Raw genomic sequence first — 71,483 nt, 5'->3', positions numbered from 1 at the left:
ACCCAGCCGGAGCCCCTGTCATAAATATGATGCATCTGTAGACAGCTTGCAAAAGTTTACATAATCTATGGGATTACTAAATCTGCCCCGAAATGTTCCAGTTAATGGGATTTCATTTGAGGCTTTACATTTTTCTTAGTTAATCTGAGATACTTGCATGGTATCAGTTATAACACTGCAAATACTGAAAAAAATAAAAAAAAATAATGTACTCCGTATGCATTCCGTTTCCGTATCTCCGTTCCGTGATAGAACATGTCCTATATTTGGCCGCAAATCACGTTTTGTGGGTCCATTAAAGTCAATGGGTCTGCAAAAAACCCTGAATGCATACAGAAATGCATCCGTATTTCTTCCGTATCCGTTCAGTTTTTTGCGGAACCATCTATTGAAAATGTTATGTCCAGCCCAATTTGTTCTATGTAATTACTGTATACGCCATACGGAAACACAACGGAAACAAAAAACGCAACAACGGATCCGTGAAAAATGGACCGCAAAACACTGAAATAGCCATACGGTAGTGTGAAAGAGACCTTAAGCTACCTTCCCCACCAAATCCACGTTACATGTGGAATTTGTTGCGGATTTACCACAGATTTCAACTTTGGCATTGCATAGAATCCCATCTGTACTCCAAGTCCATTTTTTACTTACATAAATCTGTTTTTTTTTTTTAACCAAACCCTATTTTTCTTTTCCATGCTGCCCTAGGTGACCTGAACATGTAATCCTCTGATATACAATAGGCATCTAGGCATAGCAGACCTGGGGGCGATTGTTCGTCCCCCTAACCATTTGCCCTGACCTCGGGTTGAAGAGGCCTGTAGTTTCTCCCAAGGTGAGGTTTAGAAGGCAGGCAAAGCCCTGAGTACAGCATTTCTTTAATATAATAATGCCTCCAGAGCATACAGCGGCAAAGCTGCATTTCCAGAAACATATTTCACAGACCTTTAGGCAAATAAACAAAGGAGAAAAGTGCAACTCGGATGAACGGTGTAATGAGGACACTACTACTGAGAGCGGCAATTACTGGAAGATAGAACTACGGTCATGACCAGTAAGGCTTATTGCACACAAAGATGTGTGCTCCGTGGCCGTATTGCGGACCGCATTTGCAGATCCGCAGTACACGGGCACCGTTCCGTGTGCATTCCGCATCACAAATGTGGACCCATTCCCTCTAACGGGTCCGCAAATCCAGTGATGCGGAACTGAAGCACGGAATGGAACCCTACAGAAGCACTACGGAGTACTTCCGTTCCGCAAAAAGATAGAATATGTCCTTTCTTTTTGCGGAACGGCCGGATCGCAGACCCATTAAAGTGAATGGGCCTGCGATCTGCTGCAGCTGCCCCACGTTGGGTGTTCGTGCATTGTGGCTCCAATCCTGGTTTAGGCTCCCAATCACTGATGGAAATTACTGACCAAATCACTGACGTGTGAAAGGCTTTATAGTAGCATTTAAAGGGTCTCTAAACTTTAAGTTCAATTTGCTGGTGACAATTCTGCCAGGTGGGTCATACAGGCAGATTCATTTTTCCTGTTCAGACAACATTCAATGCAGTGACAAGTGAGGGGCAAACTTTCTGTTGTGCTTGTTTTCGTATACAGATCCGCAAGTGCCACTTATCTGAAGGGGTCAGTCACACAACCGTATTTTTGGTCAACATCTAATCAGCATTTTTTTGCATATCGGATGTGGACCCATTCATTTCAACACCACTTGTCTCCAGGAATAGTTTCACTTGTCCTAATCTTAAGAATAGGCATTTCTAAGGGAAGGACGTGCTGATCTGCAAAATGTGAAACGCACACGGCCAATATCAGTGTTTTGTGGATCTGCAGTTTTCAGACCCCAAAGTGAATACAGTAGTGTAAATGCCTTCTAATGCAGGGAAACCAGCAATAATAAGGGTCCATACACACGTCCGTATGTTTTTTGCAGATCCGCAAAACACGTACACCAGCAATGCGCGTTCCGCATTTTGCGGACCACACATCACCGGCACTCTCATAGAAAATGCCTTTTCTTGTCCGCAATCGCCGTTGAAAATTAATGGGTCTGCACCTGTTCAGCAAAATTGCGTAACAGATGCGGACGTGTGAATGGACCCTAAGACTTGTAAGAGGTGAAGCAGGTGATGGGCAGTTATCAAACATTGGTTCACAATGCCCCCTTGTGGCCATTAATGGTATTTGATTCTACTTTTTAGCTTGATTTCACATAGCCATAATATGGTTGCAACACCTGGGAACCTGTGGGTTCACTAAATCAGGCCTCATGCACACAACCATATTTTTGGTCCCCATTAATTTCCATAACATCCACGCAGCCATTCCACAAATTATAGACCATGTCCGTGTCGATTTTGTGGACAAGAACAAGCATTTCTAAAATAGAGTCCGAGGAAAGTGCGGGACGCACACAGCCAGTATCTGTGTTTAGGTGTATGAGGCCTCAAATTAAGACCACTATAAAAACCTATAGTGATCTAGTTTATGTTCAGTAGAAACACAGGGAATTTAATGGTATTAATAATAATAATTCTTCTGCATGTACATCCTGGAGTCTATCAAATCAAAAATCGCACCACAAAAAAGTAGAGGGCAATAACACTCATTTTCTACTTATGGCTCCATAGGCAACTTTCTAGTGAAAGTAATAATTTTAATAGGATATTTGTTATCGCAGTGGCTACAACGTTTTTTTAAAGTTCACATCTTTTTTAAATGGGACAGCGGGACTGTCATAGAAAAATTGCAAGGTCCATGCAACACAATGGGGGTCATTTACTAAAGACCAGCATTGGTCACATGCCAGTAAAAAAAAAAAAAAAAAAAAAGGCACCGTTAGGCCCCATGCACACGGCCGTGGAACCGCGGCCTGGATCCCTCCTGAGAGCAGGAGCGCACGGCGTCATGGGTTGCTATGACGCTGTGCGCTCCCTGCTGCCGCCGCAATACAGTAATACACTGGTATGATCTATACCAGTGTATTACTGTACTGTGCCGGCAGCAGGGAGCGCACGGCGTCATAGCAACCAGTGACGCCGTGCGCTCCTGCTCTCAGGAGGGATCCAGGCCGCGGTTCCACGGCCCACACAGGGCCGTGAAACACGGCCGTGTGCATGGGGCCTTAGGATAAGATGCAGCCAATTTTTTTTATCTAGGAGGTGGTGTAGATGTCAGTTATAATTTACACAAGTTTTCTGGCATAAAATTAAAAACAAGGGGTTGTCCAATTCTTTAAGGGCTCATGCACATGAACTTATTTTTTGTCCGTGTCGGTTTGGTTATTTTTTTTGCAGCCCGTATGCGGAACCATTCACTTTAATAGGGTCGCAAAAAAACTCAGTGTCCAGATGTCCGCATGTCCATTCTGTAAAAAAATAAATAAAAATAGAACATGTCCCATTATTGTCTGCATTTTGGACAAGGATAGGACTGTTCTATTAGGGGCCGGTTGTTCTATTCCACAAAATGAATGCACACGACCGGTATCCGCAATTTGTGGAACGCAAAATAACAGTGGTCATGTGCATGATCCCTAAGGGGATGTACACGAACTTATTTTCTTTCCGTGTCTGTTCTGTTTTTTTTGCGGACCGTATGCGGAACCATTTATTTCAATGGGTCCGCAAAAAAAACGGAAGGTACTTTTATTGTCTATTATTGTCCGCATTTTGGACAAGGATAGTACTGTTCTGTTAGGGGACAGCTGTTCTGTTCTGCAAAATACAGAATGCACATGTACGTCATCAATATTTTTTGCGGATGGCAAAAACGAGATTTTTGTATTACTTACCAGTAAAATCTCTTTCTCGCTCTTTCCTTGGGGGACACAGAAGACCTTGGGTATAGCTCATCTCCATAGGAGGCGTGACACTAAGTGAAGACTGTTAAGCCCCTCCTCCACAGCTATACCCTCAGCCTGGAGAGAGAGGCTGCCAGTTGCGTGTCCAAGCAGTGAGAAAAGGCAAAGTCCAACAAGGAACCAACAAGCCAACAACCCGACGGGTAACAAAAAACTCGGAAACCGTACAGAGAAAAAACAATGAATGGGTGGGTGCTGTGTCCCCCAAGGAAAGAGCGAGAAAGAGATTTTACTGGTAAGTAATACAAAAATCTCGTTTTCTCGCCCAGTTTCCTTGGGGGACACAGAAGACCTTGGGACGTTCAAAAGCAGTCCAAAAGGGGGAGGGACCACAGCCCAAGGTGAAGCACCCGAAAGGCATCAATGAACCGCCGCCCGCAACCCCAGGCGGGGCAAGGCAGCATCCGCCAAAGTCAGAGTATGCACCCTGTAGAACACGGCAAGGCGCAAGGTAGACCCGTGGCCGCCTTGCCCAAATGCATGGCCGAAGCCCAATGCCTCCGGCCCAGGAGGCCCCAACCGCTCTGGCGAAATGAACGGTGACACCAAAGACAGAAACCTGCCCTCGGTGCGGTAACCTCAGCAATAGCCAAACTGATCAAGCGGAGGAAAACCACCCTGGAGTCAGTCAACCCTATGCACAGACCTCCTGGAAACCCAAGAGGCCGAACGGCTACAAGAGTCGGAGATCCCCAAATAAAAGCGGCAAGGCCCAAACAGGTGAGGTGTTGAAGCGAAAGGCAAACACCACCTTCAGAAGGAAGGAAGGAAGGAAGGAAGAAACTGAACGTAGAACAGCCCTGCCCTGGAAAGGACAGAAGGCTTGGAACAAAAAAAGGACCATTCCGGCACCCGTCAGAGACACGACTGATACGGAACACAACCGAACAGGACAGAAGGGGTAGAGAGAACTTCTGTAACGGCTCCAAGGACAAGATTGGAGCACCGAGAGCTCAGTATAAAGTCCCCAGGGCGGTACCGAAGGACAGCACAGAGGAACCAAAGAGCCACTCCGAGGAAGAAGGTCTTGGCAGGCCCAGGGGGCCGAGAACGCTGGAAGAGGAAGACAGCGCCGACACTTGACACCTCAAGTAAAAGACCGAACCATGGGGAGAGAAATTCAGAGTGGGGAATGCACAGCTTCCCACAGAACCCCAGACAAAAAAACCTAAGCCCTACGACAGATCCTGGACGAAACACTGCCAGGAGTGGACAGTAGCGAACCCGCTAGAGTCGCCTGGCAAGCGGGCGAAAACCCAATGTGATCAGGCGCAGACCAGCAGCACAGGCAGAAGGGTCGACAAAAATAGCCCCATCGGCCCTCGAACAACGTTATCCCGTATCCACCCGAATGGGGAAGCAGAAGGACAGATGGAAAGAACCCAAACGATCCGCCAGATGCCAGGAGAAGACAGGCTAAAATCCATGCTGACGTAACCACGTCGGACCGTCCCGGTGTGGGAGATCAGGAGAATCTGGAATGAAAAGGTAGTCCCCCCAAGTTATCTAGAAGGTAAGTCTACAGCAGGACCATCGTCTTAGAATGGGCCACGCAATCTGCACTCAGCGGGAGAACAGAACGCGGCAGACTCGGTAAATAGGCACACAGCTAATACAGCCAGTGTGAACAAGGGAGACAGTACGAGGCCAAAAGGAACACCGGAACCACCCACATGAACAACCATGCTCTCCCCAGAAGGGAGGACAACGAAGAACAGCCTCTGAAGTCAGGCGGGAAGCCACATTGGAGCGATCTGTACCGAGCGGGAGCCAAACAAGGCCGGCGAGATAAGGCAGTCGAGACAGAGGCCGGCATAACACCCTCCCACCGAAAGGAGGAGGAGTGGGCAACAGGGAAGCGATAGGACAGCTCAAGCAGAACCCACTATACTGTGAGACGCCCGGTCCACCGCCTCGCAGAAGGCGAATACCGTGAAGAACCCAAGGCGAAGGTCCTCCGGACCCGGGTAATCGAGCACCCAAGAGAAGTCGGGTGACCTTCCCGAGAAGAGCAGCCCGAACCTGGTAGCAGATCAGACAGAAGCGTAAAGGCGCCAAGAGGAAGGACTCATACCACACTGCATCCGAAGAGGAGGGAATTGCAGCAGGCAAGGGAACCGCAGTCCTGCCAGAGCCAACGAAGAATTCGAGAGGCGCTGCAGACAACAGCACTCTCGACCATATGACCACCAGCGCAGGGAAGCAATGCCGCAGAAGGACGAATGGGCATGCATCTAGGACCCACGAACACTCCCTGGAATGAAAAGCCCACGAAATGAATGAGCACCACCCAGCTCGGTGCAGCAGAGAGCAATAGAACCTGTTCGGTCAGGAGGACAGAATGAACTCCTTAGGGACGAGTGCAAGGCTTGCGGCAAGCAACGCATCCAAGAAACAAAGATATGCCGCAGGAAGCAGGTGAGGCATACGTACGAGCAGCCCCGTAAGCAGCGGGAAGGCCAACCCACCTAGAAAAAGGGGGGCCCGCCCCAGAGTGCCACAGCATGTACGGAATTGCAAGTGCAACCTGAAAGGGAGTTATGCACAAACCTAGCATAGAATGCGATGGAACGCAACCAGTCCACCCCGAAAGGGGGAAATGTACCAGGTCAACAGCAGTCGGTAAGAGTGCAAAGGCCCGTCCCAAAAGGAAGTGATGCCTAAGGCCGTACCTACTTCAGAGAAGCAGGACATACCCTATAAACCAGCCGGAACGCAGGAGGTCCACCTAGCGAAAGGGGAACAAGCACAGGGTATCCCAGCATTAAGTGAGTGTGCCACAATGCACCCAACACTGAACTCAGCGAGAGTGCAACTACTCTGCTAACGAAGGGGGACATGTACAAGTCCAGCACAGCCATATAAGGACAGCCGTGAATCTCATGAGCGTGTCAAATTCTGCCCTTGAAATGAGAGGTGGTCACGCACAAGGCCAGCACCGTATCCAATGGAAGTGCAAGCGTTCCACCCCTGTTAGAGGGCCATTCACATGGCCAGCAATGTATCCGGTGAGAGTGTAGCATGCCGCCCAGAAAAAAAGGGGGGTAAAGCACATGGCCAGCATCTCATCCAGGGAGAGTGCGAGCACACCGCCATGCATGGGAGTCATACACATGGCCAGCAACGTACTGGCGAGATACAAACACAGTCACTAAGAATGCGTGCATGTCGCCTGAGGAAGGAAGGCAAGCCCCTGGCTGGCAGCGAATCCAGCAAGAGTGGGTACACCGCCACGGAAGAGGGGTCATGCATATGGCCGACAGCGGATCCAGCGAGAGTGAAAGCACCCTGCCATGTATTGGGCACACGCACATGGTCAGTGACGTACCTGCGAGGAAACAACCACAGACAGGGGGATGTATGTAAGCTGCCTGAGGGAAGGAGGCATACCCAAGGCCGGCAGGGAATCCAATAAAAGTGCAGCATACCGCCTAAGAAAAGGCCGGCAGCGAAACCAGTGAGAGTGCAGCATAATAACACAGCACCTAAGTACAACATAGCACATCATGCAGCCTTCCGCCTATAGAAGGGGGTCGTGCACATAGCCAGTACCGTATCCGGTGAGAGTGCAGTATTCCGCCTAAAAAAGGGGGTCATGCACATGATCGGCAACAGATCCAGTGAGAGTGCTGCGTTCCGCCCAGGAAGGGGGGTCACGCACATGGCCGGCTCACGCACACGGCCGGCAGCGAATCCAGTGAGTGCTGCGTTCCGCCCACGGAAGGGGGTCACGCACATGGCCGGCAGCAAAACCAGAGAGTGCAGCGTTCCGCTTATGGAAGGGGGTCGTGCACATGGCCAGCGCCGTATCCGGCGAAGATGCAGTATTCCGCCTAAGAAGGGGGTCATGCACATGGCCAGCCAGGGAGAGTGCAGTAGCCCGCCTAGGAGGGGGGGGGGGATGCACATGGCAGGCACCATAACTGGAGAGACGATGAATGCTGCCTACAGAAGGGCCGAACGCACTTGGCCAGCGCCGTACCTGGAAGAGGCAAGAAAACCGCCTAAAAGGGGAAAATGCCCTAGCAGCGACGCAGGCTGGGAGCGCAACACCATGCCGCCCGTGGAAAGAGGTCATGCCGACATGCAGCATTACTGATGAGGCTGCAGCGTCCTGCGCAGTCTAATAGAAATCATGATCTATTATTTAATTCATATATATTCTTTTTTTTTTTTTTTTTTTTTTTTTTTTAATTTATTTATTGAAACACAGCCTCTGAGGCTAAAGGGGAGCCACCATATAGGGGCACCTAAGAGGCAGGAGAAAAAAGGGGGGCCCACTAAACAGACCCATTTTTTGGGGGCCGGCCTGTACCCAAAGGGTTAACAGGAATCCGGCCTGGAGGGCGGCGTGCGATCCCCTGGGGGCGGAGGAACCTCCAGGCGGGAAAAATTCGCGCCCGGAGAAGTTCCCGCCCCCTCCACCAGAGACCGGAATATTGCGGCCTAGTAGGCCGCGAAGCCGGGGGCTAAATTGCGGCGCCCGGCCCGTTATACCGCCGGGACCTGAGGCGGAATGCTGCAGCGACCTGCCGCGGGAGCCCACCCCGCGGGCCGGTCAGAAATGCGCCCAGCAGGCCGCGAAGCATGCGACCAAATTTGCGGAGCCCCGCCGACCGGCACCCGCTGGGGCATAGTCAAGCCCAATGCCGGCCGCGGGAGCCCACGCCGGCCGGAAGAGACAGGGACCCGGAATGGCGGTTTGCCGGCCGCGGGAGCCCACCCCGCCGCCGGACGAGACAGGGACCTGGAATGGCGTTTTCCGGCCGCGGGAGCCCACCCCGCCGCCGGACGAGACCGGGACCCGGAATGGCGTTTTCCGGCCGCGGGAGCCCACCCCGCCGCCGGACGAGACAGGGGCCGGAATGACGTTTGCCGGCCGCGGGAGCCCACCCCGCCGCCGGACGAGACAGGGGCCGGAATGGCGGCTTGCTGGCCGCGGAGCCTAATTTTCGCGGAGCCTAATTTTCGCGGCGCCCGGCCGCACCGGAATATCAGTGCTGGCCGGAGGCGAGGCCTTACTCCACTGCAGCGTCCTGCACACTCCGGTAAGGCCCAATAGGCGAGATGGCCGTGAGGAGAAGGCAGGCGACGGCCGACAGCCACTAGCTGCATCGCCGTATCCTGGTCCTATGAAGGCCAGGAAAAAAAGGCAGGGAGCAGATTGCCGCACTGCGGCACCCCAGGGGCCAGCTTAGGTCCAGCAGGGGAAGGGTCCAGAGGCCCAGTATGGGGGGTCCAGAGGCCCAGTATGGGGGGGGGGGGGGTCCAGAGGCCCAGTATGGGGGGGGCCCACCCCTCAGGCGCGCAGAAGACCATTGGGTGGGGGGTGGGGGACGTAGGGCTGGAGAAGCCACTCTCTTACCACAGCCGTCTTCACCCTCGGTCCACTCCAGCAGGGTCGCCCCTTCAGCTACTGGCACCGTAGTGGCAGGACGCTGGAAGAGGGACTTGGCGTGCGGGCGACCCTTGCGCTGGCGGGATGTAGGGGAGCTGGGCTGCCCTGATCCACCTTGCCTTCTGTGGGGGAGGCAGCAGTGCGGATGACCGGCACTGGCGCAGCTCAACCCCGGGAGAAACAGAGAGGTCTAGTGCGTCTCTGTTGTCCCTGATGTTCTGGAACAAAAAGAAAAGAAAAAAGTAAAAATCAAAAATTTAAACAAGGAGAAAAGAGCCCTGCAGAGCAGGGAGTGTCTTGCCTCCTTGGACACTAAGCAAAAACTGGCAGCCTCTCTCTCCAGGCTGAGGGTATAGCTGTGGAGGAGGGGCTTAACAGTCTTCACTTAGTGTCACGCCTCCTATGGAGCTGAGCTATACCCAAGGTCTTCTGTGTCCCCCAAGGAAACTGGGCGAGAAATACATACGGTCGTGTGCATGAGCCCCAATACTGAAAACCTCTCCTCAGGAGGGCCTTGATGCCCTTCATCCCCACCAATCAGCTCTTTGGCAAGCACTGCAGTCTCTTTGCAGCTTACCATGGACAGCACCATTCATTGGATAGCAGCTGTACCTGGTATTGCAGCTCAGCATCATTCTCTAAGGCTACTTTCACACTAGCGGCAGGACTGATCCGACAGGCTGTTCACCCTGTCAGATCCGTCCTGCCGCTATTTCACCGGACTGCTGCTCAGTCCCCTTTGACTATAATGGGGACGTGGCGGAGCTCGGGTGCAGCACGTCAGTGCACAGCGAAAGGCCGCCAGACTAAAAGTACTGCATGTCCGACTCTGGCGGCCTAAAGCCGTGCTGCGACGGAGCTCCGCCCCGTCCCCTCTATAGTCAATGTGGACGAAGCGGCAGTCCGGTGAAATAGCGGCAGGACATATCCGACAGGATGAACAGCCTGTCGGATCCGTCCTGCGGCTAGTGTGAAAGTAGCCTTAAATAGGGCTGAGATGTCCTTAGGCCATGTGACTGATGAATGTGTCATCACTAACCTAGGAAGAGACTGAGGCGCTCTGTGTTTCTTCAAACAGCTGATTGGTGCTTCTGAACACTAAGAGAACCCTTAAAACGTGGCGGGCGGCGGCACACCTGTCACCTTCAGCTAAGATACAATCGCTTTTAAAGAAAGTGGCAAAAGTGGTATAAAGATAAATGCAAAAGGCTGCTTGCAGAAAAAAAAATAATTGACTTTTGTATGCAGGTTGCATACAGGTTTTGTAAATAACCTCTAATGGATTTCCTGTAGACTTCGCCCTTATGCTGCAACCACATCATAAATCTTTGGAGTTTAGGGCTCATGCACACAGCCATATTACACCTCCAAATTCTATGAAAATTATGGGATGATCCATTTTTTCCACTCCTCAGCCAACAGAGCCTGTAAAACAGCGTACTGATGCTGTGCAGCTCTTTATGGCCTTCATGGAATGTTGTGCGCACAGGTCACGCGATAAAAAAAAAAAAAAAAAGTTTCATGCAGTTTTTTTTTTTTAGGATCCAACAGAATGCAGCACCCCAAGGTCACAATGGTTCAAAGAACAGAAACTTTTTGCACCTATTTGTATTGTTGCAATATGAAATGTCTCAAGTGAGGTGGAAAATGAAACGTAACCAAGAAACAGGCTAGTTGGCATTTATTTATTACCTGTGCACAGGAGAGAACTACTGATAAAAACGCAGGAGAATCTGTTTGTACAATGTGGTTAAAAATTATTAGAGCACATGACACTTTCTCACATCCTGAAATCAAGTCGCATGAAACCGGACTATGGTGCTACCTGCTGTGTCAGCACAAACCCGTGTTACAAGCAGGGCCTGGTAGGATTGTGAGTTAAAGAAGCACTCCGGGATTTTTTTATTTTACATATATTAGTAACTCACCAACAGTATTCTAGCAGCGTTATTTGTTAACTCCTAACTCAGTTGCATCCATTATCAGAACCTGGTCCTGTGATCAAGTCTGACACTTTGATCTAATGTATAAACAGGAAGTCTGTCTCTCCCGTGAGGCTGTCATCTCCACCAATTAAATCCCTCCTGGCAGCTCTCAGCCCCGCACCTCTCCATGTTCCTCTGTATTCTCTAACAGATAAAATGTCTCCCCATCTAAAAAAAAACAGGAGTGGAGATATATAGTAGGTAAATGTATATGATGATTAGCTGCAGAGATGTAAACCTCCAGACTCACACCGCCTGTACGGTCTGTGTTTGCCGACTCTCCAGTATAGTTCTGTGATATGTAGCTTCACACTGGTCTTTCTGCCTCCTACATAAAAGAGCTGACAGATTAGAGATCTGACAGGGCAGAGAGGCTCAAACTGCATCACATTAGAGAACATTGAGACCCTGCAGTGTAAGGGGACAGCAGCTGTGTCATTAAGCCACTGTTATGGCTGCCCTCATAGTAGACAGAGCAGTGCAGTGAAACTGCAAAGTCAGGCATGGTTAGAAATGTAGGATTTATTAGGAGGGGAGAATGAATCAAGATGGCAAACAGCCCACAAATTACACATCAAATAGGGTATATCAAGGCATACATCGTCTATCTTATTCTTTGATAATGACCCATCCAGCCCTATATAAGCAAAGAAATAAAATCCCAGAGTGCTTCTTTAAATTTTGGCTTGACTTGATATTAAAGAATAGAAGCCACCACAAAAAGGCCTTGCTATCAGCAAAGACCCATGCATTCTCCTCTACAATGTATCTACGAAAATCTACATTCTATGTCCATGGTCACACTGCTGTTACAGTGTCTTTCACCTCGACAGCTCTTTTTGACACACTTGCAACTTCACAATTTACTAAATACAATGGATTACCTTATCTGTGTGTGGGTGCACAGTCCTGACTATTTTAAACATATTGCAGAAAAATGATAATGTTAAGTAAAAGAGGCCGAGAAAAAGGATAATGATAAATGAAAACCAAGCAGTATGAATCATACAGCGTAATGCTAGCGAAAATACATGCTGAAGTCACGAGAGCGATATTGGATCACTAATTATAACCTTATTCTTTTTAACTTCGGTATAGATTCTTTGTATTCTATATAAATTACTACCAAAGGCTACAATTTGAAAGCAGATACCTCTCGACAGAAGAAACAGTTAATTGAAGCCTGTTTACTAACTGCATGGATACAGAAAACAAAAAGAAAGGTGGTGGGGGGGGGGGGGGGGGGGGGACAAAAAAAAAAATATATATCACAAGCAAGAAAGCATAGGGTGGCCTGTGATGCATGCAACATGTTCAAATAAAAAAGCTTGGATTCCCACGGTTCAGATAACTACTGCACTTCATCCAAACGTAAATGATTCATTAGTTTGTAAGGACAATGAATTCCAAGAGTCAAACTGAAATAAAGCCGGTGTTTTATCGGGACATTATCAAAAATAAATTACACTTTTTCTGTGCTGGGAATGGTCGCTATGATGGTTGGGATCCCAGTAGTCGTTCAATAGCTGCATTGATGTCTCCTCCAGTTGCTATTAAAGCCTGTAAATTTGCTTCTCTGTTTAGGAATCCCATTGCACTGAGCTGGTCCAGCTGCTGTTGGAATCTCACTTCTGGATTCTGAAGCTGCGAGGAGAAAAAAAAATAAAAAAAAGTTATTATAGCCGCAAGTCGTTCTTGATCTTCTCCCATTATATAAAAGGGTTTCCTATAGATTTATTAAAGGAATAAAACATTACTAACAACCAAAACATATGAAGCCAATAAAGCAAATCACGTATCAAGGTCCCCTATCATTCACAAAAACACAACAATAATCCAACCTGTTCTCTCTGGCATCGTAGCAGGGCACAATAGTGCAGGGGTCTGGCCACATCACCTGCGGTATGCAGCCTCACTGTAATCAAACTTGTGGTGGACTCCCACGGACATTTGTATAAACAATTAACTATGAAGCACTTGTACATATTACCTGAGTATTAGAACCAGAAAGGGCCTGTAGCATTTGCTGTACAAACTGCTGGTGACCTGGTTCAGATATTCCAGATATTGGACTTGTGTTCTCAGTTGACACTGGAGTGGCCACTGGTGCAGGATTTGGGTTGGCAGTGCCTCCAATACCACCAAGGCCACCACTCCTAGATGTTACAAGGAAAAAAGAAAAAACAAAAACAATTTTTGAAGTCTTTTAGAGACTTTCTGACACCAGTTTTCTGGGGGTTGATAAAAGTCACAAACTTTGGCACACACCCTACTTGCGTTAAATGTAATGAAATTTTTTTTTTTTTTTTTTTTTTTTTTTTTTTAGGCGTTTGCGGCCCACTTACTACTATTCTAAAAAAGTTGGTGGTGCGGGGCCCTGCATAGCTGGTTCAACATATTCATTATAAATCTAGGCCAGGAAACAAGCATAGATTTCAGGTATAATGTATACCAGCTACTTTTCTGTAGATTTCTGTTCTGGCGCTTTTTAGAGACATGTACATAGTAATAATTGTGGCGCATCTGACACCAGAGGGGGAATAGACTGAAACCAACATGTAATGCAATAAATGTCGACGTAAGCTACAGAAGAGTTCTTTGACATGTCTGCAATATGTTACTGGCCGTTATACAGCCCACGTCTCACATAATGCAGTCGTGTAATTCCATAGATTCTAGGTCCGACAGGGTCCCACAGCATTATAAATCATTATAATGCCGTACGATACCGTCAGAGGAGCAGAGGTCAGAACAGGAACTCAATCCCCCAAGCTGCGAGTTTCTCACATTGAACTCGCTTGTCTGTGTCTGCCCTAAGGAGTATAGGTGTAACTTACCCTGGAACGAGTGAAGGAGCTTCTCTAGCCAGAGTCTGCAACCCCTGCTGGATCTGCATTAACGCTTGCATTGCTCTGGGGTTTGACATAGCGGATAATGTATCAGGATTTTGCATCTAGAAGGAAAAAGAAAGAGGGAACCAATGACAGACTACAAGCTAAATATCAAGCATATAATTTAAGATGACTGCAGCGGCCAAATGTATGTATGTATATATAAACGCATAGAAATCTATTTGGAAAAAATAAAAATAAATGAGGTCATGTTCACTATCATGGCCAAATTTTTATTGCTTAAATGCACCCAAACTGACAATTGAAGCAACATTGCAAACAGTCTTGATTAAAGTGGGTTTCCGCGAATGAAATTGTGAGGATCTCTCCTCAGGATGTGTCATCAATATCTGATAGAGCACTCCCGAGAACACGCCTATAAGCCGTTTGAAGGGGCCACTGCGCTTGGACAGTGCTGCGCATTCTCCTTAGTATATACCAAGCACTGCGCTGTACAATGTATAGTAGCTGTACTTGTTATTGCAGCTCAATCCCATTTACTTGAATGGGACTTGCCTGCACAAAGACCATGTAAGGTCACAGGACAAAAAAGAGGCAGCACTAGCTCCTTAACCACTTCAGCCCCGCTAGGTGAAACCCCCTTCATGACCAGAGCACTTTTTACACTTCGGCACTACACTCTTTCACCGTTTATCGCTCGGTCATGCAACTTACCACCCAAATGAATTTTACCTCCTTTTCTTCTCACTAATAGAGCTTTCATTTGGTGGTATTTCATTGCTGCTGACATTTTTACTTTTTTTGTTATTAATCAAAATGTAACGATTTTTTTTGCAAAAAAATGACATTTTTCACTTTCAGCTGTAAAATTTTGCAAAAAAAAACGACATCCATATATACATTTTTCGCCAAATTTATTGTTCTACATGTCTTTGATAAAAAAAAAATGTTTGGGCAAAAAAAAAAAATGGTTTGGGTAAAAGTTATAGCGTTTACAAACTATGGTACAAAAATGTGAATTTCCGCTTTTTGAAACAGCTCTGACTTTGAGCACCTGTCATGTTTCCTGAGGTTCTACAATGCCCAAACAGTAGAAAACCCCACAAATGACCCCATTTCGGAAAGTAGACACCCTAAGGTATTCGCTGATGGGCATAGTGAGTTCATAGAACTTTTTATTTTTTGTCACAAGTTAGCGGAAAATGATGATGATTTTATTTTTTTTATTTTTTCTTACAAAGTCTCATATTCCACTAACTTGCGACAAAAAATAAAAAATTCTAAAAACTTGCCATGCCCCTCACGGAATACCTTGGGGTGTCTTCTTTCCAAAATGGGGTCACTTGTGGGGTAGTTATACTGCCCTGGCAATTTAGGGGCCCAAATGTGTGAGAAGAACTTTGCAATCAAAATGTGTAAAAAATGACCGGTGAAATCCAAAAGGTGCACTTTGGAATATGTGCCCCTTTGCCCACCTTGGCAGCAAAAAAGTGTGACACATCTGGTATCGCCGTACTCAGGAGAAGTTGGGGAATGTGTTTTGGGGTGTCATTTTACATATACCCATGCTGGGTGAGAAAAATATCTTGGTCAAATGCCAACTTTGTATAAAAAAATGGGAAAAGTTGTCTTTTGCCAAGATATTTCTCTCACCCAGCATGGGTATATGTAAAATGACACCCCAAAACACATTCCCCAACTTCTCCTGAGTACGGCGATACCAGATGTGTCACACTTTTTTGCTGCCAAGGTGGGCAAAGGGGCACATATTCCAAAGTGCACCTTTCAGATTTTGCAGGCCATTTTTTACACATTTTGATTGCAAGGTTCTTCACACATTTGGGCCCCTAAATTGCCAGGGCAGTATAACTACGCCACAAGTGACCCCATTTTGGAAAGAAGACACCCCAAGGTATTCCGTGAGGGGCATGGCGAGTTCCTAGAATTTTTTATTTTTTGTCGCAAGTTAGTGGAATATGAGACTTTGTAAGGAAAAAAGAAAAAAAAAGAAAAAATCATCATTTTCCGCTAACTTGTGACAAAAAATAAAAAATTCTAGGAACTCGCCGTGCCCCTCACGGAATACCTTGGGGTGTCTTCTTTCCAAAATGGGGTCACTTGTGGCGTAGTTATACTGCCCTGGCAATTTAGGGGCCCAAATGTGTAAGAAGTACCTTGCAATCAAAATGTGTAAAAAATGGCCTGCGAAATCCGAAAGGTGCACTTTGGAATATGTGCCCCTTTGCCCACCTTGGCTGCAAAAAAAGTGTCACACATGTGGTATCGCCGTACTCAGGAGAAGTTGGGCAATGTGTTTTGGGGTGTCATTTTACATATACCCATGCTGGGTGAGAGAAATATCTTGGCAAAAGACAACTTTTCCCATTTTTTTATACAAAGTTGGCATTTGACCAAGATATTTTTCTCACCCAGCATGGGTATATGTAAAATGACACCCCAAAACACATTCCCCAACTTCTCCCGAGTACGGCGATACCACATGTGTGACACTTTTTTGCAGCCTAGATGCGCAAAGGGGCCCAAATTCCTTTTAGGAGGGCATTTTTAGACATTTGGATCCCAGACTTCTTCTCACACTTTCGGGCCCCTAAAAAGCCAGGGCAGTATAAATACCCCACATGTGACCCCACTTTGGAAAGAAGACACCCCAAGGTATTCAATGAGGGGCATGGCGAGTTCCTAGAATTTTTTTTTTTTTGCATAAGTTAGCGGATATTGATTTTTTTTGTTTTTTTCTCACAAAGTCTCACTTTCCGCTAACTTAGGACAAAAATTTCAATCTTTCATGGACTCAATATGCCCCTCACGGAATACCTTGGGGTGTCTTCTTTCCGAAATGGGGTCACATGTGGGGTATTTATACTGCCCTGGCTTTTTAGGGGCCCTAAAGCGTGAGAAGAAGTCTGGAATATAAATGTCTAAAAATGTTTACGCATTTGGATTCCGTGAGGGGTATGGTGCGTCCATGTGAGATTTTATTTTTTGACACAAGTTAGTGGAATATGAGACTTAGTAAGAAAAAACAAAAAACAAAAAATTTCCGCTAACTTGTGCCAAAAAAAATGTCTGAATGGAGCCTTACCAGGGGGGGGTGATCAATGACAGGGGGGGGTGATCAATGACAGGGGGGGTGATCAATCATATAGACTCCCTGATCACCCCCCTGTCATTGATCACCCCCCCTGTAAGGCTCCATTCAGACATCCGCATGATTTTTTACGGATCCATGGATACATGGATCGGATCCACAAAACGCATGCGGACGTGTGAATGGAGCCTTACAGGGGGGTTATCAATGACAGGTGGGTGATCAGGGAGTGTATATGGGTGATCACCCGCCTGTCATTGATCACCCCCTGTAAGGCTCCATTCAGACGTCCGCATGTGTTTTGTGGATCCGATCCATGTATCCATGGATCCGTAAAAATCATGCGGACGTCTGAATGGAGCCTTACAGGGGAGTGATCAATGACAGGGGGGTGATCAATGACAGGGGGTGATCAGGGAGTGTATATGGGTGATCACCCGCCTGTCATTGATCACCCCCCTGTAAGGCTCCATTCAGACGTCCGTATGCTTTTTACAGATCCGATCCATGTATCCGTGGATCCGTAAAAATCATGCGGACGTCTGAACGGAGCCTGACAGGGGGGTGATCAATGACAGGGCGGTGATCAATGACAGGGGGGTGATCAGGGAGTTTATATGGGGTGATCATGGGTGATCAGGGGTTAATAAGTGACGGGGGGGGTGTAGTGTAGTGTGGTGTTTGGTGCGACCGTACTGACCTACCTGAGTCCTCTGGTGGTCGATCCTAACAAAAGGGACCACCAGAGGACCAGGTAGGAGGTATATTAGACGCTGTTATGAAAACAGCGTCTAATATACCTGTTAGGGGTTAAAAAATTCGGATCTCCAGCCTGCCAGCGAGCGATCGCCGCTGGCAGGCTGCAGATCCACTCGCTTACCTTCCGTTCCTGTGCGCGCGCGTTCACAGGAAATCTCGGCTCTCGCGGGAGGACGCGTATATGCGTCCACCCAGAAGAGCAGGGCCGCCGGCAGGACGCAATCCTGCGTACGGCGGTCCTGAGGAGGTTAAAGCAGCTGATGACATGGAAATCGACCCCACTGATCCCATATGGGTGACCTATCCTGAGGATAGGTTTTTAATATTTAAGCCCCAGAAAACTCTTTGAACTATTTCCTATAGTTTATGACACTTCCGTTGCAGTTGTGTGTGTCTCTGTGATATAAGACTACAAACAAAGCCTGAGCGTAGTCACATCTAGCAGTTTCCTATATTTTCCTAATGCATGTTTGGTTGGTTAGCAAAATGTAGATAATAGATGGAAAATCATAATGGCAGGAATATATAGGTTATTTTACGGTTTCCTTTAGGTGCAAAATGGTTGCAAAGGTGGACAGAGACATTCAGTTAAAGTTTTTAACTAATTTTAATCCTCTCCCATACATCAATTTTTTCATTGGTTTTGATGACTAGTCCATTTTCTTAGAGGAGGTGACAAAAAAATTAAATAAAAAAAATATACGCCATTCTCGGGACTTGGACAAGTGATCATCTGATCAGTGATATAATACACTGCAATACTTCTGTATTACAGTGTATTATGTTAGCAGCATAATCCTGGCAAGCACTATATTAGGCCACGTCTCTAACAGGTGCACAAACACAGCTGACTTAATGAACCAAGTGCACCCAATGGAAGCATTGCCAGGGCAATGAGATATAAGAGGATTCTGCTGAAGATCTGCCATGGATTTCATCCTATGCATTGCAAAGGGTAAAATCTGCAGCATGAAGTGACATGCCAAGATTTAAAAATCCAGATTTGGTTAGCAGCGTGTGGATAACATTTCATCCACTTTGCTGGAACAGTAATATACGGTGGATTTACCACACACAAATCTGCACTGTACAAGTCCCCTGTGAACTTACCCAGATTGTCCAAACTGTCAAAGCTTTATGAACGGATGCTGTGGAAAAATTCAGTTACAACGGTGCTGCGTCCGCTCTAAAAAGTCTGGTTGGAGGAAACTGACCACCAAATGGGTAAGCTCAATGCTTCACTGCCTTTCAACATGGACGTGTTATGTGGTGATCCATTAAACATACCTGCTGAAGAAAAATGGGCATCTGTTGTCGCATCTGATCTTGAAGCTGAGGATTCCCTGCAAAGAGTGGATTATTCTGCATCATCTGGAAAACAAAATATAAATTATGTCAGCATGTCGCAACTCATGTAGTCAAAGACTAAAAGGTGGCCACACAGTCTAAAGTTGATCAAAATGGACGATTTCAACCCAAACAAATAGTTCTTTGGGTGAAATTTAAAGGGGGTCTGCAGTTTGTTTTAACTGATGATTTATCCTCCTAGATAGATCATCAGCATCTGATCGGCGGGGGTCCGACACCCAGGACCCCCACGGATCAGCTGTTTGAGAAGGCAGCAGCGCTGGCAGTAGTGCCTCGGCCTTCTCGCTGTTTACCGCAGGCCCAGTGACGTCACGACTAGTATTAACTTGCCTGGGCACGGCTAAGCTCTGTTCACTTGCATGGAGCTTAGCCCCGCCCACGCTAGTTGATACTAGTCGTGACGTCACTGGGCCAGCGGTAAACCGTGAGAAGGCCGCGGCGCTGCCTGACCGCCGCTGCCTTCTCAAACAGCTGATCGGCGGGGGTCCCGGGTGTCGGACCCCCGCCAGTCAGATGCTGATGATCTAGGAGGATAGATCAGTTTAAACAAACTGTAGAACCCCTTTAACTATGAGCAAATGTTTTAGCCAAGAGATGACAGGCCAATATTGACAGAAAAGTTGGCTGTATTTAATACTTTCGAATGATAGATTAAAGATTTTTCTTTACCAGAAATATTGTTAGAGGATGAAAGTTCTTTCTTTGAAAGAACATTGCCAAAAAGATGTTTCGTCCGTCACCCGACGTTTAATCAACTATAATTGCCAATATGGACTAAAATGTGTATGGCTGTGTCCAACCATCAACCAACCTACTTCTAATTCTAAGGGGAAATCAATACCCATACACTCAATCCCAGAGACAATGGGAACAACCGAACAGGATGAGAAACGTAAGGGATCTTCCTCCTCAAACAGATCATTTGAGAGAGGATTGTTTATTGTCATCATCTGCACCATCACCCACTCAGAATCAAACAGAGAATTCAACTTTTTTAGGCCAAACTATTCAACAAAATCCCTATGCATTAGGCCTCTTGCATATGAACGTGTGCGCCCCCTGGTGCATTTCGGCCCGCACCATAGCCAACACCCACCGTGGGGCAGCCGCAACGAAACGCAGACCAATTCACTTTAATGGGACCGCGATCCTGCCGTTCCGCAAAAACATGGGACATGTTCTATCTTTTTGCGGAACGGAAGCACAGACCGATACAGAGATGTGCTGAAATGGGATTAGATCTGATGGACCTTCCAGGTTTTAATGATCTTATGGAACTCCTTAATGATAACGAGAAACCAAGAGGAGAGGGACCATTTACAAACCTCAGCAATAAGAGTACCAAAAACCCACCCAAGCATGGAGAATCACATATAGAGCTATTTTTGAACTTGGTTATTAGAGACCTCTGTAATCTGACAAAGATACCCATGCACAAAAACTATACATATGAGGAAATGGAAGGCCTTAAAAATCTAGGCGGGAATAACAACTTGATAATTAAACCCTCTGATAAAAGGGGGGAAATACTGTTATCCTCAATTATCAGCAGTATAGGAATATGTGCATGGCTCTTCTATCAGATCAGACTAACTATGAGGTACTGAAACATGATCCAACTAAGCAGTACAAATCAGAATGGCTTTAGGGCTGCCCTAGCTGTTTTACTGGCTAGGGCAGTGCTAAATCCCCCCATCAGTGCCGGTGACCTCACCGGGCTTCCTGGCAGCCCCACGGAGAGCCCGGTACGTCACTGGATCTCCAAAAAATGCCTTTGCCCTGCATGATTTAGCGCAGGGCAAAGGAGAGCATCGGAGCATGAACTGCTTCGATGCTCAAGTCGGTGGGGCTGCCGGGGTGAAAATGGAGGTATGTCCAGGTTCAGAGCTTTTAAGGATCACTCGTCACCGTAAACAAACTGCAACTAACAGTTTATTGAGGTGGGAAAGTTTCCATCCTAAACCCCTTAGGCTGGGTTCACACGGGCGTGTCCGGATGCGTCCCGGTGTACTGCGGCAAACCCGCGCGATTAGGTACGCAATTGCAGTCAGTTTTGACTGCGATTGCGTTCCGATGTTCAGTTTTTATCGCGCGGGTGCAATGCGTTTTGCACTCGCGCGATAAAAAAACCGACTGTGGCACCCAGACCCAAACTTCTTCACAGAAGTTCAGGTTTGGGTTAGTTGTAGTGTAGATTGTATTATTTTCCCTTATAACATGGTTATAAGGGAAAATAATAGCATTCTGAATACAGAATGCATAGTAGGTGATCAATTGAGGGTTAAAATTTATTTATTTTATTTTAAAAAATTAACTCGCCTTCTCTTGATCGCGTAGTTCCCGGTCTCTTCTGATGAGCTGTCAGCTAAAGGACCTTTGGTGACGTCAGATCACATGCTCCAATCACATGGTCCATCACCGTGGTGATGGACCATGTGATTGGAGCATGTGATCTGACGTCACCAAAGGTCCTTTAGCCGACAGCTCATCAGAAGAGACCGGGAACTACGCGATCAAGAGGAGAAGGGGAGTTAATTTTTTTAATTTTATTTTAACCCTCAATTGATCACCTACTATGCATTCTGTATTCAGAATGCTATTTTCCCTTATAACCATGTTATAAGGGAAAATAATACAGTGAATAGACTATCACCTAGCAACCATGCGTGAAAATCGCACCACATCCGCACTTGCTTGCGGATGCTTGCGATTTTCACTCAGCCGAATTCACTTCTATGAGGACTGCGTTGCGTTATAAACAAACGCACAATATAGAGCATGCTGCTATTTTCACGCAATGCATAAGTAATGCGTGAAAATCACAGCTCATGTGCACAGCCCCATAGAAATGAATGGGTTCAGATTCAGTGCGGGTGCAATGCGTTCACCTCCCGCATTGCACCCGCGCAGAAATCTCACCCGTGTGAACTCAGCCTTAGGAGGGGCATCCCCAAGGGTCAGTTTTTAAGAACTCGGCGAAACTGCTCTACTTTGGAGGAATTTATTAGAGTTGGTGAGGTTTTCAGGGACAGCTCAGGAACTAAAGTGTATCGTGCCTGGAATTTTGCAAATTGCAATACTAGGTGTGATATTTGATGCAGTGTCAATGTGGGCAAAACATGTAGGGAGTTTAAAATATGAATTTTGGAACACCTCGGGGATATTAGAAATAAACGAGAAACAGATTGTGAGACATTCAGTTACAACATAATGGAGATTTTGCTGGTATCTCCTTTATGATTAAAGTTGTTTGCACATCAATCAGGGGAGGAAATTCTGATCAGATATTAAAACATAAGGAATCGCAGTGGATATACCGATTAAATACAGTCTCACCCACAGGAATAAATGAGAATATTGACTTTACATGCTTCACTTAAAACTAGTCCATATATGCTACACATAATATGGGGTCCCCTTAGTGCTCCCCTATCAGTTGACCCTTTATTTGTGCATGTAGGATGGGGTAGGTTTTCTGCCCCAATCCTTATTTAGCATGGATTCAGATATACAGGGAGTGCAGAATTATTAGGCAAGTTGTATTTTTGAGGATTAATTTTATTATTGAACAATAACCATGTTCTCAATGAACCCAAAAAACTCATTAATATCAAAGCTGAATATTTTTGGAAGTAGTTTTTAGTTTGTTTTTAGTTTTAGCTATTTTAGGGGGATATCTGTGTGTGCAGGTGACTATTACTGTACATAATTATTAGGCAACTTAACAAAAAACAAATATATACCCATTTCAATTATTTATTTTTACCAGTGAAACCAATATAACATCTCAACATTCACAAATATACATTTCTGACATTCAAAAACAAATCAGTGACCAATATAGCCACCTTTCTTTGCAAGGACACTCAAAAGCCTGCCATCCATGGATTCTGTCAGTGTTTTGATCTGTTCACCATCAACATTGCGTGCAGCAGCAACCACAGCCTCCCAGACACTGTTCAGAGAGGTGTACTGTTTTCCGTCCTTGTAAATCTCACATTTGATGATGGACCACTGGTTCTCAATGGGGTTCAGATCAGGTGAACAAGGAGGCCATGTCATTAGATTTTCTTCTTTTATACCCTTTCTTGCCAGCCACGCTGTGGAGTACTTGGACGCGTGTGATGGAGCATTGTCCTGCATGAAAATCATGTTTTTCTTGAAGGATGCAGACTTCTTCCTGTACCACTGCTTGAAGAAGGTGTCTTCCAGAAACTGGCAGTAGGACTGGGCATTGAGCTTGACTCCATCCTCAACCCGAAAAGGCCCCACAAGCTCATCTTTGATGATACCAGCCCAAACCAGTACTCCACCTCCACCTTGCTGGCGTCTGAGTAGGACTGGAGCTCTCTGCCCTTTACCAATCCAGCCACGGGCCCATCCATCTGGCCCATCAAGACTCACTCTCATTTCATCAGTCCATAAAACCTTTGAAAAATCAGTCTTGAGATATTTCTTGGCCCAGTCTTGACGTTTCAGCTTGTGTGTCTTGTTCAGTGGTGGTCGTCTTTCAGCCTTTCTTACCTTGGCCATGTCTGAGTATTGCACACCTTGTGCTTTTGGGCACTCCAGTGATGTTGCAGCTCTGAAATATGGCCAAACTGGTGGCAAGTGGCATCTTGGCAGCTGCACGCTTGACTTTTCTCAGTTCATGGGCAGTTATTTTGCGCCTTGGTTTTTCCACACGCTTCTTGCGACCCTGTTGACTATTTTGAATGAAACGCTTGATTGTTCGATGATCACGCTTCAGAAGCTTTGCAATTTTTAGAGTGCTGCATCCCTCTGCAAGATATCTCACTATTTTTTACTTTTCTGAGCCTGTCAAGTCCTTCTTTTGACCCATTTTGCCAAAGGAAAGGAAGTTGCCTAATAATTATGCACACCTGATATAGGGTGTTGATGTCATTAGACCACACCCCTTCTCATTACAGAGATGCACATCACCTAATATGCTTAATTGGTAGTAGGCTTTCGAGCCTATACAGCTTTGAGTAAGACAACATGCATAAAGAGGATGATGTGGTCAAAATACTAATTTGCCTAATAATTCTGCACTCCCTGTATAGCGTGAAATGACTCCCCCTTTAACAATAGGGTATTGTATAATATTCTGCCCGGAATATCTATGTATAGATATAATAAATATACAAAAAACAATAATTATATATTCTCTTATATAATAGGTTTCCTTGTATGCCCAATCTTTCTCCAATGTATTTTTATTTTTGGTATGCAAGGTGTGCCTCTTTAGGAATGGAATTTGACCACTATGGCACTGATCTAAGATAATAATCCCTATTGCTGTTTTAAATAAAGTTGCTGCTGTTTTCTATACAGCATAGTATTGACAGCCTAAGCAGCAGAACGCATCGCTGTGTGAGTCATAGCGTCAGGCCACATCAGCCTGATGCAATAGTGAGATGCGTGTCCTCCTCCTTTTAAGTGCGTTAATATACCATACACCGATCCATACCAAGGACCGGCGTGCATATTATTTACAGCGCTGCGCCCCCCCCCCCCCTTTTTTTGCTACAAGGGGCCCCGAGTAGCATTGAGAGATTATGAATCTATGTACTGGGATGGCAATCTTACCATAAGAACCCCTACATTGATATGCTACATATGCGCAGGTATTTGGCCCTAGTGGCCAGGCAAGAGACATGTTTATTTGTTTATTAACATCTGAAACTTACTTATTCACTATTGGACGCCATATGGGGGGGGGGCCCCCCTAATAGGGCTTATTTGGTCATATTAGGGTATCATAGGCTGCTGATACCTTTATCAGATATTTGACAACTCCTTAGTGGTTATATCTCACCTTATTATTCTGTATTTCCTTCTTTAACCACTTCAACCCCCCTAGCTGAAACACCCTTAATGACCAGGCCACTTTTTACACTTCTGCACTACACTACTTTTACCGTTTATTGCTCGGTCATACAACTTACCACCCAAATGAATTTTACCTCCTTTTCTTCTCACTAATAGAGCTTTCATTTGGTGGTATTTCATTGCTGCTGACATTTTTACTTTGTTATTAATCGAAATTTAACGATTTTTTTGCAAAAAAAAAAAAAAACAATCCATATATACATTTTCCGCTAAATTTATTGTTATACATGTCTTTGATTTAAAAAAAATGGTTTGGGTAAAAGTTATAGCGTTTACAAACTATGGTACAAAAATGTGAATTTCCGATTTTTGAAGCAGCTCTGACTTTCTGAGCACCTGTCACGTTTCCTGAGGTTCTACAATGCCCAGACAGTACAAACACCCCCACAAATGACCCCATTTCGGAAAGTAGACACCCTAAGGTATTCACTGATGGGCATAGTGAGTTCATTGATGGGCATAGTGAGTTCATAGAACTTTTTATTTTTTGTCACAAGGAAAATGATGATTTATTTATTTTTTTCTTACAAAGTCTCATATTCCACTAACTTGTGACAAAAAATAAAAACTTCCATGAACTTACTATGCCCATCACGAAATACCTTGGGGTGTCTTCTTTCCAAAATGGGGTCACTTGTGGGGTAGTTATACTGCCCTGGCATTCTAGGGGCCCTAATGTGTGGTAAGTAGTTTGAAATCAAAATGTGTAAAAAATTACCTGTGAAATCCGAAAGGTGCTCTTTGGAATGTGTGCCCCTTTGCCCACCTAGGCTGCAAAAAAGTGTCACATGTGGTATCGCCGTACTCAGGAGAAGTTGGGGAATGTGTTTTGGGGCGTCATTTTACATATACCCATGCTGGGTAAGATAAATATCTTGGCAAAAGACAACTTTTCCAATTTTTATTTATCTCACCCAGCATGGGTATATGTAAAATGACACCCCAAAACACATTGCCCAACTTCTCCCGAGTACGGCGATACCAGATGTGTGACACTTTTTTGCAGCCTAGATGCGCAAAGTGGCCCAAATTCCTTTAAGGAGGGCATTTTTAGACATTTGGATCCCAGACTTCTTCTCACGCTTTTGGGCCCCTAAAATGCCAGGGCAGTATAAATACCCCACATGTGACCCCACATTTTTTTTGGCACAAGTTAGCGGAACTTTTTTTTTTTTTTGTATTTTCTCACAAAGTCTCCCTTTCCGCTAACTTGAGACAAAAATTTCAATCTTTCATGGACTCAATATGCCCCTCACGGAATACCTTGGGGTGTCTTCTTTCCGAAATGGGGTCAAATGTGTGCCCTGGCATTTTAGGGGCCCTAAAGCGTGAGAAGAAGTCTGGAATATAAATGTCTAAAAAAATTTACGCATTTGGATTCCATGAGGGGTATGGTGAGTTCATGTGAGATTTTATTTTTTGACACAAGTTAGTGGAATATGAGACTTTGTAAGAAAAAGAAAAAAAAAAAAAAAAAAATAAAAAAAAAATAAAATTTCCGCTAACTTGGGCCAAAAAAAAAAAAAAAAAAAAAAAATAATGTCTGAATGGAGCCTTACGGGGGGTGATCAATGACAGGGGGGTGATCACCCATATAGACTCCCTGATCACCCCCCTGTCAGGCTCCATTCAGACGTCCGTATGATTTTTACGGATCCACAAAACACATACGGACGTCTGAATGGAGCCTTACAGGGGGGTGATCAGGGAGTCTATATGGGGTGATCACCCCCCTGTCATCGATCACCCCCCTGTAAGGCTCCATTCAGACATCCGTATGTGTTTTGCGGATCCGATCCATGTATCCGTGGATCCGTAAAAATTATACGGATGTCTGAATGGAGCCTTACAGGGGGATGATCAATGACAGGGGTGTGATCAGGGAGTCTATATGGGGTGATCAGGGGTTCATAAGGGGTTAATAAGTGACAGGGGGGGTGTAGTGTAGTGTAGTGGTGTTTGGTGCTACTTTACACAGCTACCTGTGTCCTCTGGTGGTCGATCCAAACAAAAGAGACCACCAGAGGACCAGGTATATTAGACGCTGTTATCAAAACAGCGTCTAATATACCTGTTAAGGGTTTAAAAAAAAAAAAAAAAAAATCACCTTCCGATCCTGTGAACGCGCGCGCCTGTGTGCGCGCATTCACAGGAAATCTCACGTCTCGCGAGATGACGCATATATGCGTGACTGTGCGCAGGGCTGCCGCCTCCGGAACGCGATCCTGCGTTAGGCGGTCCGGAGGCGGTTAACACAAATATATTTTTTTATTAAATGGACACATTTCCATTTGTTTGTTGTCTCCTGATGAGCTAGTGTCTGAGTGGCACAGCGAAACGCGTAGGGACGTAGCGGGACCTAAGTGGATATATTTGTTTAATATCCATTTAAAGGGGTTATCCCACTTCGCCTTTTCATACTTACCAGAGCGCCGTTCACTTCCTGGATTCTGGCTGGGGGCGGGCTTCATCTTGATTGAAGTCTTCTCCCGGCTGGGCCGCGCGCTGGACTGAACGCGCACGCTGCCGCGCATGCGCCATGGTGGCTTATTCCTGTCCAGTATAGTACAGAGCCGGCGTGCGCGGCTCTGTACTATTCTGGCCAGGAAAAAGGACACCATCGAGCATGCGCAGCGGCGTGCACGTTCAGGACAGCGAGTGTCCCGGCCGGGAGAAAAGGATGAGTCTTCTGCGCAAGCGCGGCCACCAAGATTCCGGAGAAGAGCGGTGGCCATAACCAGGGGAGACCGAATGACAACAACGAGGTAAGTGGGGAAGAATTTTATCCTAAACGGTGGGAATTTGTTAATCAAATATATTTACAAAAATGATCACTGTCAAATTATTAACAGATTTAACAGTGATCATTATGATGGGATAACCCCTTTAATATCCATTACATCATTTCATTTATTTTGCTCATTTTTTGTAGTGCAACATAGTAAGGATTGTAATTTAGTATTGACATAATAAAGTTTAGTGTGATTGACATAACTTATTACTTTGACCTGACTACTGGACATCTATTGACATTATGGTGATAAGATTATTTTCTGTGTCAGGGACTAAATAGGGCGACCAGGAGGTTCCTGACACGGGATCGCCCCTATCAGGGAGGCTATTCCGTTTTTAGGCAGGGACTCAATAGGAATAGGGAGAGGATTAGGGATATATATTTCCTCTTCTACATACCGGTAGTACTGAATTTCCTATGAGCTACAGGAGGTGATACCAAGTTACTTTTTTAGAATTAATATGAAAAGTTATGTTTTAGTGGTGTTTGCCTGCGATACCTTCAGGTTTAATGAAGTCAGGGGATGGACAAAAGATCTGTGATTGGTCCTTCAAAGAAGTAGCTTTTGTTAATGAATGATCTTCCTTTGAACAAAAGATGGTTTTGCCCAACTAATGAAAATATTTAATGTGGAAGACTTCTTTTATGACAATAATTGTTTGACATTGGTTGGCTAAAACGATCGATCACAGTTAAATTTCACTATCATTTTGATCAACTTTCTACTAAAATGTATGGATACTTTAATAGAAGTAACAGTCACTTACGGCAAGGTACTAAACCATGAACATGTACAAAAATCAAATGCAAGAGCAAAGGCCCATTCAGCAGGTAATCAGGACGACCTGTCCCTGATAATTGCCTGCTCGCCATTGGAGGTGAGAGCTGCATTTACATGCAGCAATCATCATCTCCATGTGGGAACAAGTGACTACTCGTTTAATTGGGTGATCAGCAGCACCTTAATGCCTCAACGTCAGTGTTTTGGTCAGTAATTTCCATCAATGTTTGTGAGCCAAGACTAGATGCGGCTCTAAACACAGAACAGGTGCAGATCTTTTCCTTATACCTTATGTCTATGGAGGCTCCAATCCTAGTTTTGGCTCACAATCACTGACGGAAATCACTGACCAAAACACTGACCTGTGATTGAGGCTTTACACAGGGAAATTATCTAGAAAGAGTGTTCCTAGGATCATTGGCCCATGTAAGGGGATCTTTAAAAAGGCAATATCAAACAAATATATTACCACCATAGTAGCAAAACAGGACTCCAACCTGTGGCTTTGCAGCAGCCCATCAGGGAATCATGGGAGCTGTAGTTTTGTAACGGCTGAAAAGCCACAGGTCGGGTAACAATGTTCTAGATCATAGCCTGCTATATTCCTTGACATGGGATATGCATAAGGTGCGTTATTCTGTTATAAGAGGGAGTTCACATCAATTATTTTTCTGTTCTTCTGATCCGTCAGAACAGAAAAAAAGAAAACAAACAGATCCTGTGCATCAGTTATGCACACTTGGCATCAGTTTGAGCCATTTCCGCACGGGGTCAATTTTTTTTTTCCCAGGCGGTAAAAAAGTGCTGCATGCATTACTTTTTTTCCTGTCTAAAAAAAATGATAGTTACACTTACCGGTAATTTGATTTTCAAGAGTCCATGACAGCACCATGAGAGAGAGAGGGTCCGCCTCCCAGGATAGGAAACCCACAGGTATAAAAAAAGGAGGAGCCTCTCGGTTCCTCAGTGGTTTTCAGAGAAGAGAAGCCCCCCATAAACCAATCATCTGACTTTCCTCGCTTGCTTGGTTGAAGACATATGCTCTCTTCACGTTTAATTATATCCTCTTTTTTTTTTTTTTCACACTTCCTGACCATACCCAAGAACTGTCACCAACAACGAAGTAAAAAAGGAAATTTAGGGGCGCTTTCATGGACTCTTGAAAATCAAATTATCTGCAAGTGTAATTTGCAATTTTCAATATAGTCCATGACAGCACCATGAGAGATCCCAGAGAAAAACTAGGGTGGGACCACGGCCTGGAGAACCTTACGACCAAAAGGACAAGTCAGAAGAAGAAAGATCCAACCTATAGTGCTTAAAGAAGGTCAAGGGAGATGACCAAGTTGGGGCTTTGCAGATGTCTGGATTGAAGCTTCTGCTCTCTATGCCCAAGAGGTTGCCACCGCTCTTGTTGAGTGAGCAGACCATCCCCGGGGAGCCGGCTTCTATAGGGAAACATAAGCTAAACAGATAGCCTGCATTATCCACCTAGCTAATGAACTCTTGCTAGCTGATTTTGCTTTATTAGGCCCTGCAAGTATAAACAAAGAGGTTGTCTTCCTCCACCCGTTGGTGGCCTCTAAATAAGTCAGCACACATCTCCTAACATTCAAATGATAGATCTCAGCTTCCTTAGAGTGATCAGAAAAGGAAGGGAGAAATACTTCCTGGGCCTTGTGAAAATCCGAGACTACCTTGGGGAAAAAAGCTGGATCGGGGCGAAGAGTAATCCTGTCCTCCTGAATGGACATATAAGGAGGGTTGATCTCACCTAATCTCCTGGCTGATGTGATGGCCACTAAAAATACATTTTAATGTTAGAATTTTAATGGGGGACTTCAGAGAGGGGTTCAAAGGGCGCCTTAACCAAAGCCTGAAGGACCAGGCCAAGGTCCCAAGGAGGGGCCCTAGCGATCCTAGCCGGGATGTTCCTAGCAACGGCCTTACAAAATCTAACCATCAAACGATGAGCAGCTATACTTGAATCAAACAAAACACTTGGGGCCGAAATCTAAAAACTTAAGGTACTTAAGGCCAATCCCTTATCTAATCCCCTCTGGATAAACTCTAAAATCCTAAGGATGCTAAGCTGACAAGAAGGTGAAGGAGGAATCCCTAAAAACTTAAAGAAAACAGACCATATACTAGCGTATATGCCTGTAGTCACTTCCTTCCTACTCTTTTATAAAGGTAAAGACTACTTACTGACCCAGATAGACACTTTTGGATCAGTAGCGACCTTTCAAAAACCAAGCCGTCAATTGAAGGCCCTTGACTGGGGGATGTATAACTGGGCCTTGACAAGAGATCCTGAATTTCCAGAAGGACCCATGGCTCCCTGACCAACAGTAGTCTTAACCAGGTGAACCATGCTTGATGGGGCTATCAAGATCATAGAAGCTCTGTCGTCCCATATTTTGTTCAACACCCTGGGAATTAATTGTAATGGAGGGAAAGCATACAGAAGGGGCTAAAGGAAGGCATCCACTGCTGTGGGAGAATCCCCAGACAAAAGGGAAAATAACCTTTTCACCTTCCTGTTGCTTCTTGTAGCAAAGAGGTCTATGTCTGGCAACCCCCACAGGCTTACTATCTTTGCAAATATGTCCTGATTCAAGGACCACTCCCTCTTGTCCATTCTGTTTCGACTTAAGTAGTCTGCTTTCCAGTTGTCTATACCTCTGATATGAAGGGCTGATCGTGACAACACCTTCCCTTCCAACAAGAGAAATATTTGATTCGTAATTCCCATCAACTCCTTGGATTGGGTTCCCCCTGATGATTTAAGTAGGCCATCACGGAACCATTGTCGGACAAAATCCTTAAATTTCGGTTCTCCTTAAATCAGGGGCCTGATGGGATACACCCAAAGCTATTAAAAGAGCTCAGCGGTGAACTAGCAAAACCATTAACAGATTTATTTAACCTATCACTGGCAACAGGAGTCGTCCCAGAAGATTGGAAATTAGCAAATGTTGTGCCCATTCACAGGAAAGGTAGTAGGGAGGAATCAGGCAACTATAGGCCAGTAAGCCTGACATCAATAGTGGGGAAATTAATGGAAACCATACTTAAGGAGAGGATTGTGGAACATCTAAAATCCCATGGATTGAAAGATGAAAAACAGCATGGGTTTACTTCAGGGATATCATGTCAAACTAATCTTATTAATTTTTTTGATTGGGTGACTAAAATAATAGATGGAGGAGGTGCAGTAGACATCGCTTATCTAGACTTTAGTAAGGCTTTTGATACTTTCCCACATAGAAGGCTTACCAATAAATTGCAGTCTTTGGGCTTGAACTCCCATATTGTTGAATGGATTAGGCAGTGGCTGAGGGACAGACAACAGAGGGTTGTAGTCAATGGAGTATATTCAGACCAAGGTCTTGTTATCAGTGGGGTACCTCAGGGATCTGTTCTGGGACCCATATTGTTTAATATCTTTATCAGCGAAATTGCAGAAGGCCTCGATGGTAAGGTGTGTTTTGACACAAAGATTTGTAACAGGGTTGATGTTCCTGGAGGGATACACCAAATGGAAAAGGATTTAGGAAAACTAGAGGAATGGTCAAAAATCTGGCAACTAAAATTTTGTGTTGATAAGTGCAAGATAATGCACCTGGGGCGTAAAAACCCAAGAGCAGAATATAAAATCTGTGATACAGTCCTAACCTCAGTATCTGAGGAAAGGGATTTAGGGGTTAGACAATGTCACAGAGCAGCAGGACATGCTAGCAGAATGCTTGGGTGTATAGGGAGAGGCATTACCAGTAGAAAGAGGGAGGTGCTCATGCCGCTCTACAGAGCACTAGTAAGACCTCATTTGGAGTATTGTGCTCAGTACTGGAGACCATATCTCCAGAAGGATATTGATACTTTGGAGAGAGTTCAGAGAAGAGCTACTAAACTAGTACATGGATTGCAGGATAAAACTTACCAGGAAAGAGTAAAGGACCTTAACATGTATAACTTAGAAGAAAGACGAGACAGAGGGGATATGATAGAAACTTTTAAATACATAAAGGGAATCAACAAGGTAAAAGAGGAGAGAATATTTAAAAGAAGAAAAACTGCTACAAGAGGACATAGTTTTAAATTAGAGGGGCAAAGGTTTAAAAGTAATATCAGGAAGTATTACTTTACTGAGAGAGTAGTGGATGCATGGAATAGCCTTCCTGCAGAAGTGGTAGCTGCAAATACAGTGAAGGAGTTTAAGCATGCATGGGATAGGCATAAGGCCATCCTTCATATAAGATAGGGCCAGGGGCTATTCATAGTATTCAGTATATTGGGCAGACTAGATGGGCCAAATGGTTCTTATCTGCCGACACATTCTATGTTTCTATGTTCTGAAGCCATGGCAGGATTTTCTGCAGTCTTCAGAACTGCAGTCAATTACATTGCATTGGAAGAAAGCTCCCAATGTCCCAGGATCCCTGAAAAACTCTGTCCAGAACATGGACCCCCCAACCAGACAGACTGGCATCTGTAGTGACTAATAAAGGGTTTACCACCTTACACGTGACCCCCTGATCTACATTTTCCTGTATCAGCCACAATTCTAGTGACAGACGGGTCTTCCTGGAGATTAGAATCTTGCTGTTCAGCTCCTCTGGCCTTCCTGACCATGACTGGAGAATCTCCCACTGGAGTTCCCTGGAATGAGTCTGAGCCCACAGAACTGCTGGAATGCATGATGTCAAGGTACCGAGGACGGACATAGCTTTCCTGACTGAAACGCAAGGGCATAGAATTAGATCTCGCTTACTTTGTTCACTTTGTCCAAGGTCAGAAAGGATCTCTGGGAGGTCGAGTCAAGTAAAATCCCCAGGAACCTCTGCGACTGTAGGCAGAATCATCCTGGATTTCTCCATGTTCACTATCCAGGATCTGAATTACTTGGTCTGCCTGTGAAAGACAATTCTGCCTGGATGGGGCTACTATTAAAAAAAAAATGTCCAGGTAGGGAACAAACAAGATGTCCTTTTCTCTTATGTGAGCAGCAATTTCCTCCTCCAACTTGGTAAATATCCCGGGAGCCATAGAAATTCCGAACGGAAGTACCTGGAACTGAAATAGTCTTACTCTCCCCTTAAGATGCAGTGTCAGTGCAGGTAATACGCATCCTTTATATCCATGGCTACCATAAAACAATCTTTGTAAAGGAGGTCTACTACAGATCTGAACGTCTCCATCTTGAACTTTCTGTATTTCAGAAATCTGTTCAACCCTTTTAAAATGTATAATTGTCCTGTAATCCCCATTTGTTTCTTCACTAGAAAGGAGATTTGAATAATATTCCTTCCCCTCCTAGAGAAGAGGGTTTAGGGTAAGAGCACCTTTTCTTAATAACGTATCCACCTTTCTTTCTAGCGCCCTTACAAATTCTTATTTCTAAAACAAATAATTTTTCGTGCGGAGAAGAGCTGAACTCCAACCTGAACCCCTCTTTTAGAGAGGTTAAGATTCAATTGCTGTTTGAAATTTTGGTCCAGGCAGGGGGGACGTTTGACAATCTTCCTCCCACCCTGGCGTCATTGTGCATTATCCTTCCTGGGAGCAGAGCCCTGACCCCCCCCCCAATCACCAGCCTTTTCTAAAATGTCATCTAAGGGGGAGCTAAATAAATACTTTCCTTCGCAAGGGATGTTACATAGGCGGTTCTTGGATGCTACATTGCCCAACCAATTTTTTAACTATAAGGGCAGAGTTAGATAACGAAGCTGCTATTGCAGATAATCTAACAACGTTTACAGAGGCAACTGCTAAAAAGTCTGCTGCCTTAGCAATAATTTGCATATTCTCCAATAATTGTTCTCTGGGGACTCTATCTTTAATCTGAGACTTGAGCTGTTTGATCCATAAAATCAGGGCTCTGGCTGTGCAAGTAGCGGCAATATTAGGCTTAAAGGAGACCCCCAGTGATTCCCATGTGCGTCTCAAAACGCTGTCTGCCTTCCTACCCATAGGGTCTTTTAACTGACCCAAATCATCAAAGGGGAGGGAGGATCTACGGGATACCTTTGCTATGGGAACATCAATCTTTGGGGACAATCTGACTCCTCAAAGAGATACTTCCGCTTCAAAGATGACGGAATAAAACTCTGTTTATCTGGATTTTTCCATTCATTTGATATTAAGGAAGATACATTTTTATGAATGAAAGAATTCGGCTTCTTTTTCCCTTCTAGACCTTCAAACATTACATCCTGAATGGAAAGGACCTCTTTTTGGTCTTCAATGTTCATGGTCGCTCTTATTGCTTTCAACAGTTGATCTGTATCCTGAATAGGAAACAGGGGTTTACCACCTCTGTCCCTCTCAGAAGAAGAATCCGAGCCCAGCTCCCCGCTTTCTAACAAAAAAAAAACGTCTTCTTCTGAACTAGAGATATCAGAATAAACTGGAGATTTATCCCGAGATTTATGAGGAACCTTCTTGGATTTAAGCGCGTTCCCCACTTCCTCTCTAACTTCTTCATGCATTTCATCAAGGAAGGCGATTCGTCACATACCACCGGACATACCCTCCATCCATACCACAGGCGCAGAGGTAGACGGCTGCTTCTGGTCACCAGCACTCTCCATGACCTTCAACAGCCTGGATCCGGACCTTCTCGACAAGGATCTCTGCTTGTAGCTGGGTATGCCAATTTAAAAATCGTTTTTTTCCTGCACTTCCTGGTCTGCAGGAACAAATCTCTCGGGATTTTACACGCTCCCGAGTTTCGTGCACACGTGACCCATCCGGCTCATCCTCTTATTATTATAATATGACTCCGCCCCCTCCCAGCTTAGGCTACTTTCACACTCGTGTTTGGTACGGATCAGTCATGGATCTGCACAGACGGATCCGTTCAGATAGTACAAACATCTGCATCCGTTCAGAACAGATCCATTTGTATTATCTTTAACATTGCCAAGACTTATCCGTCTTGAACACCATTGAAAGTCAACTGATCCGTTCTGACATACAATGTAAGTCAATGGAGGACGGGTCAGTTTTCTATTGTGCAAGATTGTGTCAGTGAAAACAGATCCGTCCCCATTGACTTACATTGTATGTCAGAACGGATCAGTTTGGCTCAGTTTCATCAGACTAACACCAAAACGCCCCGCCTCCAAAGCGGAATGGAGACTGATCGGAGGCAAACTGATGCATTCTGAGCGGATCCTTTTCTATTCAGAATGCCTTAGGGCACAAACGGAAAGCCAAAACACTAGTGTAAAAGTAGCCTTAGTGTGCTGCATGGGGAGCCTGTCTGGACTGCCAGAGATACCCGCAACAGTGGGAGGCATTTCCACCCGGTTAGTACACAGGGTGAGGGAAGAGTGAGCCTGAGGTGGAGATAGGAAGCTTATCGCGCGTCTCCTCAGCACGTACTGAAGTCAGGCTACAAGCGGGAAGCTGAAGGCACAGCCGCTCAGTACAGATACCCCGCTTCCCAGTATAGTGCCCCATGGTGCCCTCAAAGCTAATAAAAAACCTCTCTCAGATGCCCAGGAAGAAACTACTCCCCTCTATGGCCATACTTGTAGGATCCACTTCCTAGGACAGGAAACCACTGAGGAAGAGAGGCTCCTCCTTTTTAATACCTGTGGGTTTCCTGTCCTGGGAGGCGGACCCTCTCTCATGGTGCCGTCATGGACTATAGGGGAAAAAAACTGATCTCAGATGGAAATGGCTCAAACAGATGCCAAATGTGCATAACTGAAGCACAGGACTCAAATCTTTTCTTTATTTTTCTGTTCTTCTGACGGATCAGAAGAACACAAACATAATGGTGATGTGAACTCCCCCCTTAGGTGTGTTTCATTGAATCCCTACTGAATGAAAGGTCTACTGGTAGATGGACCATTTTGCTGTTCTGCACCAATTTATGCAATGACAAATGTTTCACTACACCACAATGTTATACAATGTAAGGCTACACATCAGCATTTTGGCTTTCCGGTTTTAAGATCCGGCAGAGGAGCTCAAAACCAGGCCCAAATGGTTCAGTGTTGTCCCCATTCATTGTCAATGGGGACAAAACTGATTAGGATGCATAAAGTATACATCTGTTTTGTATTGGTCTGCGAAACAGAACAAACCAGATCTGGTATGGAAAAAAAATAAAAATAAGATTCATAATAATAATCATAATAAATCAATGTAAGTCAAACGGTACCGGATCCAGTTTTTTCATTACCGTAAAAAATGGATCTGTCACCCACTGACTTACAATTTGAATGCCCGATCAGGAATGCTACATTCCAATTTAATACAACCACATACTAACGTAACGGATGCATGTTGTATTAAATGAAACAGATCCGTTTTATTCAGATTTTAAGATCCTCTGCTAGATCTCAAAACCTGAATTAAAAAAAAATGTAGATGTGAAAGTAGCCTATATTATGAGGGAGATTCAAAGATCCTGCGCTGTCAGAGAATGCAGCTAATTTATGATGAAGTGCATATTCTGGCTGTCCATGCGCCAGAGTGAAACCTATGACACATCAGAGCTGCTGTACATTTCTGTCTTCATTTGAAAACAGGCGCAAAAAACAAACAAAAAAAAAGATAAAAAAGGTGGAGGACCCAATGGCCCCACCCTCGCAACTCCTCCATTTCAGCGAGTGGCATGGAAACGTTTTCTTGCACTCTCTCACCTGATCTGGCACTGGACATGAATAGACAGTAGTACACACAGAGCAGTTATTGAGGCAACTGTATGCATCCAGGATCTATTCATTAGAAAACGTGAGGACATAATTAAAGGAACAATAAAGCGTAACTGTTTATTATTCCAGGGCGTCCGAATCGAGCCATTAGTGCAAAATCATTTTATAAAACACCTCAAATAAAAACCTTATCCTAATATAAAAGGAAAGAAAGATTAAGACTCATGTACTCCACTGAATGGCTTCAAGTGTTGTATTTTTTTTAAGCAAGTGGATTTCCAGTTCAAAAAAAGAGAATGGTGCCATTCCCACAGGGCAGTTTAAACAAAGCGCTGAACAGGGCCACAGAGCCCAGCACAACAGGACAACTATTGGTTCCTCTACTTCAATTGCCATAGGCTGCGGGTCTTCTACCCCTCTTCCATTTCCTATAGAAAACATTCTATAATTCTGAACTGGAAGTCCGCTTGCTTGAAGCAATTCAGTGGAGTACAGGAGTCCATCTTTCTTTTGCAACTTGGCCTGGGAACAGTCTCCTGATACCTACCCAACTGGAATGTCACCCAATCTGATACCAATGAAAAGAAATAAGCTCACCTGGGCTGCAAGCTCTGGATTCTGACCAAGTGCCTGCATCATATTTCTCATGTAGGGAGCGGACACCATGTTCTGCATTAGCTGAGGGTTCTCGGATATCTGCTGCAGCAGGCTCTGCATTCCCGGTGTATTAAACATCCCTGCTACAGGACACAAAAGGTAACGCTCCATCAACCGTCTGTCACTGCATGCAGCTCTATATAAAGTTCATGGAGTCATGCTATATGTGGCTGTATCCAAACAAATACTGCATGTGCACTTCAACACGAGCTTCATGAGCTCCGAAGTCATTTGCCTAAAACCTGTTTACAAAGTGGCACAATTTAGCACAAGGTTTTCTACACTTTGAGGTGAAAGGGGCATGGCCTAACATGCACCTTAAAGGGGGTATTCAAGTTATAACAAGTTATTCCCTATCCTATTAGGACCCTCAACGATCACGAGAATGGGGGCCCTGTACCTTGTGGAGGACCTCTGAAATGGACGAAACTGCTGGTTGGAAATGCGCTTCGCTGCTCCATTCATCACTATGGGAGCGCCGGAGATAGCTGAGTACAGAGCTCAGCTATCTGTCTCAAAGTAAGCTGACCAATAGTTGGTATAGAGTCAGAGAGAAGTGTCCATCCCTGCACCAGATTTATCACCCAGCCTGAGCCCCTGTGATAAATCTGGTGCAGGGATACACAACCTAAGTTAACAACATCTACAGAATTGGTAAATCTGGGCCCTTGACTGGTATGTTTCACCAACAGTCCAATATAATACCTCTTTGCAGTATTCTCTTCTGCACGATTCATAAGCTTCTACCCATGAACAAAGAAATCCAACATTTTAATATTAATTAATACCTGTGCAGAGCCCTGACCACCAAGACTGTCCTATAATCATTTAGAAGCATGAAGACTGTACCTGTTGTACCTCCTAGTCCAGAGGACAAATTTGGTAAGGAGGAGCTTGTTGTTGAAGCGGTGCTGCCCCCTGTGCTGTTAGCAGTTGAAGTAGCGCCGCTTCCGCTTGTTGATGTGGATGCTGTAGAGCCAGACTGTGGAGCCCAAGGATTAGGTAAAGGATCTCTGTTTTCTGTTCGCAAGGGTTGATTTCCCCCATTTGGCGATGCATTACTCATTAATGACGCAAATGGATTGCCTCCAAACTGGGAAAAAAAATAAGCGCACAAAATTAATGACGTTTCTCTGTTACAAGAGCGCCACTCGGTTTGCATTCAAAACGTTCACCGGGAAGGAGACATACAGGAATGGTCAATAGAAAAAAAAAAAAAAAAGCAAGACAAGTGCATTGTCCCATGTCTATGAGATGGAACTGATGTCTCGTATCAAAGACCGGGCTTTTCAATTATATTCTACAGAGGTCTCAACACTGGCCTCAACACCATCCAGTACAAGGGGATTATTCAATGTATATTAAAATATGCCTAATGAACCCGACAGATTCATGCTGATTAAAAATACCTGTTCCTGGGCGGCGTTAAGCATTGGCTCCTGGATGTCAGTGTACATTCTGCGCAAGGCATTGTAACCTCCAGGAATGCTTTCGAGATTGCTCAAGGCTCTGTCTTGGTTCCTCATCATCTCCTGCATCATTGCCGGGTTTCTTGCCAGTTCTAACGTCTAGAAAAGAAGTGATAAGACTGAAGTGGCTAAGCAACAAGATGAATGTTAAGACAGTGTTACGACTGAGGAATTGGAAGGGAGATTGTGTTTTTTGCATCACTAGAGAAAAGTGTATTTTTGATAAAAACTGATAAAGCCCAAAAAAAAAGTAAATCTTCAAAAGAGGGCTGTTTTGATGCCAAAATTTTGATTCCCATTTCGATACCATAAAAAAGTAATGCGATACTTGATACCATGCAGAAAAAATAAAACACTAAACAAGCAGAGTGCATTCCGCATTTTATGGAACGTCCGGTCCATAATCCGATCCTATTTTATTTCTGTTACGGCATTTACTGCATAGGACATTTTTTTATAGTTCACACTTTTTTGGGCGTGGCGATATGTAATATATTTATTGTTTATATATTTTATATGTAAAATTGTTAAATGGGGCGATTTAAATTTAATATATATTTTTTTGTACTTTTTTTTTTTATTTAAAGGGGTTGTCCGGGTTCAGAGCTGAACCCGGACATAACCTTATTTTCACCCCGGCAGCCCCCCTGAGCCTAGCATCGGAGCATCTCATGCTCCGATGCACTCCAGTGCCCTGCGCTAGATCGCGCAGGGCACGGGCTCTTTTGTTTTCAATAACACACTGCCGGGCGGTAACTTCCGCCCAGCGGTGTGTTCGGTGACGTCACCGGCTCTGAGGGGCGGGCTTTAGCTCTGCCCTAGCCTTTTACTGGCTAGGGCAGAGCCAATGACGTCACCGGGCAGCCCCATGGAGAGCCCCGGAACTCTGAAAAATGCCTTTGCCCTGTGCAATTTAGCGCAGGGCAAAGGAGAGCATCGGAGCATGAACTGCTCCGATGCTCATGTCAGGGGGGCTGCCTGGGTGAAAACTGGAGGGATGTCTAGGTTCAGCTCTGAACCTGGACAACCCCTTTAATAACTATTAGCCCCCTTAGGGGCTATAACCTGGTATCTTTTCATCCCTTGTCCTATTTACCAATGAAGATAAGTAACCTTAAGTGCCACACCTGAGGGGTTAACTGCCGCAGATCGAAGCGTCCTGTCATAGAGCTCGGGTGGCGGCTAGGTGATTCTGCCGCCAGCACCCGCCTCCTGTATTTGTATTAATGAGTTACTTATCTTCATTGGTGGAGCAGTGGCCACAGTACTTCCCCCTCCTCCTCCCCTCTCTCTTCTCATTGGTGGAAGCGTTGGTGGAAGCGACGACGCTGCTGAGGAGAACTTTGAGCGTGCTGAGAGCAGCGCATGTCATGTTCTCCGATACTAGGCTGCGCAGTAGCGCAGCCTAGTATCGGTAAATGTCAATTCCCGGTATCGAATCGATACCGGTACAAAAGTATTGATTGGGTATTGATAATTCGATACCCGCTACAACCCTACTTCAAAGTATGCTGGACAGCATTCATAATCTAGCGCTGGGTTATGGTGGTCTACTTCCTCTCACTGGCAGCTGAAACCAAAAAGGCACATCTAGCCAGTCACCACTATGGGAGTGGCAGGAGAACAGTGTGCAGATTCAGTCGGCTTGCAGCCACATTGCCAGTTACTGTCAGGAGCGGATTGGCCATAGACTCTACAGGGAAATATCCTGGTTGGCCGATGTCCAGGAGGCCGCGTCCGCTCTCCTCACAACCACCAGTCAAGGTAGATAATGATCTAGAAAAGGATGTGCAGGAACAGCACTCAATGGTCCGTACTTCTTATAGGAAGATGCAACAGCCCCGCACCAGCCTCGGATCCAATCAGCCAGAAAATACGTAGAAATCAAACAGCGGTGACAGCAGCTCGCATCACTTCATCTTGCTTGACAAAGGCTGCTGCACAGCCGAAACGTTGCTGATTTTTTGTATGCTGTGAAGCGGTTTGATTTCTAGGTAGATAATGATCTGTCACTCCTAGAGATAAATGAATGCTTGGGGCATCAAGTAGTCATGTGCCTGGCCGGCAACCACAGATGCCCTCCTGATTCCTGAATTTAACTGTACTGTATTGCCATCCTGAGGCATCTGGCGCAGAAGGACAGAACCTAGCCAGAGCCAGCTGCCCTAACAGAGGGGCAGCTTCTGAGGAGGTATGTTGTGCTGCTGGGGCATTCATTTGTGCTGCACTGTAGTTTTTAAGGCTGCCGGGGCAGTTTGTATTGCACTGAGGTATTTGGCTCTGCTGGGGTGGTATTTTGTGCTGCAATATGGTATTGCTGCCTTCTGTCAACTTGGACCCGCCTACAACATGGTGCCACTTTTATTTATTTTTTCCAGGACCACTAGGTTCCGGGTACACCCCTGGGCCCAAGTTCCATTATAGACTCCTACAGACTATATACCGAAAATATAACGAATGTAGGAAAATGGTGTTGCCCCCCAAAAATATATAAAACAACATACTTGTCGCATGATATCTGGATTATTAAGCATGTGACTGATCTCAGGATTTCTCTGGATTAATTGCTGCATTTGTGGATTGGCCATAATCAATTGTCTCATTAAGTCAGGGTTAGACAGCATGCTCTGGACAAAGGGGTTTTCCATGATCTGAACCATCATCTCAGGATTGGACATAAGTTGTCTCTGCATTTGGCTCTGCAGCTCGGAGAAGTTTGACGCATTCATGCCTAAGCTGCTGAGCCCAGGTAAGCCCCCAAGTCCTCCTACAAAACGAAGACAAAGAGAGGAAAAGTCAATATCAGTGTGTGGCAGCCATGGTTTCATCTACCTACAGATTAAGGGTCCATTCACACGTGCCGGCCCCCCCATAGAACTGCCTATTCTTGTCTGCAATTGCGGACAAGAATAGGACATGTTCTATTTTATTTGGGAACCGCGCTCCGGAATTGCGGATGCAGAGAGCACATAGTGTGCTCTCCGCATCCATTCCGTTCCCATAGAGCAGGGGTGCACAACCTGCGGCCCGGGGGCCACATGCTGGCCCTCGATACCATTCTGTGCGGCCCCCAAACATATGGTAAAAAAGACATGTAGGTCTATGTCTTATGGCTTCTTACATGTATCTTTCATGTATTCTCCTATTAGATGGGAGTCCTAGAACGGTAACTAGACATTTATAGTATATACTGTATGTTCAATATGCCAAAAACACATTATTTCGGCCCTTGGAATTGGTTCAGGCTGACAATGTGGCCCCCAACCAGAAAAGGTTGTGCACCCCTTGGAATTGGTTCAGGCTGACAATGTGGCCCCCAACCAGAAAAGGTTGTGCACCCCTGCCATAGAGAATGAATGGGTCAGCACTTGCGGATGTGTGAATGGAGCCTAAGCGTAAACCACCACTAATGATAAATGCTGGATAGACACCAACAATTCGAACTTACCTCCGTAAAGCTGGTCATATGCAAGATAGAAATCGGCTGACAGCCATCTCTCCAGCTCCTACCATACGTATGCCTGTTTGGCTGAGAATACATGTGTCCCTATGGGGGGCAGAAGAAAGCCACTGCCAGACACCTCTGGCAAAAGGAACAGGCAGATGAAATCCAACATGCACAATCCTCATCTCCCTTGACATCTGCAGTCAGGAGTTCAATGAAGAGGCCTCCCATACATTAGATGGTTGTCTAAACTCGACAAAACCAGAGGTCTAATGTGGATGGCCAGTTTTAGAGACCTATACTAGCCAAATATTAAAGGGATGTTTGGCGTTTTAAACACTGATGATCTATCCTCTGGATAAGTCATCAGTATCTGATAGGATGGGGGTTCAACACCCGGGACCCCTGCCGATCAGCTGTTTGAAAAGGCAGTGGCACTTGCAGTAGCGTTGCGACCTTCTCTACGCTTTCCCTAGGCCAGTGTTGCTATATTCTTTGGTTATGTGGCCTAGGAGCAGCTCAGCCCCATAGAAGTGAAGAGGGCTGAGCTGTGATACCTAGCACAGCCACTATACAATGTATGGTGCTATGCTTGATGAGAGTATTGTTGGCCAAACCTGCAATTCTTTGGTGGGGCCGGATGAGAAACTATTATGTATGTAGATCTTTCACCTTCCAATAGTAGATATCGGGGTAGATGATTAGGTGCTTTGAATTTTAAAACCAATCCTTTTGTTCTCCTGGCAATTAAGCTGCCACCTCTCTCCTCATTGAAAACTAGCACATGCTAGGCCAAACCAAACATGCATGGGTACGTCGGAGACAGGAAAGATGGCTGTCACCTGAAGGTGTATGGGCACCTCTGAATTCTACCGATCACTCCTATATCATTACAGAATGACCTTACCTAAGCCGAAAGGGGTACTTGTGGCAGACGTGGTGGTAGTGGTACTGCTGGATGTGGTAGAGGTGGATGATGGACTGCTCGGGCTGTTTGGCTGAGAAGTGGCAGCTGCAGTTTGGGATCTACATAAAAGGAAATAAGATTTAACTATAAAATCGCCAGCAATCACAGTGTGGGAACCCCGCCAATCTAACGTGCATACCTGTTCTGAGTCTTTATGACCAGATGCACTGTGAGCCCGTCATGGATGCCATGCTGACTGAGGGTGTCCTGGTCTTTTAAAATCTTTCCAGCAAATATAAGCACAAGTTGGTCTGTGTTGGATTTAAACCGTTTTGCGATATCCTCCTTGAACTAATGGGAGACAAATACAACTGTGAATATTCAAGGGCTAAAAATCATCAAGATCTACAAAGCATACAGTGTGTTCATTACATGGACAAGTGCTGGAGGTGTTACATAAAAACAATTTAGTGTGTATGTCCATTATAGATATTAATGGCGTAGCACATTGTGCACATAGATGTAACTGTACGTGACAGGTGTGCGAGGAGTCTGCTCCATACATGGTGGGTGTAAGCTGTGTTATACAGGTGATAGCCGCCTGCAGCGTCAGGATAACACCAATCCCCGCAGATGCCATAGTTAGAAGCCACCATGACATCTGTGCAGTCAGGCAGGGGAAGAATGAGTGTTCCCTCATAAGATGCTAGTAAAAACACCATACACTGTAATACATGGCTTATTAAACGCACTGCGTGTGTATATATTAGAGATGAGCGAATTTCAGGTTATGAAATTTGTTCACGCTTCGTTTGTTGGTAAAAGCAGAATTGCGCTATGGATTCCGTTACCATGGACCATGACGGAATGCATCTAAAAGCATCATTCCATCATAACAGAAGTCTATGGGCTGCAAAACAGATCAGTCCCGTTTCCGCTATGGTAATGGAATCCATAACGCAATTCTGCTTTGACCACCAAACGAAGCGTGAATGAATTTCAAAATATGATTGAGATATAGATTATATATATATTTTTGATATAATAGATATAGATATATATATTATACACACACACACCTAAAGAATTATTAGGACCCCCTTTTGCCCTCAGAACTGCCTTAATTCTACGTGGCATTGATTCAACAAGGTGCTGATAGCATTCTTTAGAAATGTTGGCCCATATTGATAGGATAGCATCTTGCAGTTGATGGAGATTTGAGGGATGCACATCCAGGGCACGAAGCTCCCGTTCCACCACATCCCAAAGATGCTCTATTGGGTTGAGATCTGGTGACTGTGGGGGCCATTTTAGTACAGTGAACTCATTGTCATGTTCAAGAAACCAATTTGAAATGATTCGAGCTTTGTGACATGGTGCATTATCCTGCTGGAAGTAGCCATCAGAGGATGGGTACATGGTGGTCATGAAGGGATGGACATGGTCAGAAACAATGCTCAGGTAGCCCGTGGCATTTAAACGATGGCCAATTGTCACTAAGGGGCCTAAAGTGTGCCCAGAAAACATCCCCCACACCATTACACCACCAGCCGTCACAGTGGTAACAAGGCATGATGGATACATGTTCTCATTCTGTTTACGCCAAATTCGGACTTTACCATTTGAATGTCTCAACAGAAATCGAGACTCATCAGACCAGGCAACATTTTTCCAGTCTTCAACAGTCCAATTTTGGTGAGCTCGTGCAAATTGTAGCCTCTTTTTGCTATTTGTAGTGGAGATGAGTGGTACCCGGTGGGGTCTTCTGCTGTTGTAGCACACCTTTCTTTCCCATTCTGACATTCAGTTTGGAGTTCAGGAGATTGTCTTGACCAGGACCACAACCCTACATGCATTGAAGCAACTGCCATGTGATTGGTTGACTAGATAATCGCATTAATGAGAAATAGAACAGGTGTTCCTAATAATTCTTTAGGTGAGAGATAGATAGATATTCGACCGATATTGATTTTTTAGGTCCGATACCGATAATTTGTGAACTTTTAGGCAGATAGCCGATAATTTATACCGATATTATGTGAATTTTCATTTTTGAAAAATAAAATAAAAATTCCTGCTGAAAATGAATGTTTATTGTTAGTGTATTTTTTATTTTAAATCTTTCTTTTTCATATATACTTAATATTTTGGTGTTTTGTTTTTTTTTTTACATTTTTTTTCTATTTTTACTAACTTTTAGTCCCCTTAGGGACTAGAGATCTATCAGGGTGAATAGGAGCTCACACTGTCCCTGCTGCTGTGTGCTTTGTGCACACAGCAGCATGGAGCTTACTATGGCAGCCAGGGCTTCAGTAGCTTCCTGGCTGCCATGGTAACCGATCGGAGCCCCAGGGGAGAGGGGATCCTGTGGCCACTGCGCCACCAATGAAGATAAATCTCCGATTCATTCATATACAGGAGGTGGAAGCTGGCTGCAGAATCACATAGCCGGCTCCCGACCTCTATGACAAGTAGCTGCGATCCGCGGCACCTGAGGGGGTTAACTACCGTAGATCGCAGCTATTGCTCATAGAGGTCGGGAGCCGGCTATGTGATTCTGCAGCTCCCGCCTCCTGTATATGAATAAAACGTGTGAATTATTATTACAGGAAATTTCATCATTCTGTCATGAGAAAATGGAAGCAATCTGTCAGTATCACTCTCCTGCAGTAAATGTAATAGGAAGGAAAGAAGTCCCACAAGGTTTCCTAACCTTAGGGATTACTTCCTTTAAAGGGGTTCTGCAGTTTGTTTAAACTGATGATCTAGCCTCTGGATAGATCATCAGCATCTGACCGGCGGGGGTCCGACACCGGGGACCCCCGCCGATCAGCTGTTTGAGAAGGCAGCGGCGCTCGGATCAGAAGCTGATCTATCCAGAGGATAGATCATCAGTTTAAACAAACTGCAGAACCCCTTTAACAATCACCAACCCAAGCCAAGCCCTGACTACTTCCAGAAAGGTGCATTACACTACTGAGGACTAGGTGTACGACATTCCTACATACAAAGATCACTGGTTTCAGCTTCATGGCAGGAAGTCAGTTTCTTGACAGACATAGCTCATCACAAGCTCATCTTAAAGGGGTTTTCCAGGCGCTTACTATTGATGACCTATCCCCAGGATAGGTCATCAATATCAGATCAGCACCCCTGCTGATCAGCTGTTTGTGCACACGTGCCGTCACCGTCTCTGCCTGTCCGCTGCTGTTGTGCCATAGACATACAGCTGAGAGCAGGAAGAGAGACAGAATGCACGCATTGCACGCGCAGTCTCCTCATACAGCCGATTCCTGGGGACGTCGGATGTCGGACCCCCGCCAATCTGATGAGCTATCCTGAGGAAAGGTCATTAATAGTAAAAGCCCGGACAACCCCTTTTAAAAGGGATTCTGTCATGAGATTTGAGCCCTATAAGCTAAACATATGGCCATGTCCGTACTAATAACATGAATCCTAAACTGCCCTTATTAACCCTGCTTGTGGCTCTATTAGCCCCAAAAAATTGTTTTTATAAGCTGTCACTCACATACCTAAGGTGTCCAAGGGGTTTTACGTTAATCCAGGGTGCCCGCCCGCACCCCTCTTACAATGAGGATCTCTGACTGTATTCTGGTCGGGGGTCTTAGAAGAATCACCATAGAAAGCATCAGACATCAGTATGAGGCAATATAAAAAAAAAATTCTCAATAATGGACGTCCCCACTTCTTTACCATCTGGTGTCATCAGATTCTGATCTTCCAGTCCATGGCTTGTTCACTTTCAGCTGGGGTCACGTGCAACACTACAGCCAATGACTGGGCCCCAGTGGTGACATGTCCCCAAGTAGCATGGGACCCAACAACGACACATCACCACTGAGGCTAATCATTGGCTGCAGCAGTGCACATGACCCCATCTATACCGTGGCTGGAAGCAGAAGATAACTGAATGGAGCCAGGGCGAGCAGGAGAGCAAGAGTCTCATCAGGTACCACATGCTACAGGGGATAATTAAAAAGGCACCAATTCCTGGGTGAAAGATTGGGCCAATTATCAGGAATGAATGTTTCTAATGATGCTCGTTCCCAATAATTGACCCTTGTAAACATGCCACAGATCCCCTGACAAACGGTCATTTGTGGGGTGGGGTGAGCCGATCAATCAATTCTATCTGCAACATAAATGCTAGTCCTCATACAGAGGGTTATACCGTAGCACATAATGCAGCTAACACGGGCGAGCAACGAGTGGCAACGAATGGTCCGTTCACCATCATGTACACGCAAGTCAGTGTAACTGCCAATTTCTGCAGAAACTCTTAGGCGTACGGGGGACAACCTGACTGCCCCAGATGGCAGCTATCTGGGGAAAGGAGGATCGGGCATGTTGGATTTCACCAAAACCCCTGTGAAAACTGCATTCCCTTGCCTGCAACGGGAATCTACTCTGCCGCTCACACGGCTGCAGATTTTTTCAGCATGGATTTGAAATCCGCATGAAGAAGTGACGTCATTCTTGATGTAGAATCCAATGTTAAAGCGTAGCCAGACATGGATAGGCCCCGCTGGATGGAGCTTAGGCTCCGTTCACATCACCGTTGTGTTTTCCGTTCTTCTGATCCATCAGTAGAACAGCTATAAAATGGATCCTTCATTTTCCACATCTTTTTTTGTCAGTTCCGTTGGAGATCTGTTATTAAACGTCCTGCATGTAACAAGATAGTGATGTGAACGAGGCCTAATCCGTTGTCGATCAGTGGCATCACATATGGCATATCTGTGGGTCAGGCCATGAAGAAAGCGGCCAGAATACGGCCATGAATCAGGGATTACTGATCGTACCCTTACAATGAGGATCTCTGACTGTATTCTGGTCGGGGGTCTTCAGTATGAGGCAATATAAAAGAAAATGTTCTCAACAATGGACGTCCCCACTTCCTTACCATCTGGTGTCATCAGATGCTGGGTAACCATGCCCGCCTGTGCATGGACAGCCATGTAATCAGTCACATGGCCCATACCATACACAGTAATTGTGCGGAGTGACGCCCAACGGTATGTGCTACACTTGCCTGAAGCCGGATAACCTGGCTTTTCCAGGAGTACTATACTGAAGACATCTAGTCAATGACAGGTCATCAATATCTGATCAGAGGTTGTGGCACTCCAGTGGGCGCCGCAGCTTACTCACAGCACAGCGGCGTTCATTATATAGCGGCTTTGCTCGATATTGAAACCCAGGCCTATTCCCTGGAATAGGCCATGTGAAAGATGAACATAACCTCCCTGGCCTGGGAAGAGGCCGCAGCTTCTTCATACAGCTGATCGGCGGGGTGTCGAGAGTCAGACCCTGAGGATAGGACATCAATAATCTTTTCCAAGAAAACCCCTTTAAACTGGGTTAGGTCATCAGTATCTGATTGGTGGGAGTCCGACACCCAGGACCCCCTGCGATCAGCTGCTTGAGGAGGCACCAGCACTCCGTTGAGCGCCATGGCCTTCTCCGTGCTCACCAAGCACTGCACCGTACATTGTATAGCGGCTGTGCTTGGTATCGCAGCTCAGCCCCATTCACTTGCTGCTCCTAAGCCATATGATTGATGATTGCAACGTCACTGGCCTAGTAAAAGCTGAGAAGGCAGTAGGAAGCACTACTGCCTTCTCCAACAGCTGATCGGCTGGAGATATGATAGGGTTGGTCATCAGTATAGAAAATCTCAGAAAACTCCTTTACAGTGGACAGAAAGAGGCGCTCACCTGAGAGCTGTAACTGACTAGGATGGCCTCTGGTCCTATGTCCACCACTTGAATGAAGCAGTGGTCAGGCATGCTCAACACTACTCCATTCACTGTCTATGGCAGGGTCAGCAACCTTCGGCACTCCAGCTGCTGTCAAACTACAACTCCCAGCATGCACACTTGTTGCTGTTCTTGAAACTCCCCCAGAAGTGAAAGATGGATTCTGGGAGTTGTAGTTTCAGAACAGCTGGAGGCTGCTGATCCCCAGTCTATGGGACTGACACCGATTACGTGATAAGAGGCTACGATGAGTTAACCCCCTTTAACAAAGAGTGCTTTACATGGGTGGGTGGGTATGTGTGTGTGTATATATATATATATATATATATATATATATATATATATATATATTTTTTATTTTTTTTGGGTGACCACCTAGCACCAGTGCCGACCAGGCAGAAGACAAGTATATCTGAAGGTTCTTATTCCAGGACTCTGCTCAGACAATAAGAAGTGAGAGTGAAATATGACATTAATATAAATTTACCCACTTCCTGTCCAGCTGTTGACATCCCCATGATGGGCATATCTTACCGTGGCTGCCAGCCTGCAGAGACGGGCACTGATGGGCAGGCCCCTTTAGTCGTCAGCACATTCGTCTTGAGGCACTCCGCAGTTACATAAATGACAGGAATGCTAACACTGCCTGAGGTGAAAGCTCAAAGGGCACAAATTCAGCTGAGCCATGCGTGTTGCCAGCCACCACTGCAATGGTGCCCAGCTGATCCGACTGCCCCATACATATGCCAACTGCTCCCCACCAACACCATATGACAGGGGACTCCACCACTGAAGACCACTAAGGGATCAGCCAATCAGATGCTGGGACCAGAGACCTGAGCGGATCCCACGATCCTCCTGTGACCCCCATTAGCTCACCTCTCGGACACTGCTGGTCTCGGGGACAGCAAACTCTTCCTTCTCCTTAGGAGTCTTCACTGTCACTTTAATAATCCCGGGGGAGTCGGAGGAACTGGAGGAGGGGGGGCTGGAAGAAGTTGGGGGGTCCGACATGACGTCAACAGGACTGCAGGGCGGCGGGGGTGTCAGGAGCGGGCAGCTGTGCGTTATGGAGGAGACGGTAATGTGGCGGACCGGCTCAGCAGCTGGACATGTGTGAGGATCCTGGCCGGCTCTCGGGCGGTGCTGGCGCAACTAGGGCCGCACTAAGAGAGCTTCCTCATACCACAGCGTCACGGTGACGTCACCGCCGGGGACTCTGGGAAGGAGTCAGCAGCCAGCCGTTCTTCCCCGCGGTCCAGCCTCTCAGTGGACCCTGTCACCGGTATAACGTGAGGGGAGCCGGGAACTGCAGCAGCCCTGACAACGCATCCGAGTTACACTGCTATCTATTCCCAGTAAAAGAGCGGAATGCTCGATGTCGCGCTTTGATGACGTCAGCCGTGCCTTAGAAACTGCTAGAACAGAACGCAGCAGTTCCAGGAACACTAGGGTTCGCTGTCGCGCTGCCGGATGTGTCGCCGCTCAGGGATGCCGCGGCCATTTTGGCGGTTAGAAAAAAAAAATGCGAAGTGCAGATTTTTCTTCTGTACTAAATGTCTTCACAGTTTATCCTTAGGGTCCTAGTAGAGAGAAGATATCTCTTCATTACCAAGCTGTGATTGCCCATTTAGTGAGTGGTGTTCAGATAATGTTCAATGACACAAAACAATAACTTCTAAATATGTTTCGCTGTTTGCTCGTTACTGCGATTGCATTTGCATTAGGCCTGATTCATACGACCACACTCGGTCCGGTAAACATGGCCCATGAGTCGGACACATCTCCAGGACTAACCGCTGGGTCCCCTGATTAATTATACGGTCAGTTCCTATCCGATCCCAGGTCTATTGTGCTGTACTGACCTGGTGATGTGAGCACACTGGTATAGCCTCACAATCGGATAGGGGTTTCTTACGCAAAGTGTCATTGTCCCTAAGTGTCTTGCAGGTTAAGGCTACTTTCACACTTGCGTTTGGTGCGGATCCGTCCCCATTGACTTACATTGTGTTCCAGGACGGATCCATTTGGCTCATTTTCATCAGACAAGCAGCGTTTTGGTGTCCGTCTCCAAAGCGGAATGGAGACTGAACTGATGCATTCTGAGCGGATCCTTATCCATTCAGAATGCATTAGGGCGAAACTGATCCGTTTTGGACCGATTGTGAGAGCCCTGAACGAATCTCACAAACTGAAAGCCAAAACGCCAGTGTGAAAGTAGCCTAAATAGACGGAGATGGATATGCAAGATACACAAACGAAAATATTTCCACATCACTTACTGTTCATTGTATCCACGTCCATTCTATTACGTGCTCCTTTCCATACTCGCCGCCCTGTTACCCCTCCATTTTACTCTCTCCACATCAGTCCCTCTCTCCTTCCGTCACCCATGTACAGCTCTCATGCTTTTTTCACTGTCAGGGTCACGACATAGACTCAGAATGTACGGGTCCACCAGAGCAATTCGCTTGGGGGACACATGGGGGCAATTGGGCACTCACACTATAGGTAGAACCGTAAATAGAATGGCAGATATCTTAGTGATTAAATTTATTGGTATCTTGCCGTTAATAATAATAGTAGAGAATATAAGAGAGGAGAACACTAGCACGAAGATTAAATCACGGGAAAATTACACTAAAGACACAAATAGACACACCAATTTTAGTATACCTATTCAGAATAGGTTTGAAATTTTTGAAGATAGTCTTTTTTAGATCGGACCCCGCCTCACCACCGGATACGCACCAGACAAGTTTCACCACAGAGGGGAACACAGAAAATTCAACACGAATCCCAAGTAGACCACCGGTACAATTTGAGAGACAGGCCACAGCCACACAGAACACCGCAGGAGCACAGGTCCCAACAAACAGGGAGATATCACCAGCAACACAAGGAACACAATCACAACACACAATTCAACACACAATATCACAAAGAAGTAAGAGGAAGATACGGAGAGGAAGGAGGAAGGGAGCGACACCATCACAGATAGTAGATCCTCCAATATCTAACGACTCCATCATAAATTTAAGTTCAACTACACTATCAGACGTCCAGAAACAACTCCTCAATAAAGGTCTCAAATCTGCTCCTACAGAGAAACTAAACAAGTTTGCTACCTTTATAGGGGTGGAGAAGTTTGTACAGAGGCTATGCCTCAAGAAATACTTTGCTAAAAACCCAATTGAAAAACAAGTAATGGATAGCACACATTGTGGAAAGTATACACATACTCAGCTAAAAAAACGCTCTAAAAAGTACCCAAGATGTGAAATAAGCCAAGAAATGGCAACATTTAAAGAGAATGTCGCAAATGATATACGTAAAGTGAAAGACACCAATAAATATAGAAGGAAATTTAACAAAAAAAGAAATTGATGTTCTAAAACAATTACAAAAATACAATAACATTATCATTCGCCCCGCTGATAAAGGGGGGTCAATAGTAGTACAAGATACAGACAAATATAATCTAGAGTGTTATAGACAATTGACAGACGTCGACACATACCAGAAATTAAATAAAGATCCCACAGATGAGTTCTACATAGAATTAACGAATCTAGTGGAAGAGGGCAGAGACAAAGGGATTTTAACAAGTGATGAATATAACTTTATATTGAATAGATACCCCAGACTGCCGGTATTCTATTGTATACCAAAGATACATAAAGACATCAATTATCCACCTGGTCGCCCTATTGTTTCTGGTATCCAGTCGTTAACATGCAATCTGTCGAAATATATCGACGTCCTATTACAACCTACGGTTAAGAAAATCCCATCATATACCAAAGACTCCACACAAATAATTAATATTATAGAAAATTTGAAATTTGAGCAGGAATGGTGGATGGGTACCCTGGATGTACAATTGTTATATACAATTATAAGACATGAACAAGGGAAATAGGCAGTGGATACGCTATTGAGGAAGGAAGGAAGAATGCAAGAAGGACAAATAGAATTTTTAATACAGAGTGTAGATTTTATATTAACTCATAATTATTTTAATTTTGAATCAGATTTTTATTTACAGACACAGGGTACGGCCATGGGCACCAGGTTCGCCCCTAGTTATGCCAATTTGTTTATGGCAGAATGGGAGGAACGTATCATTGCCCCCCGACTAGGGGTGGACCTGGTCCTATGGCAAAGGTACATTGATGACGTGTTTTTTATTTGGAAGTCAAGTAGGGAATCATTGGATACATTTTTATTGGAGATTAACGTTAATGATTTTAACTTAAATTTTACTAAAAATATTAATAAAGAAATGGTGGAATTTTTAGATTTAAATTTTTTGTAAAAGACAGAGCCTTAGAGAGTTGTACCTATATAAAACCCACAACGAGGAACAGCTACATTTTATATAGTAGCTGTCACCTACCAAATTGGCTAATAAACATACCGCAGGGCCAATTCCGGAGAATAAAGCGTAATTGTACAACAGAGGTTAATTTTGAGGAAGAAGCTAAAGAAATGAAAAAGGCTTTTTTGGAGAAGGATTATCCTGAGGAAGTAGTTAACAGATCCTTGAATAAAGTTAGAAGTATGAAAAGAGAAGAATTTTTCTTAGAAAACAAAAGGCATAAAGAAGGAGAAAAAGAAGAATTGAGAATTATTTTGCCCTTTAATGAGGAATATAGAAAGATACAAAAAATAATAGGCAAACATTGGCATTTACTCCAAAAGGATAAAGTAATAGGCTCTCTAATTCCAATGAAACCACAAATCGCCTTCACTAAAGCCCCAAGCTTAAGTACTTTGGTAGCACCAACGATAAAAAGAAAGGATATAAATAACAAAAGTATACAAAAATGGCTAAATATGGAGGGTTTTCATAGATGCGGTAAGTGTGGAAATTGTAAGGAAACCACATTTCCCCGTAAAATTAAAGAAATCACATCTAGGACAAATAACCACAAACACGTAATAAAAGAATTTCTCACCTGTAACTCGGAGAACGTCATATATATTATCGAGTGCCCATGCGGTCGCCAATATGTGGGAAGAACAAAAAGAACTTTAAAAAACGCATTTCTGAACATGTTGCGAACATTAAGAAAGGTCTGGACACACATGCTCTGTCTAAACATTTTAAATTAAAACATGATAAGAACCCAAAAGGATTAACATTCGCAGCTATAGATAAAGTGGAGAAAGGATGGAGGGGAGGGGACCATATAGGTAAGATGTCAAGGCTAGAAACGCAAAGAATTTATGAACTGAATACATTAATGCCGGGTGGATTAAATGCAGAATTCGAATTGTTCGGATTTCTGTAAGTTGGGGTGGATGTCCCCCGCGGATGGCAAAACCCTTCCCAGTGGATATATTCTGGGGGGTTCGGCCATCCGCGAGGCACATCCACCACCACACCGTCAAAGCCAAAGACTAATGAGTCCCCCATCACCACTCCTGACAAGAAGGAATATTGAGTAAAATCAAAAGTAAAACATTTTTAAAAAAATTATTAAATTATTGAAACATAAAAGTACTCAATGACAAATGGCTAAAAACATGAAAGAAGGATCTTAAAACAATTTCATAAAATAATTTTATAGAATTTCTATTTATATAAAAAAAGATTGTTGGAACATGATGTTTATCTGTATTCATATATTTTTGTATTTTTATATATTTTCTATATTTTTTTTATTTTTTTATATAAAGAAATATACAAACTTTTTTATATAAATTTTTTTTTATTTTTTTTTTTTATATTTTTACAATTTTAACATAATAGAATAGAACTTAATAATATGGATAATAAGGATATTAATGAAACATATCCCCATTTCATGTCATTTATATTTCATTATTTATTTATTATTATTTTTTGATACATGTGTGACCCTCCTATATTTCTTTACCTTCCAGTATGGTTTTATACCCTGTAATACCATTAGGGAAAAGGGATTACTGGCTATATGTTTGACAACCTAAGCTAGAGACATTTATCCATTACTGGGTGAAATATAGATACATTTAAATAACCGAGGTTCTATAGAAATAGAAGATGTATTGATTTATCTATTTATCTATTTATTCATTTGTTCACATATTTATTTATTTATTTATTTATTTAGTTATCTATCTATATGGTTGTTATAAAGATAGTGAACATCATTTCTTGGATATTTATGTCTAGTTATGTCCTTTAATTATGTACCAACATACTCTGGTATACGAATAAAATAGCGGCATATATATAGAATTGGAATGTAAAACGAGAAATGCAAACAAGAGAAAAGTGATATATTCTGATAACGTAACAAAGACTCCCCAGTTTGCATCACAGTGATTGGTATTAGACTGTGAAAAATAGGAGGAGTAACCGCAAATTGGACAATTGGAATCAGCATAACTTTTCACATAAAAAGGTCTTTTGTAAGGGGGATTGTTCATCACTGAGGAAGGGGCAACGTGAAGCCCCGAAACGCGTTTGATCCAAGACCCCCAGCTTATTTCTACATGAACTCTTACTGCACCTAGCATTGAGAATAAATTTCTCCAGGTTAAAGCTAAGAAGCCGGAACATCTTTAAGGAGGACCTGCCACGCTGATTCATTGGATTTATTGGAAGCTCGAGCCTCTCAGAGCTAGAGAACGAACATATTTCCATCTTGTGATCGCACATTAGATCCAGCGTGGAAGCAGGCAAATACAGGCTTGGAGGACATCGGCTCTACAAACATACGGAGCGATGCCCAGAGCTATCTAAACCGGCAGCGGGGACAACCTAAGAAGGAACATTAGGTGAAACAGAGAACCGGAACTTCAGCAGTGAAATCTACACCAGTAACCACCGAACAGTGAGTAAAAGCGGGACGCCGCATATACTCTCACTGTAGCCTAACATTGCTTCACATTTTATCATTAGACTTTGGACTATTCGGAGACTTTGTTCCATCATCATTTCCTTGGCCAGCAACAAACCCTTTTTTAGGATATACCATTAGATGCTATTCAAGCCGCATATTATCAATTTCCTGAAATATTTATCTTGTATTATTATCTATTCACTTTTAGATATTTGTAATATAATGCTTATTGTATTTTACACCAATGTATCCTATTGACCGCTTGCCGCCACGCTAACGCCGAAAGGCGTCATCGCGGCGGCTCTCCCAGGTCACACTAACGCCAATAGGCGTCATCTCGCGTGAGCCGAGATTTCCTGTGAACGCGCGCACGCAGGCGCGCGCGCTCACAGGAACGGAAGGTAAGCGAGTGGATCTCCAGCCTGCCAGCAGCGATCGCTCGCTGGCAGGCTGGAGATGTGATTTTTTTAACCCCTAACAGGTATATTAGACGCTGTTTTGATAACAGCGTCTAATATACCTGCTACCTGGTCCTCTGGTGGTCCCTTTTGTTAGGATCGACCACCAGAGGACTCAGGCAGCTCACTAAAGTAGCACCAAACACCACTACACTACACTACACCCCCCCCTGTCACTTATTAACCCTTTATAAACCACTGATCAGCACATATAGACTCCCTGATCACCCCCCTGTCATTGATCACCCCCCTGTCATTGATCACCCCCCTGTAAAACTCCATTCAGAGGTCCGTATGATTTTTACGGATCCACGGATACATGGATCGGATCCGCAAAACGCATACGGACGTCTGAATGGAGCCTTACAGGGGGGTGATCAATGACAAGGGGGTGATCACGCATATAGACTTCCTGATCACTTCCCTGTCATTGATCACCCCCCTGTCATTGATCACCCCCCTGTAAGGCTCCATTCAGACGTCCGTATGATTTTTACGGATCCACTGATACATGGATCGGATCCGCAAAACACATGCGGACGTCTGAATGGAGCCTTACAGGGGGGTGATCAATGACAGAGGAGTGATCACCCATATAGACTCCCTGATCACCTCCGTCATTGATCACCCCCCTGTAAGGCTCCATTCAGACGTCCGTATGATTTTTACGGATCCACGGATACATGGATCGGATCCGCAAAACGCATACAGACGTCTGAATAGAGCCTTACAGGGGGGTGATCAGTGACAGGGGGGTGATCACCCCATATACACTCCCTGATCACCCCCTGTCATTGATCACCCCCCTGTCATTGATCACCCCCCTGTAAGGCTCCATTCAGACGTCCGTATGATTTTTTACGGATACATGGATCGGATCCGCAAAACACATGCGGACGTCTGAATGGAGCCTTACAGGGGGGTGATCAATGACAGAGGGGTGATCACCCATATAGACTCCCTGATCACCTCCGTCATTGATCACCCCCCTGTAAGGCTCCATTCAGACGTCCGCATGTGTTTTGCGGATCCGATCCATGTATCCGTGGATCCGTAAAAAATCATACGGACGTCTGAATGGAGCCTTACAGGGGGGTGATCAATGACGGAGGTGATCAGGGAGTCTATATGGGTGATCACCCCTCTGTCATTGATCACCCCCCTGTAAGGCTCCATTCAGACGTCCGCATGTGTTTTGCGGATCCGATCCATGTATCCGTGGATCCGTAAAAAATCATACGGACGTCTGAATGGAGCCTTACAGGGGGTGATCAATGACGAAGGTGATCAGGGAGTCTATATGGGTGATCACCCCTCTGTCATTGATCACCCCCCTGTAAGGCTCCATTCAGACGTCCGCATGTGTTTTGCGGATCCGATCCATGTATCCGTGGATCCGTAAAAAATCATACGGACGTCTGAATGGAGCCTTACAGGGGGGTGATCAATGACGGAGGTGATTAGGGAGTCTATATGGATGATCACCCCTCTGTCATTGATCACCCCCCTGTAAGGCTCCATTCAGACGTCCGCATGTGTTTTGCGGATCCGATCCATGTATCCGTGGATCCGTAAAAAATCATACGGACGTCTGAATGGAGCCTTACAGGGGGGTGATCAATGACGAAGGTGATCAGGGAGTCTATATGGGTGATCACCCCTCTGTCATTGATCACCCCCCTGTAAGGCTCCATTCAGACGTCCGCATGTGTTTTGCGGATCCAATCCATGTATCCGTGGATCCGTAAAAAATCATACGGACGTCTGAATGGAGCCTTACAGGGGGGTGATCAATGACAGGGGTGTGATCAATGACAGGGGGGTGATCACCCCATATAGATTCCCTGATCACCCCCCTGTCATTGATCACCCCCTGTAAGGCACCATTTAGACATTTTTTTGGGCCCAAGTTAGCGGAAAGTTTTTGTTTGTTTTTGTTTTTTCTTACTAAGTCTCATATTCCACTAACTTGTGTCAAAAAATAAAATCTCACATGAACTCACCATACCCCTCACGGAATCCAAATGCGTAAATTTTTTTAGACATTTATATTCCAGACTTCTTCTGACGCTGTAGGGCCGCTAAAATGCCAGGGCAGTATAAGTACCCCACATGTGACCCCATTCCGGAAAGAAGACACCCCAAGGTATTCGCTGAGTGGCATATTGAGTCCATGAAAGATTGAAATTTTTGTCCCAAGTTAGCGGAAAGGGAGACTTTGTGAGAAAATACAAAAAAAATCAATTTCCGCTAACTTGTGCCAAAAAAAAAAAAATTCTATGAACTCGCCAGGCCCCTCATTGAATACCTTAGGGTGTCTTCTTTCCAAAGTGGGGTCACATGTGGGGTATTTATACTGCCCTGGCATGTTAGGGGCCCGAAAGCATGAGAAGAAGTCTGGGATCCAAATGTCTAAAAATGCCCTCCTAAAAGGAATTTGGGCCGCTTTGCGCATCTAGGCTGCAAAAAAGTGTAACACATGTGGTATCGCCGTACTCAGGAGAAGTTGGGGAATGTGTTTTGGGGTGTCATTTTACATATACCCATGCTGGGTGAGAGAAATATCTTGGTCAAATGCCAACTTTGTATAAAAAAATGGGAAAAATTGTCTTTTGCAGAGATATTTCTCTCACCCAGCATGGGTATATGTAAAATGACACCCCAAAACACATTCCCCAACTTCTCCTGAGTACGGCGATACCAGATGTGTGTCACTATTTTTGCCGCCTAGGTGGGCAAAGGGGCACACATTCCAAAGAGCACCTTTCAGATTTCACAGGTCCTTTTTTACACATTTTGATTTCAAACTACTTACCACACATTAGGGCCCCTAGAATGCCAGGGCAGTATAACTACCCCACAAGTGACCCCATTTTGGAAAGAAGACACCCCAAGGTATTCCGTGAGCGGCACGGCGAGTTCCTAGAATTTTTTATTTTTTGTCACAAGTTAGCGGAAAATGATGATTTTTTTTATTTATATTTTTTCCTTACAAAGTCTCATATTCCACTAACTTGTGACAAAAAATAAAAAATTCCAGGAACTCGCCATGCCCCTCACGGAATACCTTGGGGTGTCTTCTTTCCAAAATGGGGTCACTTGTGGGGTAGTTATACTGCCCTGGCAATTTAGGGGCCCTAATGTGTGGTTAGTAGTTTGAAATCAAAATGTGTAAAAAATGGCCGGTGAAATCCTAAAGGTGCTCTTTGGAATGTGGGCCCCTTTGCCCACCTTGGCTGCAAAAAAGTGTCACACATCTGGTATCGCCGTACTCAGGAGAAGTTGGGCAATGTGTTTTGGGGTGTCATTTTACATATACCCATGCTGGGTGATATAAATATCTTGGTCAAATGCCAACTGTGTATAAAAAAATGGGAAAAGTTGTCTTTTGCCAAGATATTTCTCTCACCCAGCATGGGTATATGTAAAATGACACCCCAAAACACATTCCCCAACTTCTCCTGAGTACGGCGATACCAGATGTGTGTCACTTTTTTGCCGCCTAGGTGGGCAAAGGGGCACACATTCCAAAGAGCACCTTTCGGATTTCACAGGCCATTTTTTACACATTTTGATTTCAAACTACTAACCACACATTAGGGCCCCTAGAATGCCAGGGCAGTATAACTACCCCACAAGTGACCCCATTTTGGAAAGAAGACATCCCAAGGTATTTCGTGATGGGCATAGTGAGTTCATGGAAGTTTTTATTTTTTGTCACAAGTTAGTGGAATATGAGACTTTGTAAGGAAAAAAAAAATAATAATAATAAATCATCATTTTCCGCTAACTTGTGACAAAAAATAAAAAGTTCTATGAACTCACTATGCCCATCAGCGAATACCTTAGGGTGCCTACTTTCCGAAATGGGGTCATTTGTGGGGTGTTTGTACTGTCTGGGCATTGTAGAACCTCAGGAAACATGACAGGTGCTCAGAAAGTCAGAGCTGCTTCAAAAAGCGGAAATTCACATTTTTGTACCATAGTTTGTAAACGCTATAACTTTTACCCAAACCATTTTTTTTTTACCCAAACATTTTTTTTTAATCAAAGACATGTAGAACAATAAATTTAGCGAAAAATTTATATATGGATGTCGTTTTTTTTTGCTAAATTTTACAACTGAAAGTGAAAAATTTCATTTTTTTGCAAAAAAATCATTAAATTTCGATTAATAACAAAAAAAGTAAAAATGTCAGCAGCAATGAAATACCACCAAATGAAAGCTCTATTAGTGAGAAGAAAAGGAGGTAAAATTAATTTGGGTGGTAAGTTGCATGACCGAGCAATAAACCGCTAAAGTTGTGGAGTGCCGATTTGTAAAAAAGGGCCTGGTCACTAGGGGGGTATAAACCTGTGGTCCTTAAGTGGTTAAATTAAACAGCCCAGTATATTGTATATTTTATTACTGTATTTTATTATTAACGGCAAGATACCAATAAATTTATAAATGTAATCACTAAGATATCTGCCATTCTATTTACGGTTCTACCTATAGTGTGAGTGCCCAGTATACTATTTTATATTGTTTTACTCGCAAAGGAAGGGCGAATCCTTTTTACTGTGAGCACCTCCCTCCGTGACTTCACCCACTCCTGTGCGTCTCATAATAGTACTACATGGGGGCAATTACCCCCTTTTTTATTGCATTTATATTAGGTAGCTCTTGCTCTTTCTATCCCCCCTTCCCCCCTTTTTCTCTATTTTCCCCTTGTTTTCCCGCCTTTATTTTTCAGGTAAAATTACCTCAGTCGAGGTGTTGAAGAAGCTGAATCTGGTTGGAGCTGGTACTTGTTTACACAGAGGAACTTGGATGGCAACTAAATCTGCGCTCCTGATTGGTTACTGCCTGTTGCTGGGGGAGATTTCCAGCTCTGTGATTTGTCCTTGCCCGGACGGCGCTACTTCAGGGCAGTCGACGCAGATTGTGACAGCGCCCGCTCTCCCTCCCTTAATTTTAAGTTATTTTGTCGCTGTGCTTTATTAGAGGGGCTGTATCGCTCAGCTGATGCTGAGTTGATCTTGGTCTATATATGGATGGTTTTAAATTGGTATTTATTGTTATGGTTTTAATGATTAATTAGTTTATTTAAATTATTTATTGGTTTTAATTATAGTTACCCTTAATAAAGCACTGCGGCCATTTCTATTCCAATAAAAGTTGTCAGTGTTGTTATTTATTTTAGTCACATAAGGTTGAGGCGGAGTGGTGCCATTTGCCTCCATGGGAGCTTAAAGGGTCACCCAGATTTTAACGTCGGCTTTCCACTCTCAGCAACAAGCTTATGCTAAATCTTCCCCTTTTAGCTATCTGACATCCACATCTAAGGGACTTGTCGTATATGGTGGACAAGACGCCTTGAACAAGGTAACTCACAATTACCCATTCAAACCCACTATGCTCTCTAGTAGGCAGAGATCCGAAGTCGATTCGTTCAAACACTTTGTTTTAACCCTGTCAGACACCTGTCTCTGTACAGCATTAAAACGTATAGCTTACGTGTAGGCAAACTTTGTTTCACCTGATCTCATGTGAGACTTCGGTGAATTAATTCGGTATTCATTTCTGCATCTTTAAAAATATTTTAAATTAGGAATCCAAAAGCGGGTTTGGTACCGAGGTACCAGCCGATACCAAACCCAACATCAGATTTCTAATTTTATGATTTTTACAATTATCCAAAGCTCGATTCACTCAACACTACTCTCTAGTATTCACAGGGGTAACACAAATATATGTAAAACTTTTTCTAAGGTTGTGGAGCCATTTAGAACACAAGAAGGCTCTTTTTTAAAATTTTACTTTAATATCGACAGGCCAGTGCATACAAAAATGCAGTTATTAAGACAATGACATACAAATACAATGCAACAAAAGAATAGTTTGAAAATAAATAGGATAAAAGAAACAGAACTTAATACATTACGAGAATGTAGAAGTTCAGTGTCACTATCGAGAGTCCACTATCCTGGCGATCTGAAATTCTAGATTACTGTCCACCATGACAGGAGCAGGAGGCAAGGAGGACGGTTCAACTGGTACAACATACTGTATCTCTTTAACAACGACTTATGGAACACATCATGAATCTTGAAAGCCTGAGGAAGTTCAAGACTAAAGGCTACCGAGTTAATAATGGCAATGATCTTATATGGACCAATAAACCTTGGACCCAACTTCCAAGAAGGTACTTTCAACTTAATGTTTTTTGTGGACAGCCATACAGAATCACCCACTCTATGGTCCGGACCACTCATAGGTCCCTTGTCAACCATACGTTTATACTTTTTGCCCATTTTTTTCTGATTATTTTGAATTTTCTGCCAAATAGATGACAAAGAAGAGGAAAATCGTTCCTCTTCATGTATACCAGAAGTCTCTGCACCAAAGAAAGTACCAAATTGTGGGTGTAACCCATATGCCCCCAAAAACGCAGACTTATCAGTGGACTCCTGCCTACGGTTATTTATGGCAAACTCGACTAAAGACAAAAATGAAGACCACTCCTCCTGGTTCTCTGAGACAATACATCTCAAATAAGTCTCCAAATTCTGATTAGTGCGTTCAGTCTGTCTGTTCGACTGATGATGTGTAAAAGGAAATATTAATATTTTGGTAATAGCAATAATTAATACTCATAAATAGGTGTGAATAGTCTATTGATAACTCCACCTATTTATACTATAAATTACTAACTAACTTCCTGTCACGGGAAGGGAAGGTAGAAGGAAGTGCACCCCCTAGACTGCCACCCTCAACCCTGTCCCTGCATACTTGCACCACCCGCCCTAGGTGACGGGGCGCAACTGGGCGACGGTCCCTAACCTCCGTAAGTGCCGGGTAGGGGAGGAAGGAACAGAGAGGGTACTGGACAACAAGGCAGAGAAAGGTTCGCGAGATGCAGGCAGACAAATGGACAAGGAAGTGGACAAGAGAGAGGTACCCTGTGAAGGAGAAGGCAAAGGCAGGTCAGCTAGCCGAAGTCAGTCCGGGAGGTCACGTCAATGCAAAGGGAAGAGGTAGGTGGCAAATCCGAGAACGAGCCGAGGTCAGAATCCGAGATGTAGCGTCAAAACCAAGGGAGCAGGCAAAGGGAGGTCAGGAAACGGTCAAGGTCAAATTCCAGAGGTCAATCAATAGAGTAGCTTACAATACACACAGCCTAAGAGACTAAAATCACAGGCAACCTGTGGCCAGCAGGTTGCCTGTTTAAATAATGGAGGAAAGGGATCATGTGATGTGGCCAGCGTCACATGACCCATCCTCCCTGACTCTAGCCGAGTGCCCAGCTCGGCGCTCAGCCCCTCCTGGTCTCATGACGACAGGGAACGCCAACCGCTCCAGCAGAAGGAGTGCGGTCGGACGTACAGCGTCCCCCGTCACCATGGCAATGGAGTTGCCAGGAACCCTGAAGCGCAGCCGGACGCCGTGAACCTCCGGGCTGCAATGAGATAGGAGAGCAGGAGGGGTGTCAGGAGGTTGGACGGCATTAAAACTTCGGGACAAGGCATCTGCTTTAATATTTTTACTTCCTGGTCTGAAAGTAACAGAAAAGTTAAAACGAGTAAAAAACAGGGCTCACCTGGCTTGTCTAGGATTAAGGTGTTTGGCCGCCTCAAGAAACACTAAATTCTTATGATCTGTGAGAGCAGTAACACAGTGTTTAGCCCCTTCTAAAAAATGTCTCCATTCCTAAGAATGCCCATTTAATGGCAAGTAACTCACGGTTTCCAATATCGCAATTTCTCTCCGAGGGAGAAAAGAAGGCACACGGTCTTAAATTTGTGAAGTTGTAAGACCCCTGGGAGAGGATGGCCCCCATGCCATCCTCTGGGGCATCCACCTCCACCATTAAAAGGTTCCTCTGGATTAGGCTGAACCAAGACTGGGGCCCTTTGAAAAAATTTTTTAGAGTCTTAAAGGCCTGGCAGGCCTCCAACGACCAGTTGACAAGGTCAGACCCTTTCTTAGTCAAATCAGTAAGGGGTTTGGCAATGACCAAATTATTTTTTATGAATTTACGATAAAAGTTGGAGAATCCTAAAAAGCGTTGAAGTGCCTTTAAGGAGGATGGTCTTACCCAGTCTTGGATAGCCAGAACCTTACTGGGATTCCTTTTAAATGAATGAGGAGTAAGAATATACCCGACATAGGGAATCTCTTGAACTCCAAATACACATTTCTCCAATTTAACAGATAGATCATTCTCTCTGAGGATTTTAAGAACCAATCTGACGTGCGAAACATGGGTCTTCCAATCCGATGAAAATACATTAATTTCATCAAGATAAACAATCAAAACCTTGCCGATAAGCTCTCTGAAAATGTTCATAAAGTTCTGAAACACAGCTGGGGCATTGCAGAGACCGAATGGCATAACAAGATACTCAAAGTCTCCCTCTGGAGTGTTAAAGGCAGACTTCCATTCATTACCCTCCTTAATACGAATCAGGTTATAAGCCCCCCTCAGATTGAATTTAGAAAACCCAAGAAGCACCCAAGACCTGGTTGAATAAATCAGGAATCAACGGGATGGAATATTTATTCCTAATAGTTGATTTTATTAAAGTTTCTATAATCAATGCAGGGTCTGAGACCACTGGCGTACATACAGAGGTCGCTGTTGCGACCGGGCCCGGCACTCCAGGGGGCCTGGCCGCCTGTGGACCCCACCCCCAGGCCGCTTGCAGGGGCCCCGCTGTACTCACATGTAATGGAGCGCTCTGATGGGGCCCAGCATGAAGTACAGTGGCAATTTTGGGCCCTATCAGAGCGCTCCATGCCTCCATTACATGTATAATGCGGGGGGGGGGGGGCGGAGGGAGCGCGCACTCACTCACACGGCCGGGCAGTTCTGTTTCCATAGTGAAGCAGGGAAACCTCTCTGCTCCCTGCTTCACTGATCTTCAGAGCTCAGAAGCTCCCCCTGCTGGCCCCACATCGCGCTGCTGGCTGTGGGAGGAGAGCTGAAAGCCCGGGAATCTGCCTCCTGTCATCAGGGAAGAAGGTAAGTACAGTCCTGATCAAAAGTTTAAGACCACTTGAAAAATGGCAAAAAATCATATTTAGCATGGCTGGATCTTAACAAGGTTCTAAGTAGAGCTTCAACATGCAACAAGAAGAAATGGGAGTGAGACAAAACATTTTTTGAGCATTCAATTTAATGAAAGCAACAAATAAACTGAAACAGGCTGTTTTTCAGCTAATTAAAAGTTTAGGACCACACCTCCCAAAAAAAACTAAACCCCCCCAAAACATAAATCCAACTTCCAAACATGAACTCAGTAATGATTAGCTCTGCTGTTATTGTTTATCACTTCCAAAATTCGTTTCGGCATGCTTGATGCAAGCGTTTCCATGAGGTGAGTGGGAACATTTCTCCAAGTGGTGAAGACGGCCGCACGAAGGCCATCTATTGTCTGGAACTGTTGTCCATTTTTGTAAACTTCCCTTGCCATCCATCCCCAAAGGTTCTCAATTGGATTTAGATCAGGGGAACACGCAGGATGGGCCAAAAGAGTGATGTTATTCTCCTGGAAGAAGTCCCTTGTCCTGCGGGCATTGTGTACTGTAGCGTTGTTCTGTTGAAAAACCCAGTCGTTACCACACAGACGAGGGCCCTCAGTCATGAGGAATGCTCTCTGCAACATCTGGACAGAGCCAGCGGCCGTTTTACGCCCCTGCACTTCCTGAAGCTCCATTGTTCCAATGAAGGAAAAAGCACCCCAGACCATTTATGGCGCCCCCTCCACTGTGGCGCGTAGAAAACATCTCAGGTGGGATCTGCTTGTCATGCCAGTAACGTTGGAAACCATCAGGACCATCAAGGTAAAAAAAATTCTCATCAGAGAATAAAACTTTCTTCCACCTTTGAATGTCCCATGTTTGGTGCTCTCTTGCAAAGTCCAAACGAGCAGTTCTGTGGCATTCAAGGAGACGAGGTCTTTGAAGACGTTTTTTGTTTTTGAAGCCCTTCAGTCTCAGATGCCGTCTGATGGTTATGGGGCTGCAGTCAGCACCAGTAAGGGCCTTAATTTGGGTCGAGGATCGTCCAGTGTCCTGACGGACAGCCAATTGGATCCTCCGGCTCAGTGCTGATGACATTTTTTGGGGTCTTCCACTTGACTTTTTGTTCCATAACCCTCAGGATCATTTAAAAAATTCCAAATGAATGTCTTACTGCGTCACCTCAGCAGCGATGGCGCGCCGTGAGAGACCCTGCTTATGCAGTTCAACAACCCAACCACGTTCAAAAAGAGAGAGTTTTTTTCCTTTTGCCATCACAACGTGTGACTACCTGACAGAAAATGACAATGAATCCGCATTCTTTGCACAGATTTGGCCTTTTAAAGGCATGTGGTCCTAAACTTTTGATCAGCTGAAAAACAGCCTGTTTCAGTTTATTCGTTGTTTTCATTAAATTGAATGCTCAAAAAATGTTTTGTCTCACTCTCATTTCTTCTTGTTGCATGTTGAAGCTCTACTTGGAACCTTGTTAAGATCCAGCCATGCTAAATAAGATTTTTTGCCATTTTTCAAGTGGTCTTAAACTTTTTATCAGGACTGTATGTGTTTTTTAGTTGTTTTTTTCAAACGCTGCAGACTGGGCGCAGGGGGGGGGGGGGGTTTGATGGGCACAACTAGAGTGAGGTGAGGGGGCACAAAAGTGGGCATCTCTACTGAGGGGCACCTAATCTGCTATGACTAATTTGAGGGGGCACCTAATCTGGCATAACTACTGTGAGGGGGGCACAGATGAAGGCATAACTATGCGGGGGCACATATGAAGGCATAACTACTGTGAAGGGGCACGTAATCTGGCTTAACCACTGTGAGGGGCACATATGTGGGCATATAATGTGAGAGGCACATAATCTGGCATAACCACTCTGAGGGGGCACATATCTAGGCATATCTACTTTGAGGGGCCATATAACTGGGCATAAATACTGTGAAGGGCCACATAATCTGCCATAACTACTGTGAGGGGGCACATATCTGGGCATATCTACTTTGAGGGGGCAAATAACTAGGCATAAATACTGTGAAGGGGCACATAATCTGGCATTACTACTGTTAGGGGGCACATAATCTGGCATTACTACTGTGAGATGACACATAATCTGGCATTACTACTGTGATGGGGACATATAATCTGGCATTACTACTGTGAGGGGACACATAATCTGGCATTACTACTGTGAGGGGAGACAATCTGGGCATTACTACTGTGAGGGGGCACATATTTGGCATTACTACTGTGAGGGGGCACATAGCTGGGCATTACTACTGTGAGGGGACACATAATCTGGCATTACTACTGTGAGGGAGGCGCATATCTGGGCATAACTACTGTAAGGGGACATGTATTTGGCATAACTACTATGAGGGGGCACATATCTGGGCATAACTACTGTGACAGGAACAAAGGTGGGCATAACTACAGTGAGGGGCCACAAGGTGGGCATTAGTACTGTGTGGCTGCACTTAGGGGAAATGTCCTAGATTACCCTGCTATACAATGGCATGGCTCAGTCTTACAGGCCAGTACAGTGCGCCCTGCTGGTGATTTCACAGGAGCAGTCACCATCCCTTCCTTATGTGATTATTATTTTTTTCTCACCACAGGGACCTTGTTCTGGATCCAGCGGACATCATGCCGACGCCAGCGACACCCTGGATGAGGTAGGACAAGATTTTATTAGGACTGAGTGTAGCCATGCATTGGGCTTAGGGCTCTTTCACACGAGCGGATCCCGCGCGTGGAATCTGCTGCGTGAAAGAGTGCAAAGCCCTGTTCCAGACAGCAGAGACACGGAGCATTAACATGATTGATTATGCTCCGTGCCTCTCTGTGATCTTTTTACTACAAAATCACAGTAAGATAAAGTTATCACCATGATTTTGTATTAAAAAGATCACAGTTGTTGTAGAAATATTAATAGTTGTAATCCGCTCGCATCAAACTTTGTGTAAGGAAAGGTAAATCCCTATTCCCTCAATCGCAGTCAGAGTCAGACACAGGTGTTACCATCTTGAATTCTTCTGAGCAACCCCCCTTCCCCCTGCCCAGTCTGTTTCTTTTATTTACTCACAAAAGGTGTAAAAGGGGCTGGCCCATAACAAGGATGCAGGAAGTGATGACATACAGGAAGTGATGACACAGGAAGACAAGACACCATCATTTAGAATAACCTAGCCAACAAACACATGTATGCAATAACCACTGGAGCGAACTTTATCAAGCCGTGCTCAGTGATCAATGCCAGATAAAGTTACTATGATCCTCATGCATGTTTATTTACAGGACAACTTCATTATCTCCAGCAGCTAATCAGGCGCACTAGAGACAGCAAACACACGTTCCTTTCATATATTGTTCTCTTAACAAATGCATCCACGCCAAGCCAATAAATCCGCGTCTTGCGGGGGGACCCTAGCCGGTGTCCATACATCAGCTAACAAAACACTGCTCTGCTGAACACATCAGTCTCCCCCGGCCCACAGCCCAGTGTTTAGCACATGGACCATTCGCCGACGGAGACCTCTGCGCCCAGCAGCTGTGACAGGACATACACTCCAATGGTTTACCCTGACACTGAGAGACATGATGACAATACACAATATATTAAATACACATCCTAATAAAAAATTTCCACAACATAGTCAATCATGTTACTGCTCCGTGTCTCTGCTGTCCAGAATGGGGCTTGATACTCATTCACGCAGCGGATTTGCCGCATGGAAAGAGCCCTTAGTAAGAAAAGCTGTTGCTTCTTTGTAAAAATGCTTGCACTGTGGGCCCATAACACTATAGTTACACCACTGGTAGGGGAGGTAGTGGGGGTGGGGGGTGGATGGGGTGGAGGCCGGTTAGGTAGGGCCCAAAGGGAGGGGGCCCCATGGATCAGTTTTGCACCTGGGCCCCATGGATTGTGTGTACGCCACTGTCTGAGACCACCGTCCTTCTTTTTAACGAAAAAGAACCCTGCTCCCAGAGGAGAGGCGGAGGGCCTAATATGCCCCTTTTTAAGACTTTCCTGGATATAATCTCTCATGGCACTGCGTTCAGGGCCAGAAAGATTGTAAATCCGCCCCTTAGGAAATTTAGACTCAGGAACCAACTCCGCGCAGTCATAAGACCTATGGGGAGGGAGAATGTCTGTCTCAGCAGTGGAAAAAACATAATGAAAGTCAGCAATAAAGTGAGGAATGACATATGAAGAAACCCCAGCTTGAATTACAGTTAAGCAAGAACTACAGTTGGAACCCCATTTCTCTAACTCGCCCGAACTCCAGTTGATGACCGGGATATGTTGCTGAAGCCAGGGCATGCCTAGTACTACCTGAACAGGAAGATTCTCTAGAACAAAAAAGGAACATTTCTCTGAGTGGCAGACCCCAACAGACAGGATTATCTTGGGAGTACAGAGCTTTACCGTGCCCCCCAGCAGAGGTGTAGAGTCAATGGCGACCACCTGAATCGGGGTGGACATGGTGACTGGGAACGCCGACCGCTCCAGCAGAAGGAGTGCGGTCGGACCTACAGCGTCCCCCATCACCATGGTAACGGAGACACCGGGAACCCTGAAGCGCATCCGGATGCCGCGAACGTCCGGGCTGCAATGAGATAGGAGAGCGCCGGCAGCGCAGAGGAACAGAAGCGCTCCGGCTGCCTCTCATGACACTTACTTGTTGCACTTACTTTGAACTGAACTACGTGCGAAATACTACTACCTCAGCGACTACAAATGACTATAAACTGAGTATAACCAATAAAATATTTATTACAAGTTTACAGTCAATTATTTACGCTATAACTATATATATTTATATCAATGGACATATAAATATATATACTTATAGTCGCACACAGTAATATATTAACACTACAATACACCTAACTACACTCAACACAATACAATATCTTACACAATTCTACCCCAAACTTAAAAATACACTTACACACACATTATTTAGCAGTGCCCACCCACCTGGCTCTATACTGTCCCTACGGATGGTAGCACTGCAAGGGTTAATACATGCAGGCCAAGGATATAGGCAGGGATCTAAAGGGTTAATACTGGGGCTAAATGCAGGGGTTAATGGTATTGTGGCAATGAAAGGTAGAGACTGCAGGGGTTAATTGATATATGTTCTAGGGGTAAATGCTACAGCAGGGGTATATGGGTTAATGAATGCTGGGATCAGGGGATATTGGTGAATATAATGTATGGGTTCTAGGAGGTAGGAAGGGTTAATGCAGGGGTTAATGTGGCAATGGGAATAATACAGGGGTATAAAGTCCTTGTGGTATAGGGTAAAGTGTTAAGCAGGGGTTAATGTGTTGGTGGTATAGGGTTCTCAGCCATCCAGGGGTTAATTGTTTGTCACCAGGGGTTGCTCGTTGATTCTATTCATGGCATGTTCCTACTGCTTC

General features: G+C 44.8%; 1 protein-coding gene across 2 annotated transcripts; it reads right to left on the bottom strand.

The window, feature by feature from the left end:
* Positions 1–10,946: 10,946 nt before the first annotated feature.
* On the bottom strand, positions 10,947–51,139 carry UBQLN1 (ubiquilin 1). 2 transcript variants are annotated; one of them, XM_044273771.1, is made up of 11 exons: positions 50,628–51,139; positions 44,168–44,319; positions 43,969–44,087; positions 42,121–42,383; positions 39,557–39,715; positions 38,997–39,240; positions 38,088–38,227; positions 19,268–19,351; positions 14,098–14,213; positions 13,251–13,416; positions 10,947–12,904 (listed from the first exon to the last, which is right to left on the bottom strand). In XM_044273771.1, exons 1-11 carry the CDS (start codon positions 50,760–50,762, stop codon positions 12,752–12,754), a joined length of 1,731 nt encoding a protein of 576 aa, XP_044129706.1. In that variant the 5' UTR covers positions 50,763–51,139; the 3' UTR covers positions 10,947–12,751. The 2 variants fall into 2 exon arrangements, with proteins under 2 accessions (XP_044129706.1, XP_044129700.1); XM_044273765.1 differs by having other exon boundaries at positions 38,088–38,230; positions 50,628–51,137.
* Between the last annotated feature and the right edge of the window lie 20,344 nt (positions 51,140–71,483).

Source organism: Bufo gargarizans, chromosome 1 (genome assembly GCF_014858855.1).
Source record: "Bufo gargarizans isolate SCDJY-AF-19 chromosome 1, ASM1485885v1, whole genome shotgun sequence".
NCBI lineage: Eukaryota > Metazoa > Chordata > Amphibia > Anura > Bufonidae > Bufo > Bufo gargarizans.
This window is presented reverse-complemented; position numbering and strand designations above follow the sequence as displayed.

Bases quoted from the DNA above. Each gene is read 5' to 3' on its own strand.
- UBQLN1 (XM_044273765.1), bottom strand. From the start codon at position 50,762: ATGTCGGACCCCCCAACTTCTTCCAGCCCCCCCTCCTCCAGTTCCTCC. The intron at 19,352-38,087 runs GTGAGCTTATTT...TTTGTTTTCCAG, and splicing joins ATCCAGAGCTTGCAGCCCAG to ATGATGCAGAATAATCCACT. The intron at 13,417-14,097 runs GTAAGTTACACC...TGTAACATCTAG, and splicing joins GCTCCTTCACTCGTTCCAGG to GAGTGGTGGCCTTGGTGGTA.